The sequence below is a fragment of the Ictidomys tridecemlineatus genome, chromosome 3 (genome assembly GCF_052094955.1).
Source record: "Ictidomys tridecemlineatus isolate mIctTri1 chromosome 3, mIctTri1.hap1, whole genome shotgun sequence".
Classification (NCBI taxonomy): domain Eukaryota; kingdom Metazoa; phylum Chordata; class Mammalia; order Rodentia; family Sciuridae; genus Ictidomys; species Ictidomys tridecemlineatus.
The window spans coordinates 158607681-158679769 of record NC_135479.1 but is presented as its reverse complement, the minus strand read 5'-3'; the positions used below and the strand labels follow the sequence as shown (position 1 = coordinate 158679769).

Genomic DNA, 72089 nt, shown 5'->3' with positions numbered 1-72089 from the left:
TCTTCCCCTGGATGCCTGACACCACTTTCCTTTTTCACTATGTGTGTTCCTGGAGTGAGTTTCTATTCACTACAGGGACATAACATGATTGACTAACTAGAAGACGGGCAGAATCTCTAAGGACTAATACAGAACAAGAGTGTGTGGGCAGAGGGGAAAACCGATTGGTTAAGTGCCACAGCTTCCTCGTTGTGCTGCAGTAATGGATCTGCGTGGAAAGTGCTGCCCTGTGATGTCCTAACACAATCTCGAGCAAGAGCGAGATGCAACCACATGCTGCATTTTTAGGTGTCTGTTTCAGGGTTCCAGCTATACACAACTGAAATTGATGCTTTTGTTCTAGAAATTCCTGCAGTTCTCATTCCCCTCCTTTGTTCCCCCTTTGGTTAACTGAAACATAAGTATGTATAATGCTTTTTTGTTCAGGTAAGGCTGTGTGGGCACACGGCTCTCACAACACCAGAGAGTGCTGTGGCTTCTCCTATTACTTGGGTCAGCTCAAGGAAACTGCTCTTCCTTTAATCAAAGGCATCTAAGACTGAACAGATAGCAGAGTCATCATCTCAGGTTCATTATTTTACATGTGTATTTGTGGGGGAGTTTTAGTAAATGGGACTTTCATTTCAAAAATGCTGGTTATGACCTGAGAAGTCATCATCAATAGCTCATGACATCCAAGAAACAACCAGACATTGGTCATCTCTTGAGAGAAGCAGGAAAAATCCATACTACATCTTCATGAACGTCCAGTACTAAGTACCAATGAATGGGAAAGAGAGGAGAAAAGGACACAGGTTAAACCATGTCATGGGGATGTCATCAATGCCATGCCCAAGCACAGGAAACTGCCTGAAAAACAAGAAGACCTGCATCCTTTAACATCAATAGCAACAATAAGAACACAATAAACAGGGGAAAAGACTATTGGACTTATTTAGATGCCAAAGCAAATAATCTTTCAAAAAAGAAAGGAGGGCTGGGCGCAGTGGCGCATGACTATAATCCCAGTGGCTCAGGAGGCTGAGACAGAAGATTGCAAGTGTAAAGCCAGCCTCAGCAATGGTGAGGTGGTAAGCAGCTCAGTGAGACCCTGACTCTAAATAAAATATAAAATAGGGCTGGGGATGTGGTTCAGTGCTCTTGTGCCCTGGAGTTCAATCCTTGGTACCAAAAATAATAATAATAATAATAATTATTATTATTATTATAATGATTAAAAAATAATAAAGAAAGATAATAGTTTTTTCACAATAATTATTAAATGGATATTTGATGCTATTAAAAATTTATTAATACAATTTTGAGGAGCTGTGATGACTTTTAGGGAGATGTGATGATGTTATCATAGCTGTTTTCAAAAAGGGTGTCCTTGTCTTTTGCAGATACATACTGAAACATTTACTGATGAAATGCTCTTACATCTGAGATTTGCTTCAAAATGATTTTGAGCAGAGAGTGAATTGGGAGTGTTGGGAGTGGCAGAGGGAGTAAGAGAGGCCATGAATTGAAAATACTGAGGCTGTGTGAAGTATCTACTCTATATTTTAGGTCTGCTTGGAATTTTTCCTCATCAGAAAAGTGTGGTGTCTGTTTCCTTGAGATACTTGTTGTTTTAATAGCATGTTGAATTCACATTGCACACCAGGTATTGGGTAGATGGAGACAAATTAGCCCTCTGGTTCAACACTGTCATTGCTTCCCAGTTCTTCTTCCTAAGATGTCATTGATTTTAAGATACACAATTATTTTAATTGCAGTTTTTGAAGTCTCCTTGAAGGTCAATGCTCAATTGGATTGAGAGAAGGAAGAGAACAAACTTCCACACTAAAAATTATACACTGATTTTAAGACACATGCTGATTTTAGGCTATTTATAATACTATGTATCGTAGAATCGAGGAGGAAAGATAATTTCTATTTTCCTTTGGATCAAAGAAAATATTTGGCTGTAAATATTTGGCCGTGTTGAGCCTAACTGTAGTTTTTATATTCATGTATATTTTTTTTTCTCTAATGTGTCAGAATCTAGCTGTCAAGTTAAAAGAGGTCAATCTGGTCTTATCGTCAGCAGCTGTGCCTCAGTCATCAGGAAGATGCTGACACAGAAGTAACTTGGTTATGGTCTTTAGGAATATAGTTTGTAGAAATCACGTTTGCAGTAGGTTTAAACTGTTTCCCAGAAATCAAGGGGAATTCAAGTGTCTGAGAGCAGAAAAGCTTTCTCTAGCACAGCCTCCCTTGGCACAGCCATGGTGAACAGAGCTGGGGCTTCAAGCCAGAGGAACTGGTTGAAACCTGCCTGTTTCTGTTACCAACCCTGTGACCTTGGGTGTGCTTCTTTTTCTCTGAGCCTCCTGTGCTTCACAAATAAAATATGTCTGAAGAAACCTGCTGTCGCGTGAATAACAGCATACCTAACATGCTTGGTGTAGTTTTTAGGATATAGTAGAAGCTTAAGTTTTTATTCTACTTCTTACAACATCCTGGATTCCAAAGTGAGGCTCTATTGGCATCTAGTCTGTGTGGAAGATTTGGACCCAATCTTTTGACTGGTACTTACAGTTAACTGCTCATTTTTTCAAAGCAATCTTTGGTGAATTCATCGTCCAAGAATTCATGAGGGTGATATCTTAGCTCAGGCTGCTATAGCAATATCCTATAAACTGGGTGGTTCTGGAGGCTGGGAAGTCCAAGAAGGAGGTGTGTCAGTTCCCCTGTCTGCTGGTAGCCTCCTGCAAATGGCTATCTTCTTGCTGTATCCTTACCTGGTGGGAAGAGAGAGAGTTCATATCTCTTCCTCTTGTTGTTAGGGCATTAATCCCACCAAGAATGCCCCATCTTCCTGAACTAAATTAATTACCTCCCAAAGGCCAAAGGCCCTATTTCTAAAATACCATCACATTGGGAATTATGACCTTGACATGAATAGGCAGGTGGGAGGGGACATAGTTAGTCAGTCCAAGCAGGGAATTTCTTGGTTCAGACACAGAAATCATGGGACTTTCTCAGGATTTTCTCCAGATATGATTCATGCTCAGCAAACAAGCATCTCTGTGGCTCATGTGGCCTTAGCGTGGGAGGCAGGGGAAACTGTGTAGGTACCCAGTACATACAAGGTGCTCATCAAATAGGTTGAATGAGTGACTAAGAAGAAACATTCTAGAGTCCACATCCTGGGCTACACTTTAATTCCACTAATCTCAATGATGTGAATTTTTTATTTTTCTAGGATGTTTATACAACACTTTCTCCTTAACGTCAGGGGACATGTTCCAATAGCTCTAGTGGATGCCTGAAACTAGATAGCACTAAACCCTACACATACACATGTTTTTTTCTATACATACACACCTATGGTAAAGTTTATAAATTAGGCACAGCAAGAGATTAACACTAATACTAAACTAGAGCAATTATAAGAACACACTGTAACTAAAGTTTTGTGAATGTGTTCTCTCTTGCTCTCTGAATATCTTTAATAGTGCTCGCGCTGCTTCTTCTTGTGATGAAATGATACAACGCTTACGTGATGATAGAGGTGACGTGAATGATGTAGGTATTGTGATATAGCATTAGGCTACTGCATAAGGGTTACTTGAATACCAGCACTGTAGAATCACAGTCAACTTGTTAACTGAGATGCCTACTACACAACTAATTTGTAGGTAGTATAGGTAGTTGTATATGCTGAACAAAGGGATGATTCACATTCTGGGTAGGATAGTGCAAGATTTCATCACATTCCTCAGAAAGCAGTAGGATTTAAAACTTATTAATTTTTAAATTTCTGGAATTTTCCATCTATTGTTTTTAGAAGGGGTTGATCATGAGTAACTAAAACCACATAAAGTAAAACCGTGGATAATAGGGATACTAATATATACCCTGCATACATCATGATATTACTACCCCAGCAGAGTGGTCTAAGTTCCACTTTAGAGCTAGGAAAGTATTTACCTTCTCCTCCAGCTCTCCTTCTTGGGAACTGGACCAGACTTGAGGGCCAGAGGCAGAAAACGGGGGAATGTCTGGTCATCCTCATCCCCAAATAGCTGGTGCTCTCCTGAGGCATCCAGGACCCAGCTTTCACAATCAGCCTGCATTGGCAGAGGCCATTCTCTCAGGCTGGAGGCACCAGCTGGCTTCTCTTCCTGCTGTGCCCCATCTGCTAGATGAAGTGACACCTGAAGGAGCCCGTCAGCCAGCTGAAAACTGGAGACCTAGTGTACGAGTGCATATTGCTTCTCATGCTGGGAGGACAGGGAAGGGGACTTGTGGAGGGTAACTTTGCCCTCCCCAGGGAAAAGAGCAAGGAAAAGCACCTTTCCCCTTTCTAGACCCTTTGGGCAAATTGTTTACCTGCCTGAATCTGAATTTCCTCATCTCTATGAAAGATGGAGAAGACCATAACAGAAAATCATGTTATTTGTATTCCAAGCAAACTAAAGGTTAGTCTCTCAAACCCTAGCCTTTGAAGACTGATGGATGAGATTCGTTAAGTTTGCTGCAGGTGGTGAAACAAGCAAAAGCTAAAGACACAGAACTCTTGCCAAGGTAAGGCGCCAAGGCAATCCCATCGCAACCTGGGAAGGAAGAAGGGTTTGGAAGAATAGTTGCAAACTATCTGCCGATTTCCATCCTCCAAGTTTTCCAGGGAAAGACAGCAAAATAAAATGAATGCCTTTAAGAGCCAGGTAGGTAATGTATATGAGTGGTGCATGCTAGGGGGTTGTATAGTAAACCTTAGCAATAGTCCTCACTTTCAAAAAGATACTTTCTCCTTTTGTTGGTAAAATGCACAGTCCTCTGGGTATATGTTTTGTTTTCCAACTTTTTGTAGATTTAGGAGCACAGAAATAGTTTTCTACTACAAGCAAAACACCAAAATACAGGTTCAAGAAGCAATTGTGGAAGGAGCCACGGAGAATTGGGAAGCATGTCCTCTTCCCAAAGGGATGGCGTTGTGCAACTCCACCTAACCAACAGGGGAGGGGTAATGTGTGCCCAATGAAGCCAGATCTTCTACTTTTCCATTTAATAGAAGATGAAAATCCAGATTTTAAAAAAATGTAGAATTCCTGCTTTTCTTTTCTTTTTTTTTTTTTTCGTTTCTTTTAATGAACAGGTTTGTAAGAACAAAATAAAAACTTCCTGTACACGAAATAGAACCAAACTGCTGTGCCTCATTTATACACAAGGTCCCTGCTGGCTGAATTTTGCAAAGGCATTCTGGGCAACTCTCCTGGTGCTTTGGAATCCTTATGACTGGGAGACCCAGGTCTTTGAACTTGATTTGGGCTTGATGTCCTCAGGGGCCTTGTTCAGGCTGGACAGAGGTGTAATTTCCCTTTTTCACCAGAATTCCTTTCTGGGGTCTTTATATCACCTGGAGGTAGGAGCTAGGGTGCTGGCTTCTTCTGCAGGTCACCGCCTGACCTCTGCCTGGGTAGAGGTTAAAGAAGAAATGCAATCGTGGAGTTCTGACCACTTCATGTGGGAGGGGATGGATGATTGGCACTGGGATGAGCCGTTAAAGAATTTCTGCCAGCTCCTCATTTTATACAGAAATAAGGTGAGATGCACAAAGTTAAAGTGTCCAGTCTGGGCCTACAGTGGATCAATGACAGCTGAGGGCTGAGATGCTCTGTCTGCTGTATGGTGTGGCTCCTGCCTCCACTGTGCCTGCCCAGGCCCTCTCAACCTTCTCCAAAGTTTTATCAGCATTGAATTAACTCAGTAAACTCCAGATCTGAGGCTGGGGCAACTGGGTAAGACCAGAGGAAAAATGAAGAATGTGGGGGAATTTGGACCACTGTTCCCCCCCCCTCCCCCCCGCCCTCTGGATATGAGCAGAATCCACACACAATCTATCCAGTGAAGAGTCTGTTGCTTGTTGATAGGCACCACAGGCACGCCCATGGTGCCTATCAGGGACCTAGGATGGGCACCTGGGACCTAAAGGCAGATCTGGGGGAGGGTGCGTTTAGCACACATCTCCACAGGTTTACACAGTGCAGCTCTCTCTCTGGATGCTAGGGAAGCCTGTGCCACGGCTTTGGGCACTTTTAGCCCCACCTCCCAAGGCCTGTCCCTCCTCCTGGAGATCAGAGGGTTTCTAGGTGCCTGAGACTCAAATAAGTGCACTTCTCATGCCAGAGATGGATCTGTGGGCTTGATGGAATGTGTCCTGGCTTGTCCTGTGATTTCTGACCTATAAACAACTCATCTTTTTAAAAATCAACACCATTGGCTTCTACCCTTAAAAAAACAACCCCAAACCAAAAAACTTAAAAAAAAATGGGGGAATGTAAGGATTTAATTTTTTTTTTCTTTTTCAACTTATGAGTGGGGAAAAAAGGAGTAACAGTTTTTGAAAATCTTAATGATATTCCACTAGGCACTTATGTACTACAGAAGACAAATCTTAGGCACAATAAAATTGTAGAGTTTATTTAAGAAGCAATTCATGAATTGGGGAATACCAGACAGAAAGAGGTGTAGTGTTCTTACAACAAAGCAGCAGAGTATTTATAGAGAAAATCTGGAAGCAAAAAATAAATTATTTGATTAGTTGTAGTTTAAAAATTCCCTTTTTTATTTTACGCTGTTGGAAATTCCCTCATTACATAATCATAAGTTAGTTAGTTGCTCACGACTAAGTTTCAGTTTTATTTCTAACATTTTTAAGCATTTACTAAAGATGACCCAAATTAAGTCTTGCAGTTAAAGTAAGGATAGTTATTTTTAAGGTCTTACTGATTTTATTTGCTCAGGAAATGTTCAGGCCCAGTTTGTCTTTTATTTTATTGATTTTTAAATTATCTTTTATTTTTTAGGTCCTGGGGATTGAACCCAGGGGCACTTAACCACTGAACTACGTCCCCAGCTCCCCCCACCCCCCGCCTCCTCCTCCTCAATGTTTTTGGTTTTGAGACAGGGTCTCCCTTAATTGCTGAGGTTGGCCTTGAACTTGGGATCCTTTTGCCTCAGCCTCCAAGCTGCCTTCGATTACAAGCATGTGCCACTGCATCCAGCTGCCTTTAAATTTGGTTTAGCAATACCTCATATTGTCCTGAAAACATTTCCAGAAGGAAATACAATTTTTTTTTAAAATTCTTATTTTTACTTTTTCATAGGAACAAGGGAAGGGATTGAGGTTCATGGAAAGTACGAAATGTTCTAAATTTCTATACTGCGTCTTGGAGAGCCTGCTGTCTGGTGGATCCTGTTTGGAGTGGCAGGCTCTTACATGGTGTCTGGCCAGAACAAGGGCTCAAAAAGTAGTTGCTGCTAATGCTATTTCCAGGGCGAAAGAACCAGTAAATGATCTTTCAGAGAGGGGGGAGGGGAAAACTTTGTGAGATGAAGAAGAAAAGAAAGAAGGCTGCATAATTAACAGTGAAATAAGAAATGACAGTGATTTATATATCACACTATCTTTCTTTCAAGGATTTTGCAGTATTTGACATGTTATCTCACTTGTCTTTTCACCAATCCCAGCAATATTCTTGACAAGTGAGGGGGAAATGAAGCAAGAAATTATTCAGTAAGGGCCAAACACAACTCCAGGGCTGGGCTCCTGGAGCCTGCTCCTGGCCCGGGTCCTTCTTGTATCCCCTAGGGCTCTAGGGAGAGGGCCTTACACCTCATCCCCCATCCTGTCAGCTCCTCTGAGTTTCTGTCATTAAATTCAGCATGGAGGATTGACTAAATTTGGGGGTTTTGGTTAATGGGTAGTTAGAAAGAAAACAACTTTGAAAACTGAGTGTGGGAAGGTATTTAGACAAAGCAGATGGGAAAAGCCCCCTAATGCTGTCTTTTCTACCAAACTAACCTTGAATGTATGCTGCAATGCCTTAGAATATTGCAAGAAATTTAGCCAAAAAGCAGCAAAATCTCAAGTAAAGGCTTTGATGGGATTTGTGTATTGCTCTTATCAGAAAAAAATAACATACTAATAATTTTAGTTGTAGATATGATGTAGGCTTTGCTTATATTGGCCCAATATGGTATCTTTTCATTAAAACCATAGAATAGAAATCAGAATGGAAGTGGCATCAGTCACAGTTCTTCTTAGGAGATTTCTATAACCAAACTGGGGAGCCCTATATGTATAAACTGAAAGCCAGTGGGAGTTTATAGGAGACTCTTAAATATAGTTTTGCCACTACCCATCTTAAGAACTCGTCTGAGACGCAGAAGTCTTGATTAAATGCAGACGACAAGATGTCCTGAGTTGATTTTTCTCATTTAACATTAGACTTTCTTGATTTAAGCAGCTCAGTAAGAAGCAAGACATAATTGGGTCTTGCTTTTAATTAAACATACATATATTTATTTATTTACTAGTTCCACTGAGATATTGCTTAATTTTCATTAATGCTGTTGACTTTTTCTTTCCGTAGAACATTCCAGTTAATCTTGCTTGGATGCAATTAGTTGTCCTGTGTTTATCTTGCTGGCTGCGTAGTTAATTCCAGTATAGAACAAATTGACATATTTTTCACAGCTCAGAACATTTTTCCCTTTGAAAATTCGTTGATAATGTCACCCTTCACAGTGTACTTTTATTTCCGCGTGGAAGGAAGTAAGGAATTGATTTGGAGGAAGAAAGGAGAGGCAGTTATCTATAAAATAGATACATTTGTTAAATTAGAATGGCAATATTCTGAATGAAGGACACAAGTGTCCACTTTTTGATATAATTATAGTGTTGTGATTGACTTTCTGTATCACTTCCTCTTCCTCAGAGACAGATGATGGACTAAGAAAGAACTCTAGCATAGTTATTGCATTTCTAAACATTGAACAGACACAAACAGTGAAGCATCTTTTAATGCAATGTGACATATTGATTCACTACACATCTCTGGCCAAGATGGGAATCCAAGCTCAAAATGCTGACAGATTAGGATAGTTCAGCCTCCCTCTCTATGAAAATACATAATACTATAAGCATTCAGGGCTTAATAGAAAACCATGCCTTCAAATGAATTTGTGGCCCTTAACCAGGTACTCTCCAAATCAAGTTTCTGCACTCCTCTCAAAGAATGCAGGCCAGTTAGCTGCATGGTGTTTTATTCCTGTTTGAACTGAGCACCATCCCTGGCCATATGAGTAGGCGGAGAAAAAGTAAATAGAAGCCACTTCCAACTCACAGCATGCAACCAGCTGCCTTTCTCCTTTATTTATTTATTTATTTATTTATTTATTTTGGCATTCTACAGCCACTGAAAAGAACTAACAGAGCAAGGCCTGTAGTTATTTCAGAGAAGGGAAGAGGCTGATTATAGTATAACCTGGGCCTTATCAAGATACCCCCCAGCTCCATGAAAGGCTTCCATTTGCAAAATAATATTTATGGAGCCTCAATGTTTTCAATATTTTTTATCTCCACTAAATCTATATGCTTGGATTTCATTTCTGTTGGTTATTAGCCTAAAGACAGCTCTAAGTTCTTAATCACAGACTGTCTGGCATGATTGGAGGGCCTGCTCTTAACACATTTTTCAGAAGTCTTGAGAATCAGTCATTGGCATGAATGAATAAATGGATGAGCTGAGTAATGTTGGCAGGAGTGGGGTTCCAAAGACAGACAGGCTCCTTCCCTTTCACCTTCTTTGCATTCAGGGAAAGAGTAAATAGGCTTATCTGCTGCCTAATGTCATTTTGTGTCCTCCAGTTTCCCTAAGGCAAGTAGGGGGTATCCTAACAGGAATAATGTGGTTGGAACAAACATGTCTATATTTTAGCCATACTTGTTATTTTTACACTCTTGGTCATTTCACGTTCTATTTGCTTCTCTGATCATAACTCAACATAGGAAAACATATATTTCAGTATATGTTATGCTCATCTCTATACCCCTTCATGCTATGTTTTTTTCTACCTTGGCCCGTGTGTAAGAAGAAAAAGAAGTCACTTGTGAGCCAAGAACTGAGCTACTTTATTTGTCTTTTCCCATTTGTCTTCACATTCTGTCTCCATTTTTACAAATGAAGACACTGAGGCACAGAGAAGTTAGCTAAGTCGTGCAAAGTCACCTAGCTGGTGGGGCTAGGGTTCTGGCACCTGCTGGGTACAGTGTCCTTAAGTGCCTGGAGGTAGAGTGGGTTCCGAGGTCTCCTATCAGGATCTAGCAGGGATGAGATCTAGGTGCAGAGGAAGCTACCTTTACTATTAGAAGAAGAACCTATTATCAGGAAACATTGAAGCGCCTGCGGCCTCCTTTCAAGAATAAGAGCAAATATGTGGGACCGCCCTTTGAGGCTCTAGGAACTGGGCTGCTGAGCAACACCGTGGCTATTATGTGGCTATTATTGTTTTCTGGGCTGACACTGGGCCCTTCTTTCTCTACTTTCAGGCTAATAATTAGATTTAAATCCCTGACAGGATTCTAACCATCACCCCAGGGGTTCTAGATTTCTTTACTATTGCTTACAAAGATTTCATTTTTTTTTTTAAAAAAAAGCCCTTTGAAACTCTAAGTAAGTTACACTCAGCAATAGCTTTTTAAAAAATCTATTATCTTATTGAGTCTTTTGAAGAACACATGCTGCTCTCTCCCTCCTCACCTGGAGAGGCCATACCTCATTTTTAAACTCCAATTGGAAGAATAAAAACTACCCTGGAGGAGGGGGGCAGGTATAGACTCATAAAATGTTTCATCAGCTCCTGTGCCACTGGCAGGTGGATCTGGAAAGCATCCAGGGTCTCCAAAGTGTGGGTTCAGGAATTTAGGTTTCATTTTTAAATCTATATTGGTTTTCTATGTATGGTGAAAATTATTGTGATGGCTTTGTTTCTCAAGGGAAACATGAAAAAGAACCCTTTTTATATGAGTAAATGAATCTCTCAACCTCTGTGTCCTGATTGCTTTGAGCAAAGCAGCCAGAGACCAGGCTTTGCTGGAGCCGAGCCTTTTACCCACACTGCTCTGCTCTCCTCCCACGCCCATGCCCTGGAGCCCAGGAGCCTCAGAGTGCCTGTGATCCTGGGAAGCAGTTTCTCTCAGTGGCAAGCGTGACCCAAATGGAACTCTTTAAGTCCTTTGAGGAACAGGATGGAACCACATAAATAAGCAACTAACTGGCTCAGGTGGGGGTGGAGTGGTAACACCAGCCTCATTAGCACACGTTAAAGCAAATGAGTGGCCTCCCTGGAGGCCCCTTCTCTCAGGAAGAATCTGTTCTGAGGCCGATCACTTCAGGACTCCTTTGTGTTAGGTAGAAAGTCAGCCTTCAGCAGATTGGGGGTGGGGGGGGTGACTTTTTTTTTAAAATAAAGGGAGATAACTTACAGGAAAACATCAAACATACATATCAAAGCGAGTCCATAAGTCACAGGAATGAGAATCACAAGACAATTTTATCAGAGTGAACAAATATCTGAAAAAATGGGAATTGATATGTCAAACCTCCCCCAGCCATAATTATAACCCCCTCTTATGACCAGGTCATCAGGACCCACCCTCACAAAGAAAATTGCTAAGGGCTGTACAAAATAACAAAGGACAATCACAGGCGGGATTATGAGAGAATAAGGCAAGAACAAAGGGATCAAAACCCCTTAAAAACCCTTGCTCTTGTAAGAGCTGCTGCTGTTTCCCCCAGAGGTGGTCCCCTACTCTCACCCTCTCTAATATTCCTGCCTATTACTCTGCACAAGTCATCTGAAATCCTTCCTGCAGGATTGCAAAGACCAGACCCTGTGGATCCCTGAGGTCACCTGGGCTCTGCAAACTGGCTCTACCGTGCTTTGGAGATCCCAGCTGCTTTGGAGGAGTGGCAAAAATCTTGTTGGTTTCTCTAGTAAGTCTAGTCTATTCATAAAATAGAGAGAGACAATTCTACCCAGAACATCAAAAGATAAGATGTGGTGAACAAACTCCAGCCAAACCCTTTAACCAAATGTCTTTCTTAAAGAAGGTATTTCATACTTTTCCAGAGACATAAAAAATAATACAAGAATATTTAATCTTACTAAATGTGATGCTTTTGAAAAAAACTTAACTGGCATTGTTTTGGCTATGACTTCAAGTACAATTCTTTTGGACAAGTAATAAATGCCCCCACGATCTACCCATGGACTTAAAGAATAAAGGTTCCATCATTTTTTAACCACTTTCTTTAATCAAGAGTAAGAAAAATTAATACTTGATGCTTTCAAACATATTCCTGCACAGGATCCAGGGTATTCTTTTCCATTCCATTTAGTCACAGTCATTACTAGAATAATTCCCATTGATAAGCTAGGCATATAGCTAAAGGTGTGAGGAGACATGGGTTCTATTGAGCCCAGGATTATAAAATACGAAAATTCAAGATGTATGTCTAACCAATCCAACTATGAGGTACACTTGATTAACACTGCAATAAGGTAAGGTTTCTTCAGGTAACCAAATATATGCATCTGCTAACTTGCCAAAGTGAGGCTTACGAACATCACATTCTAAAAACGTCTGGTTGATCTGGGGGTGGAAATTCCTTGGAGAGTGAGAAACATTCCTAGAAAGAGCTGCCTAGGAGGTGGGGTTGGAGGTGAGCCACACAGGGCTCTCACCCAAGGCGGTGGGATAAGCTGTTCCTGGTAAGGGAGGAGGTGGCAGCTGTGGAGAGAGCAAGGGTTCTAGTACTTCCAGCTGCCCTGAACATGCCAAAATTATATTTCCCCACAAAAATCTATTGCATACATGACGATGTATGTACTCATAAGAGTTCACTCTAAATTTAGTGCAGCTTAACTGATACACCCCCCAAAATAGAGAGCTCCATGGAAAATATATACCGCATTTTAAGCAACACGCTTATTTTTTTTTAAAAACAATCCATTTGTTTAAAAGGCTAATAGCTTATAGGATGTTGCTTTAGCATGCTTTAACATGGAGAAATTTCTCTGGCAACCCAAATAAAATCTGGAAACAAAACTATAAGATTTTCTCTTTTTTTAAAGACAGATCTCTGATCAAATATTGTTATTATTTTTTTCCAGTAGAGGCTTCCAGAAAGCCTAGTACTACTATGGTACGGGTGATGTAATAGCTGCTCATTAAAAGAGCTGGCAGTGTTGTTGCCATTCTGTCATCAAGACTGACAGCAGACTACAGTTTTCAGACTTAGAAAACATTTATCTCCAAATTAGAAGAAATGCTTACCAGGAGTTTCTCATCATCCAAATTGGGGAACTATACCTGTTTTTTTCACTCTCAGAGGTGAGAAGTTGCTGCCTGCTAACTACATGACTAAATAAGTACTTGCTAAGTAAGTAGTAGAGTTCTGATCACTTCTATGCGATCCGCAGTGCTGTCTTCAACATTAACTAATCAGTCAAATTATCCATAATTTAGGGTTAAATACTTCATTTCCCACTGATTTGATGGATGGGTATGTGAGCTTAAAGTTTATGAAAAATAGAGACTGGGTGTGTGAGTTCTGAAATAGCCAAACACTGCCACTCAAATCCCCAAGCTACTGCCAAAATCATGTCCTACCTGGATGATGTTACCATAACCCATTGTTTACCAAAGTTGTCAAACCTGACGCCTTGGGGTGGAAAGGTGCCACACAAAAGTGAAATCCAGCTGCATTTGGAAGCCTACAGCTCCGTGGGAGTTCTAATCAGGCTGAGTACAGTTCTGTGCAAGAGAGAGCAGTTTTCAGTGCAGGAGGTAGGTCATTAAATGCTTTCTGAACCCCATTAGTTACTCCTGCTGAGAATGAAAAAGTCCTCGTAAATGCATAAAAAATTAAATTGCCTATGAGGTAAGGAAAGAGATGGATACTCTGCTGCCGAATGTTATTTTCCATTCACATGGTCTACAATCACACATAAAATGCAGAATCATAGAATAGAGATCTGAAGGGATGCAGCACTGATTAGGAATCCTGTGCCTCAAATCTAATGACATCTCAGCACCTAGGAACTATCCCCTATCTTTGCTTCAGGTGAACTTGTCCTCGCCTTCCTCCCCCACTCAGCACAGTGTGGGTGCTGCAGATACAGCCTCTACTGCAGGCTAAATCTGGAAATTAGGCTGGTCCAGTCACAGCAAGAGAGGTGCTTGGCTCAGTGATCGAGGGATGGCATTGATACAGTCAGAGGCCCTAGGTACAATCTTGGGTGGACAGGACCCCTTTGTTTTCTTTTCACCCTCTATTCTCCTTGACTGGGAAAAGGTGGGTCTGGGACTGCAATTAGTCATTTACCACCGCAGAAACCTGGGAAGGAAGGCCATGTGCAGGTGAGAAAAGTGGGAGGCTGATGAGATACTGGTTCCCTATGATTTGGTTTGGAGGTCCAGAATCCAGTTGTACATCTGAATTTTAAGGTTACATTAATATATATATATATATATATATTTTTTTTTCTTTTTTAGGTTACATTAATATATATATATATATTTTTTTTTCTTTCACTTGCAGTAAAAATAATCCTAACAACCAATTCAAATGGATAACATAATAGTTTAGTCCTGGCAGAGGTTTATCTTATTCCATAGGCAACCACAGTCACTGTGGCACAGGCAAGAGGCTTGCCCAGGTCCTCTGCTAGTTAGAGTACTGCCAGGACTAGAATCCAGGTCTCTTTCTTTCTCATGTGATGTTTTCACTATACCTTGGGGAAAATTAATTAAAAATTATCAAATACATTTGACTTCTTACAACTTCTAATTAGAACTTTGCTGCAGCTAAAAGTTTATGTATTAGGTACTACATTAAAAAAAATCTTTGCATTGTTACATAGAATATGGACAAACTGAAGGTATATTAATGAACTAAATTTCTCAGAAATGTTCATGTGGTCTGCTGTCGGAATACAAACAGCCCAACAAAATAGCTTAAAATGTTTTATTAAGTATATATAATATTACAGGGTAATATTTACAAAGTTATGTCTTTTTTTAAATAAAAAAAGAACCTTGGCAAAGGTTGCAGATATTCAAAGCTTCAAACAGTGATAAATTGATTTAATACATATATAAAAAAAAGAAAAAACCTTTAACAGTAACACAGCTGTAAAACAACTTTGGTCTTTAAATCACTGCAAAAAAAAAAATGGCTACTGACAAAGAGCACAACTTTAATTGCTATGCAAAAAAGCCCCCAAGAGAGCATCTAACACATAGCAACACTGGAGTTCTCTTTATTGAGAATGGTTAATGGATATTTATATGATGCAGGATCTACTTCTTAACAATGGCTTTTTGTAAATAATGCTTCATTTAATAAAAACAAAAATGTTTCCCTCTTTCACCAATCTTGATAACAACACTTTGAAGATTCCACTGCTGTTGTCTTACAGAGAAGCTTATTACAAAGCCTTGCTTTATTTTTTTCCTTAAAAGACTGGATTTATGGAAAAGCTGGTCTTACAGGATCATAATTAAGAGCTAGCAAAGTTAAAGGCAGGAAAAATTCCTGGTCACTGCTCATCTCTTCAAAGTTAACTTGGATTATCCCTATTAAACTAAAAGGACCCCCAGTGGGTGATGGCAGTTAGTGATTTTGAATATAAGACACACATGCAAAACTAATATTTCTAAATAAACCCTCAATCAAATAAAACACAAAGAAAATGTAAAGAGTTGCCAGACAATTATTTCTCCAGTTTCCAACAAGAGGTAAATAAAGGTATGGGTATGTATTTCCAGACATAAACCACCTATCATCGCCACTTTTGAACACCCTTTGTAAGATGAGAGACATCGAGAAGGTGATGTAGCCTTTTATAAATTAATGAGATGAAGGAGCAAACTTATCACTTTTTGAGCTTTATTAGATCACAATTCAGTCGGACACTTACTAAATTGGCAAGAGAAGTCTGAAAAGAACAATACTTCCAATTATGGGATAGCCAAATTAACTCTGATATTCTCAAGAATTTTTAACAGAATGGACCTGAAATTTCCAGGTTTTAAAAAAAATCATTTCCCTTTAAGGTTTTCCGAGCATGTGCAATTTGTCAAAAAAGAAAAGTCTCTAGCTCACCCTATTAAAAATAGTGAGAAATCGAAATACAGCCAATCATCAAACTTATGTACGGAGTATCTAATGTACGCAGAACACTGCACACAGCAGCAAGAGAGAAAGGAAGAGAGAGAAGCTCTTGCTATGGAAGCAATTTTAAAATCCAGTGAGAAAAGCAAGACAAAAAACCCCAACAGAACTAAAGCCAAGATAAATGAAGTACTAAGGAAGGGTAAGAAAGAGATGAAAGAGGCTGCTAGACAGATGAGGACAGACTGCAAAGGACAGCCGGTGGGGGGGAGGGGGAAGGGCTGGAGCATATGTACTGAAGGAAAAGAAAAATGTGATTTGGCCAAAAAGGCTGAAAAGGTTGTTGCAGAAAATGACAAATGGTGTCACTTTGAGAATGTACAATAAATAAAACCGAATGGAGGAGATGATGGCAAAAATTGGGATCAGGGAGTAAAAAAGCATCTTATGGGGCAAAACAATCTATGATGCTCAAAACACTGTTAGCAAGTTATATCTGATGTGACAGAATTGGGAGCCATTACAAGTCTGATTTAAAGAGAATAAACTGGCCCAATGATGCCCAGGCAGGAGGACTCTGCTGCTGTGGTCCCTTAGCTGGAGAAGAGGATGGGTAAGAGCAAGAGTTGATTGCATCTGGCATTTCCCCTGCTACCTCCAGAGGCATTGTCTAGGGCAGTGACATCTCAAAAGGCAGGTAGCATCAAAGAGAACACAACAGATGGTCAGACTCGAGACTGAACCCCAAATAAAGGAGAGTTTACAACATATTAAAAGGTACAACTTTAGTTCATTAAAAAATTTGACTATAAAGATCTTCATACCTGATTTTCTTAATGGAGAATAAGAATTTGGATCTTTTTCAAGTCCATCTGCTTTTTTTTTTTGCTCTTTTCATCAAAATTAATTTCTAAAGTAACAAACGATATTAGCAAAGTGCAAATATTTCCAGGAGAAGGGCAGCAGGAGCCATTAGATTTGTATAAAGAAATACAGCTCCCTCTCCATAGACTAATATTTTGGACAGCTACTCCATCAGGGAAGAACTGTCTTGATAGTGTGTTCAATTTTCTGAGGGGCCTCAGCAGGTTATAAGTTTAGGTCTGCCGTGGGCAAACCACTTGGTCCCAACATGAAATATGACAATAAATTGGGCATAAAAGAGGCACATGGAAACATCCAGGAGACTAAGAAATAACTATCAGTGATGGCACTATGAATATGAAAGTCTCATTACACAAACAGGAAGAATCACTAGTATTTTTAGAGGGCATTGGTGAGCAGTCAAAAAGCTTGGCGAATTACCTAGAAGTTTTTAAAGTTTTAAGTGATCAAATATTTGCATCAAATATAATTCCACCTGATAAGGACCTTTTGTTTTTAAATGTTTTTACTAAAAGCACAAAGTCAGCACGGGCTCTCCTGTAGGTACGGCACTTCTGTCCCTACAGAAGCAGCAGGAGCCTACCTTATACATGTGCACATACAAACACACATCCACAAACGAGGTAAAAAACGAGTGCTAAGAATCTAAAAGTACTCCAGGCGATCACACTGTCAGAACGTTATTTTTTTTCTTCTAACTGGGGTAGGAAATGTGGTTCTGTTTTACTTTTCAATCTCAGGGGAGGGGGAGCAGGAGGCAGGACTACAGGAGGAAGCGGATGAGTGGTTATCATGCAACAGAGACACAACAGGAGGAGCGCCCCCCTCGAGGGCTGGCCCACGGCCTGATGGAGACACACAGAAGGTTGCCATGCAGGAGACTCATAGTTCAGATTTCAGTCTTGCTTTTGTCATGCCTCCAATCAGAAAATAAGTGAAGAAACACCGTAGAGTTTTGCCTTCAAACCAGAGGAAGGGAATACACATGTTACAACCATAGCTATTTTTGCCGAAAAGTGTGAACACAGTGCTCTGAAAACAAGTCTGGCTCCTTTCTGCAACTGATGCTACTGCGTCACTGGACCACGTTCAGAGAGGAGAATCGGTGCTACATCCTGTCCAGCAGAAGCGAGTAACAGGAGGGCAAAGAAGGGTCCCAAGGGTTGTGTGAATTAAAGAAAAACACATCCGTCAATAAAAGCAACCCACATCTGGGAAGTATCTGTTACACTGTAGGCTGAAGGGACACTGTGCGAATGGCAACCCCCAAGAATGAAGGTCCCTATATCCAGTGACGTCATAGCACAGGTAAGTGGCATACAAGATGTTCCCAACCAAATTCCTGTCTCCACTTAATAAGTCACTATTCCCGACCCAGAAGTGGCAGACACCTTATTCAGCTAACAGCCTAACTGCCATGGATGCTGGGAACCTGAGTTTACTAAGCTTGGATAGAAGCCACTGATTTTCACAGATGTTACTGGGTGACCATCAGGTTAGTGTTAGGTCATTCTCACCCTGAACCAATTTAAACCCAGAGTCGAGAGGCCCGAGGATATGGAAAGTATCATCCTTGGAAGTTGCTCCCTCTACTTTTGTCCCCAATTAAATAGAAATAACAGAAAATTGGATCTCAACCGGGCACACGACACAGATCAGAATTCTTTTATTAACTAAATTACAGTTGTTTTGAATAAAAACTGTGATAATAATCATTTACGGGTCAATGACTTATTTTCTCTTACAGATGAGTACCAGTTACTTTTCTTATTTTTTTTTTTTCTTCTTCTTCCCAAGAGTGAATCATCAAGGCCGGGGTCTTTAAATACAAGTGTACTCCTTCAGGTTCCATGACTCTCCAAACCAGAGTCCTTCACTTCACTTCAGTTACTCTGGAAAATTGAAACACGAACATATCGTCACTGCTCATGTCTATTTCCTGTGCATTAAGAAGTTGATGCATTTTTTAAAATTCGGAACTGTTTTAGATACACATTATCTTCAAAATAAAGAAAATACTTCCACAAAGGCCTTAGACAGAAGCCAGGCAAATCATTGACCTTTTCAGTTTTGGTAAGTAAAATGCAGGCAATGCCAAATGAAAATACAAATCAATAGTCTGATAATCTCCGTTTGTTGGTTGAGTTAAAGAAGCCAAAATATTGATATTTCAAAGAAAAGAATACTAATCCTAGAATAATATTCCATTACATTCACTTTAAATCTACACAATTTGTCTAATGTAAGTGAAATAAACATGATAGGTGTAGGTAGGAGGAATACCCTAGGCAGGGACCTCTTCCCTGAAGGGTAGGTATGCTAGGTGCATCAATCAGGCCGGTGTCAGCAGACAGAACCTGCCAGACAGACATCCAGAAAACAAACTCTGACCAGCTAATATTAACAAAATTAAGCGCATTTCAAAGGCCATCGTAGATTTCATCTGCTATGAACGAACAAAAATTCAAGGCAAAAGTTATATCTTAAGGGAAAGTTCACAAAGAAAGATGCCACTCAAGGATCTTATACTGGTTTTCTGAAAATGAGAAAAGTTTAGTTTCTTCCTACAGAATGACACCACAGTAGGAGAGAACAAAGGAGCTGAGAAGCCAGAATTTAAGCATGAATAAAGATGCCATAATTCCAGATACGGATCTTTTCAAATGTCTTTTAATTTCTTCCTACTAACTATAATTGTTTTAGGAGCTAGGGACTTGCATAACAAAACCTGATTTAAAGGCTGTGGCACAAACCTACAGAAATGGGATCATTCAGTGGCTCCTGGGTGAACAGAAGCCTAAACATTGTTTTAAATTTGGTTCAACAATGACTGGAGTGTTTGAATCTTATGCAAAAGTTTATTGTAACCAGGGGAACAAACCCTCCTGTGTTAAATGCTGTGCTGTTTAGAGGTGAGCGGGCAGGTCATAGGCTTTTGAAACTGTAAAGCAAATCACTGACATAATCAGGGAATGATTGCAAATATCGAAGAAGTGAAGACGTTTTTGAAAATAAGGAAAAAATATAAACACAGTTACTAAATGCCAGTGAACCTGAAAATTACAGCATGTGCAGGGAAAACCCAAATGAACGCTAGCAGCACTTGATGTTTCAGATTTGGTTATCTTTAAAATTTAACAAATCCAGGTCTTTGAAGTATTCCATGAAGATTAGAGGTTATTAGTCTAGAGTTCCAAAAATAGAAGTGAAAGTGGGAGTGACTAAACATTGTTCTTTGCCTTTCTCTGTAACCCTCTACCAAAAGGTCAGAACCAGCTCCTGCTTGGAAAAATAGAGATATTAAGACCCCATGGTTGAGATGCCACAAAATCACCAACATAAGCATAAAAGAGACTCTGTCAAAAATGATAAAGATTTGTACCAGATTATGTCTGTGCCTTATAAAAAGCATTTTTAAAGTTAGATACCAGGTGCTGAATCTGAAACATGTCTTACAAAAAGGGGCGATTTCACTTTGCTCAGAGCCATGTGACTGTGGACTCTGATTCTTGAGGCCCTACAACTCTTATGTTTAAGTTTTTTAGCAAAACAGATTTAAGTTTTATCCATCAAGAAAGGTGGACTTTTATGATTTGACAGTGTCTCTTTTATTTAAGAAAGTCATATTTTCAAGAAGTATTTTTATTTCTTTTCAATATCCACATTTCAATCAATCTATAATTACAGGAATACTTTATACTTACCATCATTCATCATTCCTTTTGATTCTTTAAACGCTAAGGGTTAGTAACAAGCCAAAGAGGCAGTTAGTAAGGATCCACAATTAGAAATCATTTCAAAACAAACATGCAGCAACAGCATGCCAACTATTCTACAATTACACAGCCAAATGAACTTTAAGACTATCATTTTTATTGCAAAGCATTTCTGTGGTTCACACCTACAGTATCCACTAGGGAAACAGATTCAGTTGGGAATACAGTTTCAGATCTACATAGACAACAAAATATTCTGGTCTGGTCTCACTACATAGTGATGACCTGCATTTTTCTGAAGTTTACAAATTAGAAATTGGGAATAAGATTCTCCTCTAAGGGGATGCCATGACACTTTTCATTTTGGCCCCACATAAAAGGGGAATGGTGCTCTTGCCCAAATACCACTTGGCTAAGGTAAACCAACTCCCTGAGGGACAAAGTATGATCCTTTTTTTCCCAGAGGTGAGAATATTACAAAAGCAATACTCCTGATTCTTAATGAATAAGCAAAGAAAAAGAGGTCAATGCAAGGGAAAAACCAAACCAAACCAAACCCTAGACCCTTCTCAAGAAATAGATGGGCATTCTAACTTTTTCGAGGGCCATTTCAAATTATGATCTGATAATAGATCAAGAATATACAAGTTTGTAATAACTACATACCATTAAGTGGTTCCTCTACAGCTTTCTGGAAAATATTTAAAATATATTTACATAAAAATATAATTTGTTTCATGTCCTTATATACTAAAACTTATATATTTTAACATTAAATTATACATTAAACAGTGAATCCTTTCATCTAAAACCAAAATAAGGCAGTAAGGGCTGAAGCAAAGCTTGCCAAGTTGAGCTGGTAGTTTGGTAATAATTGTTTTATTCTCTTAATATGCTTTTCCTATGCAGAATTTCCTACCACACTCACCTTACTCAGTTCAGAAAATCCTAACTTCTCACAAAAATATTGAAGTGCAAGTATGTACACAGCAATAGCAGAACAAATAATATAGTTAAGCAAGAGAAGGGAGCAAATCAGAATCATTTTCAAGTTGGACAAAATGAACTCAGCAATGGGAGAAAGAAAACTGTTAGGATTTAAAGGTACAGCGGTTGGGTTTATTATTAAGAGGCACTTTAGAAACCGCTGGCTGCTTGTGACCGGGTAGCTATGGCAGTGATCTTTTTAGAATAAACAGGCGAGGTGAAACAAACACACCTTGAGCGAGCCTGCCCCTTTGGCTGCCTGTGGAGGCTCCTCAGACTCAGGAGCACTTCCTGCCACAGACAGGAGACTCTCTCTGGAATTCCAAGTAGATCCATCATCAGTCTTTATAGGAAGCTGAGTATAATATAGTCCTTTCTAGATCTTATTTCCATAAAAGAGCTCTTGGGTCTGTCATTGTGATGAGTCTATATTTATCAAGATAGTTTTCTCCTTATTCATCCCCTCCTAAATTTGTTCCCCTTTTTTTTTTTGGAATTTTCTCAGAGAGCTTATTAAAATATGCAAAGTACGGTGAACCTGCAGTACAGTTTTCAGGAAGAAAAATGTTTATAAAATGGTGTGGGGTAGATAGTAACTCAGATTTTTCAGCAATATTTACATTCATTTTATAAATTATAATTTTAATGATGTCAATTTAATATAAATTTCTCTTCCTCATTAAGCCTGAAACTATCATTTTGTGTATTTACATCAAATGGATCCAATAGGTGAGGTAATATATTGGAATCAGCTTCCTTCTGATGGAAGAGATAATAACCATTATTCCTACTCATAAACTTTCCAATTCTGGGTATGAGAAGTCAGTACAATTTTATGAAATAATTTATTCCACCCCATTAATACTTAAATGAGCAAACATAAGTTTTAAAATAGAATTGGACCCATTCACACAAAGGTCATGAAGCGACTTCAACATTTTCTTAATTTGATGTTACGTGAAACAGAGAGCAAAATAGTTCAATATTCCAATTATCACTCCTCAGTCTAACCCATCAAGAGATCATTCCCAATTCATTTAATAAACTTTAACTTACCCTAGGAGCTTGTATAGTCCTCTGATTAGAAGCTGATATAAATAAAAAAATAAAAATATTAATTTAATAAACGAAACAAATTAAGGCAATGCAATGTTTATTTTTTAAGATAAAATGTTCAGGGCTAAAACTAGAAGGTGCCAGAGACTCCAATGAAGGAGTTCCAGCTTTGATAGTCTATTCAAAAATACAGAATATTCTTGATTATAGGCATTGAGAGAAGAAAATGAAGCGTTGACCCACCTATATCGGATAATAGACACACATGGTTTCTCATTTGTGCATGCCATCTCGTCCCCCAAATCAGCCACTTGCTACACTTCTTGGTGGAAAAATGCTGTCATCCATCATCCCTACCATGGGCTCGCCATCTCTTCCTATTCCACCCAGCCAGGACATGTCAGAGTGAGGCAATGACTGGTGTCCCCTCTACTCCACGTTCCTTGGCTCCTTGCTCTCATTCCCCGTAGCCCAATCTTCCCACCTCCTTCAAAACCTTGTCAGCTTTCAAAGCTTCAAATGGCTAAGAAAATAAACATTCAGACCCCTCTATGCTTAAAAATTTATGCTAGGCAGCTAGATGCAGCCACACTCTAGCCCTCCCCTATATAACTCCTTCTTAGCTTTTGAGTTGCCCTCTTCACAGTTTCCTACTGGAGAATTAATAAAGATGAAGGAATACAAGGCAGGAAGAAAAGGACAAAAGGGAAAGGAGGTACTCTAGCTGGGTAGGGGAGAGAGAGGACTGCCTTTAAAAACCAAAGAGGATGCCCAAGAGCAGCTAAGTCCTTCATACCAAGTACGGTCCCACAGTTTCAAAATGTCAGCCAGCAACATGGCCGGGTCATCCAGGAGGAGGGTTTTCCTACTGTATTATATATTCTCTTACTGTTCTTTCTTTCTTTCTTGATAGAATTTCTCATTTCTCTCTCAGTTTAAGAAATTCTGATTTCTCACAAAAAAATATTAAACATAGAAGTAGCAACACAATGAATCATACCATTAAACAAGAGATGGGAGCAAAACAGAATCATTTTCAAGCCAGGTGAACTCAGCTCAGAAATGCAGAGAAAATGTGTTGGGACTGACAGGACTCCACTGTGACCTGGACTGGATGATGGCTCTGGACTTGCTCATCTGCAGACAGGCAGCCCCAGGACAGCTTTCCTGCTCCATGCTATTTATCTCCTACCACCCCTCAGCCCAAACCTATCAAGCTTCTACAGCTGATGGGAAATGGGGTGGGTTCTGACCCCAGGTCAGCCAATCTGGAGGCTAGCTGACAAGGCTCACTCAAATAGGAAAATAGTACCTGACTGGCCAGGTAAGATTCTCACTCCCCCTGGAATCCAAAGGGCAAAGAGAAGAAAAGACCAGAAAACTGGTGATGGGAAGGGAAAATGGAAAAGAAACAAAGTAAATGAGAACTCAAAGCTTAGAGTGATAGGTAAGAAAAGCTATCATTGGGAAGACGTGATTAGGATAAAAAAATGGGGACACAATGGAGAGGCTGAGCTACCTGGCTAACAGGTGAAGGGCCAAAGGCAGAGGAACTCAGGAACTATAACTGACAGAAAAGATACCAACTAACTCTTATGCTAAGGGGGGAGTGATGAACCAGTAAGAGGAAAGGTGCTGGAGCTGTCCAGCTGCCGAATTGCACACTCCCCCACCCTGTGAGGCCTATTATCTGTCTCCACTCTGGACATGCTCTGCTAGTGTGACATGTGGGTCGACACTGCCCTCCCTCACTGTGGCAACACTTGAGGAGTGGTTCGTTCCTTGTGTTGAATGAAATGGTTTTGATACATTCCATTTAGTAGCTTCCCAAATAAATAAGCAGAATTTCATAATTTTGTTGGGGATATCAGGAGAGTGACATGAATAGACAGCTTACTTCAACTAAACCTTGCCTTATTTCTAAGGTTTTTGTTTGTTTGTTTGTTTGTTTTTGGTGCTGGGGATTGAATCCAGGGTTTTTTCCCACTGAGACACATCCCCAGACCTTTATTTATTTATTTATTTATTTATTTTATATTAAGACAGGGTCTTACTAAGTTGCATAGAGCCTTGCTAAGTTGATGAGGCTGGCCTCAAACTTGCAATCCTCCTGCCTCAGCTTCCTGAGCTGCTGGGATTACAGGCATATGCCAATATACCCGGCTTACATCTAAGTTTTATAAAGGACAATAGAACTGAACAGCTATCTAAATTTTTGATTGGTAACAAACATGAGGGGGTGGTCAGAGACAATATTTTAGAGTTCTATTTTTGAGCTCATTAGAATTAGTATTAAGAATAGCTAAGTACTCCCCCCACCATTACGTTTAAAGAATAGTCTAAAATTCTAATTCCCATGAGCAAGAAATGTCACATTTGTCTAGACCATTCTGAAAATAAAAATCTATGAATAACAGTGATTCAAAAGGACAGCAATCAGTGGTGATACCTCTAAGAGTATAAAACTAAACAATGCAGGTCTTAACTTCACCTGAGTTAATACTGTCCAGTGGGGCTACAACACATGAGCCAAAAGAATGATCATGTCTAATCTGCATGAGCCCAGGCCAATTTTTTTTTTTTAATTAAAAGCCTTAAACATTCTATCTGGGCTGACTTGATTAATTCTTCTGCATTAATTGTTATCTAAAACACCTGATCATTTGACATAAACATACTTCCATGTTTCAAATTTTTCAGAAACACTTTTTATAGTGATACCACAAACAGTTCTCCTCAACAATGGCAAGAAAATACATCTGAATATATAAACAAACAAAAATATCTATTGACTGACAGATATTTTGCTTCTGTCTCATTCTAAAATATCTGAGATGTGTGGTAAATATATTTCTGACTTTAATGAGGCTAATTGTTCAAACATATTAAACTAAGTGGTAATGGCTTTAAAAACAAACAAATGCTTTTACCTTTACACATAATAGACATAAGCATCCATTACACTAACAAGCTCAACTTTAGTGAGTTTAGCTGGTTCCTTTTAATCTTTTCATATTATTGTTCACAGTGTCTTATCTCACTTTATAAAACTAAAATATCTTCAATAATAAGAAAAAATGCAATAAAAAAGAAGGACTTAGTGAAAGTCAAAGTCCTATTCTTCAAAATAACAAAGCTATAAAATTTACATTTGTGAATAATGAAAAATGAAAAAAATTAAAATTCTCACTTTTAACTCACTCTTAGAGGGTTTTTTTTTTTTTTAATGATCTGGGGCTTTTATTACATTTAAATCAAGATGCATTCATTTCTAAAACAGTGCATCTGCAATGAGTAAAAGTTATTTTTGAAATATTTACAATTTTTACTTCCTGATACCAATTTGCAACATTGGTATCTTTTTAATCTTTTCATATTATTGTTCACAGTGTCTTATCTCACTTTATAAAACTAAAATATATAATGTTACATATATTCAGATTTAAACAGATTTATATAAGCAAAACACATTAATCTTCCTAGTCTACCACATTATCCAAAAAGCAACTTTCCTGTACCTTTTCTCTTCTTGCCTTTCAACTGACCGAAGGTCTCTCTCTGCACTCTGGCGTCAAACAAGTTGATTTGAAAAGTTAATTTAGGATATTCTCAAAATATCAACAAAATTGAACTAAATTCTTAAAATCAATATAGTATATTTATACAATAAAGTATGATAAAGAAAAGTAACCTGGGGTCCTTCTAGGGACTTTCATTTTAATTTAGAATAGTGACATTTTTAATGATTGTGGTTTCACAGGCTTCTTAGGGATGTAAGCAATGGAAAGGGCGGGAGAGCAAGGCCAAAAGGTGGCAGCTAAGCAGTGTCCACTAAGCTTGAGGCAGCATCTCCAGACCTGATGGCAACTCTGCCAAACGCCTGCCAGAGACGGAAGGCAAGGGGAAGCAAGGCAACAAAAGGGGGCAATACAGATAGTGAGGGAAAAGCAAGAACACGGAGCCGAGAGTCAGTCAGTGATACCTGGGAGTACTGCAGGTTGCATGCTGCATGAGGCAACGAAATCAACAGGGCCACTCCTTAAGAATCAGACACATGGTGACTGGAAGACTTAACCAGGGTAGACTGGCATCACCAATAAGACATTCACCATAGCAACCACGCAAATGCCAGTCTGCTTTAGGTGTCTTTCTTATTTATTTATTTAGAGGTTGGGGGTCTTTTTAAGTTGCCCAGGCTGGCCTCAAACTTACAATCCTATCTTAGCCTCCTAAATAGCTGGGATTACAGGTGTGCACCACCATACCTGGCCTTTTAAATGTTTTGTGTTTTATAAACTTATGTGGCATGAAATTGGGAAATTTCATTGAGGTACAACTAAGACTCAAGAACAAATAAACTAAAATAGGTAGATTTTGATAATGCATTTTAGTTGTTTATCTAATAAGCATTAATTAAAGGGATCAGACAATATATAACAGAACCAAATTAATTATAGGTCATCAGAAGCTGAAATTCAGAAAGAAAGGTAAATTTTTTTAAAAAGTATTATGCAAGCTATATGGGAAGCTTCTCGACTCTATCAATTCAAGTTCTGTATTAATTTTAAAACAAACAGTAAATTTCACCTATTGAAAAGCAGAAATACTGACTTTTCTACACTATTAATTTGCAACTATTGATTCTTTTGATAGGTGGTGAAGAGTTTGCTTTACTTTATAAATAAAAATCAGATTTTTCTAAAAACTGGAAGCTGCTACAAACCAGCAGCTTGAAGGCAACATCACTAGCTTAGATAAAAAAAATCCTAGTTTTAGACACCATTAAAAGCGAATGAGCACTTCTCTCTCTCTCTCTTTCTTTCTCTGTGAGTGTGTGTGTGTGTGTGTGTGTGTGTGTGTGTGTATGTTTAAAATAAGAATGTATGCAGAAACCTGTTGTTTGAAAACTGGCAGATTAAATACCAAGGTTAGAAAAAAATTGAAGCTGATTCCATATACATATTATGAATTTATTTTAAGAGTGGTAAAATCCTAAGTTTAAAAACTTACTGCTTTTATCATATTGGTTTTTACCAAAAATATTTTAAATGTGTGCATTGGAGGTCATCACATTATTAAATATGAAAGTAAAAGACTTTGATTTTCAGTTCCTGACACATTAGGGGAGTCCCTGTGTACACACAGTGCACAAAAATGGCAAGTGACATACAGGTTTCTGCAAAAGAGCTAAATCACAGGAATAATGAACCATTAAAAATCCTGTTCTATTAATTAAAATGGATCCTTCAGAGATCTCTCCCTTTACTTAGGACACACACACACACACACAAAAATCTATACATTCTAATACAGAGAGAAAGCCATTTTCTTTTAAAGTAGTTCACAATCCAAACTTTTCATTAATTCATATGACTTCCACCCTCTTGAATGAGCCTCATTTTAACTGTATTTTCTCATTTTGGAGTTATCAATACATTTCTGGAAGAACCAACTAAAAGCATTTTTCAAGGTATATATCTGAAATTATTGACATAAGCTAATAAAAATAGGACTAACTTACCCACAAATTTCATATAAACTAGTCCAAGTAATTCTGCTAGAGCTATGATACCCAAACCTGAAATCAGAAGAGGGCCATGCACTGGTATACACGCTGTAAAAACAAATGAAAATTTCTATTAGAAATGCCTATAGAATAACTGAATTTTAAAAAGAAATCAACAAGAACTACTAATGTCAAATTTTAGGAGAGTAATTCTTGTTCTAATAATCAATAGAAATTATCTACATATATACAGAATAAAATTATTTTCATTATTATCAACTCGGTCACTGAAATAACTCCAAATTATAATAAGAAAAGCCCTCTTTTACACAACACACATCTTATCATATGAAGACTAATGTAAAATAGCATGTAAAGTCTAAGACTTCAGTCAACTAGAGCCTGGTTATTTTAAAAGTTCTTCCATAATTATAGGCATAAAAGTTTGTCTGCTGAAACAATCAGCCCATAAGCCACATATAGCCAACATTCATAGCAATGAAAAAATATTTTTTCCTCCAGTATTTCCTTGGAGGAAAAAATAGGAGTTAAAAAAGAAATATTCACAATACCAAATATTGGCAAATATGTGGAGAAACAGTAAGTCTTTTTCATTGGTTATGAGAGTGTAAAATGGTGAGTTGAGCAGTTTATTAAAAAATTAACCATATCTTAACATATAATCCAGAAATTGCACTCCTTGGTATTTACCCCAATGGAGTTGAATTATGCCCACACAAAAACATGCATATGGATATTTGTAGTAGCTTTATTCATAGTCCCCCAAAATGGAATGCAACCCAGATGTTCTTTCACACATAAACAATGGTATATCCACACAACGGACTAGTAGTTAGTGTTAAAAAGAAATAAGCTCTCAAGCTATGAAAAGACATGAAGGGAATGTAAATTCATGTTTCTAAGTTAAAGCAGCCCATATGAAAAGGCTATATACTATATGATTCCAACTCTAAGACATTCTAGAAAATGCAAAACTATAGAGATAGTAACAAAGTCAGTGTCGCCAGGGATTTGCAGGGAGAGAGAGATGAACAAATGGAGCACAAGGGATTTTTAGAGCACTGAAAATATTCTGTATGACACTACATTGGGGGATGCATGTCATTACACATTTGTAATAGCCATAGAATGTGCAACACCAAGAGTGATCCGCAATGTGAGCTATGAACTTTGGGTGATAATGATGTGTCAACATTGGTTCATCAGCTGTAACCAACATGCCACTCTAGTATGGGACGTGGAGGGAAACTGTGACTGTGTGGAGCATGTGAAAGGGGCAGGAAGTACCCAGAAACCCTATGGCACTTTCCACTCAATTTTTCTGTGGATCTAAAAACTGCTCTAAAAAAAAAAAAAAGAAGAAAGAAAGAAAGAAGAGCTCTGTTCAAGAAAAATTCAAACTGGGAATACAGGAGAATGAGACGTACTTACCCATGATACAGAGACATAGTCCAACCACAGCGAGCACATAGCCCAACACCTGAGTGATCAATATGGCAATGGTGAAGGAGGTCATCCCAAAAGCTAGAGGAAGGAAAGGGATAGAGAGAAGTGCATTGAGGATACCAATGAAGCAATCACTCCTGCCTGCCTCTGGTGAAACCAAGAGCAACATCCTATGCCCAACGACTGACTGCACTTGTTAGATGGTGGACTCTTTTCCAGAGCCTAACTTCCACACAAGTCAGCTCCAGACCCACATGTTCAGCAGACATTTACTGTCACAGGAGTCTGAGCAGGACTGGTGGTTTTTACCCTAAATCCTAGATCAATCTTGCTTTGACCACACTTGTACGCTTTTATCCATAAATGGCTATCTGGCATGGCTTCTTCACACGCACAGAAATTGCTCTAGTGGAGCGAACCACTATGCAAACATGACTGCAAGCATCGTGACCTCTATCTTGTGCATCTTGACCTGTGGTTTTATAGTGAATGGATGCATTTACTATGTACAGTGAGCCAGAGAGAGGCTCTAAGGTCCAGTGTTAAATGTGACTCCTTAATTATAACCAAAATAGGTTAGCAATTTGCTTTTAAAATGCAGAGAGAACAATGCTGATTATAGTTGTGCCATGGTTTGCCTGTAAGTAAAATGAACATGTTTCTACCATTTGCAATTTATAACTTCATCTTGTAGAATTAGTCTTTTTAATGTATAGGATTAGCAAATAAAGAGTGTGTTGAACACCTACTTATAACTATAAAAATCTGAAATCAGAATATGCAGATAATCATTAAAAACTATGCAGCATAATTTAAATTATAAAACCAGCATCAAATAATACAAAAATCAGTATTCACAAAATAATTAACTGCCTTAATGATCTAATATAGTCTTATAACAATCTGTGCAGGGAAATCACTAAGAATGTAATGGAAGTTCTTTTAATAAACCACTTCAATTGAACTGTTAAAAAATATAAGAAAAATTTCACCAAAAGTACTGTTTTTTAATGAAAAAAGGAGACAAAAATCATACTGTAAGAACAAATACCTACCTGTCATAAACACATTGTACTGAAGTAATATTAATATCCCTGTAGAAATTACGATGAAACCAAGTCCTGAAGCATTCTTTACTGAATATTCTCCTGTTAATAAATAAAAAACATTTAAAATATTCTCATATATACTTCCTAGTCTTCACATGTTAAAGTACTTAATTTTATTAAATATTTTAACCTCAATAATACTCTTACAAACTGAAATGTTTTCCCCAAAATTCATTTAAATGAGTAATTTTTTGAGATAAAGAATATAAATCTCACCCTGCAAAATCCTTGAATTGGCTCTATCTCCTCCTCAGCTATCTAACAGACTTCCAATGATAAATTCTGTAGTCATCTCTTGTCATTCCCTTCCTTTGCTATTTTCCATCTGTCCCAAAGTCAAATCCACTGCTCTTTCAGGCTGTTTTCTGAACTTATCTCCTTCTCCCCATGCCCTCAGTACCTCTGTAAGTAAATACAGGTGCTGATTTATGTTTTTAAACATCACACCTACACTACCATCTCCTGTAGAAACCACAATAGTGTGCTGAAGCCACCACGTGGAGTCCCAGCCTGGTCTCTGCTTTTCTTCATGTGCTCCCTGCCCTTCTTTCCCACTCCCACTCCCATCCCCCCACACACAACTGCCACTTTAGACAGACATGGTTCCCACGTTCTTTCCCACTTCTACATCTTGGTCAATACAAGATGGTGGCCCTGAAGCTATTTCCACTTTCCAATCCCTAGAACCTGTGAATATCCCCTTACATGGCAAAATTAAAAGCCAGTTCCATTATATGGCCAAACATACAATTAAGTTAAGGAACTTGAAGGAGCTTATCTTGAATTATACCAGTGGGCCCGGATTCCAATGACAAGTGTCCTTGATAGAGTGAGACAGAGGGCAGTTTGCCACAGACACAGAGCAGAAGACAGAAGAGAAAGAGGAACTGCAAACATGAGGGAAGAAACAAGGAATGCCAAGCACTGCCAGCAAATGCAGAAGCTAGAAGAGGCAGGAAATGGACTCTCCCCTAGAGCCTGGGGAGGGAATGCGGCCCCCGTGACACCCTGACTTACAGCCAGACTTACGGCCTCCAGAGTGGTGAGAGAACTTCTACTGTTTGAAGCCACTCTGTTTGCCATAATCTGCTACCACAGCACTAGGAAACCTATATACCCTGACCCCCATGTTCCCCTTCTATCGACCCTGCATTTCCTCATAGCAACTGTACATCTTACCTGGGACAAAGAGAATGGCTCCAACAATGACAATTGTAGTGAGCAGTAGTCCAGCAATAAGTAAAAGGATGATTTTCTTATTTGTACAGTTGGATTTATATTTAAGTGCTGAAAAAACGAAACAGAATTTAATCAACAAACTCAATCACATGCGAAGCCATTTCTGTAACCTATAAGGCGCAGATTAAAACTGATAACTCACTGTAACTGAAGAACCTCTGAGCAACAACTCCTTTAAGTCACCTCGCATCTTTTCAAAAGCCAATGGATAATTAGGGTAATGGCAGTATACATGTGGATGCTTAATACACAGGTGACACTTTATTCCCTACACTTTAAAAGAATGAAGTTACATACGCCAACTTCCTCAACTGAGGCATCATTAACTTTGGGGGCTAGTAAGTTTTTGTGTGGGGGATGCTTTGTGCATTATAGAATGTTATACAGAATCCCTGGACTCTATATTATGAGATGCTAGTAACAGTCCCCTAGTTATGTCAATCAAAATGTGTTTAGACATTGTCAATGTCCCTTGATGAGCAAAATCACCCCAGATGGACAACACAACACTGATACACATATGCTGACGGGACATAAATGGCTAATTAGCAATATTGAGAAAAAGAGAACTAAGTTCCACCTTACATAAAATTAGTAAAACATCTGGAAATATGGACCCATCATTCTGAAAAACAGGATAGAATAAACACTGAACAAATAACACCCTTGCAAAATCCTGATGGAAAAAAAATGTTTAAAATCTTTAATTATTTTAATAAAAATAAACTACAAAGACTCAATGGAATTTATCATATATATTATTGTTTCTAATGCTAGGTTTATTGTCAAGTATCCAGTACCTTCCCTGAAACAACAATGTAATGAATAACCCTAATAGTATTTCCTTTTAATCTCTATTGACCTTTTTATGTATGTGTTAACATTGAAATTAACTTTTCACCAAGCAATTGTTAAAGGTAACCTAAAATCAGACTGAGTAGCAGAGAGCAACAGGATATGTGACTGAAATTTTGCTGTGTGTCATACACATAGATTGGTGTGTCAATAATCAATGGGTAACTGTTGCAAAGGGGAAAATACTTTAAATGTTGTATTTTGCATGTAATTTTCCTCCACCAAAATGATGAATAGATGAAACATGGTAAAATTAACAATAATAATAATCATGAAAAAATCTATGTTTAAGGTATACTGCAGGTACCTGAAGAGTTTTTTGAATCTCTACCTACCCACACTTTAGATTAGAACCCCAAGTCTATTCTGTTTAGGGGGAGACAGAACCTAAGCAGACACCATTTGTCAAGCTGAGTAACAAATCCACATGAATCAGAAAAGAGAAATCACAGTAATATTTAGAAAGCATCATGTGGCAAGTTCCCCAAATCTTTATTTGACTTGTTATTCCCACCCAGCCCTAGAAGGCACATGACTACTACTCAATCACAACCTTGCCTCCTTATCAAGCTCAGTTCTCACAGCTTCTCTGTCTTCTAGGCTCAAATACCAGGTAGAATAAAATTGAGTGCACAGGTCACAAAAGGCACAGACACAGAAAAAGAGATTTTCTCTAGATATGTGTCATGCTTTCCATTTGAATCCCATGCATATTGTTATCTAAACAGAGCTTCAAAGTTCTGCAAAGGGTTATAAAATAGAAGCTGCTTCAAATGTCCTCTATAATCAAACAGTCATAAGAAGCTCTTGCAGATTAATTTGTTAAAAGAGCCACTAAGCAACAAGCATTTAAGACTTGACTTTGTAGGATAATTTCATGCAAAAAGGCTGACTTCTGTCATTCTTAAAATAAGATTTTGAACGTCACATAGAATTCAATACCTTCAGGCTTAGGAGAAAAATAATACCAACAAAACTCAAACCACAAAATACTCTTGTTAGTGTTTTATCATAAGATGGCCTTTTCCTTTTGAGCAGAAGTACACTGCACATTGGTGGTAGCTTTAATTCCTGTTGATTGGTTCAATTACTAATCATTTTCAAGGCTACCTTAAACTTTTCTCCAATAAAAGCAGCCGTTTCCAAAAAATATATTACTGCAGTCTACTTAAGTAACCACAGGCCATGAAAGAATGTCCCCATATTTCTTCAATGGCCCTTTATAAAGAGTGCCTTCTGGCTCCTTTTCTTTGCTCACAATGACCACATTTTAGCAGGTCCCACAGTAACTGTGCGGAAGATATCTTGCCGTTAGCACAGTGGTCAGTTTCTCAGCTACACTGAGATGCTATAAAACCCAACAATCTTCAGGCCCTCTTATTAGTGATCTTTTCCAGTCCTTTAATAAGTAGATATACCCTTATTTATAAAATGTATCAAAACATTAGATGTGACAAAGAAAATAAATTCAAGTGATTCCCCAAACACTTAGCATTAAGAGAAAAATAATTTAATGTATTCTTAACAGCAGGCTTTTATCAAACTTTCTGGTATGATTTTCTGGCTGCTTAGCAAGACAATCTATGTCATTTAAAAAATCTGCATGCTTTTAAAGATTTCCCTCAGCTAAAACTACTGAGCTCAATACATAAAATGAAATACATGAGAAGTGATAATCCTGTGTACATTTTTAACAAAAACTTACAACCTAGGCTCTGCCTGATACAGGGTTACCAAATACTAGAGGAAATAATATAATATTTTAACCAACAAATGAGAAATTCTAAAATTTTCCTTTTTCTACTTCAAAATAGATGTTGCTTAATTTCAATATAATTCCAGAGCATATGTGAAATAAAATAGTTAAATCCAGCAGGCTATTTCTCGAAAAAATGTTAGGTTGGCACATTCACTTTTTCTTTTTCTTTTTTTTTTAAATATTTTTTTAGTTATAGGTGGATGCAATACTTTCATTTTATTTTTTTGTTTTTATGTGGTTCTGGGGATCAAACCCAGTGCCTCACTCATGCTAGGCAAGCGCTCTGCCACTGAACCACAACCCCAGCCCCTCATTCACTTTTTCTACAAATGTTGACTATGTACCTACAATGTACCAGGCCCTTTTATTAGTCCAAATCAGGGAACAAGTGGATTACATTATTAAACAAGAACTTATTGAGCACTATCAACCCATGGGACAATCACTATTCTACTCACTGACAGTGTACATAAAAACAACCACAAGGCAGGCCTCAAGGCCCTCAGATTCTAATGGGTGAGAGTGTGTTTGGGGATGTAAATGACCGGGGCTTTGTTCTCATGTCTTCTTCCCAGTTAAATAAAAGGTGAAGGTCTCCTCTAGTCTAAGAAAGTTCCTTTAGGCATTAAATCCTTCACTTTCACTCGGATGAAGCAAGTCCCTCTAGACATTTAAAGACAGTGCTAATGTAAGGAATTGAAGAGATTTTCATGTCTCTTTGTGAGTGATAGGGAGCACATCTAAGATATAATGCAGGCTGAGGCTGGCAAAATCTAGTATAATTACCAAGTCAATTGGAGATAAAATTAAATCTATCATGTTACGTTTTCATGATACTCTAAAGACTGAATTGATGCACTCATATTGGTCCAAAAAAAGTACAGTCTACCTAACAAGATATAAAAATCCAAGAAGCCATGCATGCTCAAAGATGTGACATTTAGTGTCCAGCCAAGTGATCGGTGAGTAAGCAGAGACACAAAAGCTTACCAGTGTGATAAAATCCATATCAGATGAAGAATAAATCATAAAGGGAGACAAGTGTTTGATTTAATTATTATACAGTTTCTGATACTCCAGGAAAGTACCTTAGAATCCTTTCGGTATCTGTTGAGTTATAAACCAATACTGTCTTCAGTGTAGGATAAAGTACATCTAATAACTTTTAAAATCAGATTACAATTTCAATTTTTTTTAATTATTTAAATTTGAATTATTATTTTAAAAATATTTAACACATTCATGTAGAAGGCTTTGTGAAACTGGTGCTAGAGAAAAATGGATTGCCATTTATAAATTGGTGACTTGCCAGAAGGCAAACAAAATAATTTTATTATAAACTCCATATACTGTCCAGCTTGCTCTGGTGAAGCAATTCTGTCAAACTGAATACTGACTGAACACCACATTCCCCTTCTATGGGACCCAGAGATAAAAGAGCTCAGGCTTTGTGCAGAAAGTACTTTGAGTGTAAACGAAGGGGATGTGCTATAGACAAATCTCCTTCTCCTGGTTCTAAATGTGCCCTGGTTTTGTGGAAAGATTCACAGTTTCAGAGTATATGCAGGAAGCTGGGATGAAATGGTTAGGAAAAGGTCAAGAAAACTGCAACTATACGTCTAAAACAATGAAATGTTAAACTATAGTTGTGTTCAGTTGCTCCTACAATAAAATCAGTGCATAAGCAAGACTTAATTACAGAGATGATTGTAATTTGGACAGGACCAAGGAAAAACACTGTGAGTTCAAGATTTTTGAATAGAACTCACATCAAACTTCATTATTAAGTCCTGTTATTAGAGGACAGCAATCAGGTTACAGAATAATTCTTTATAACCTATTGGAAATTTTTACCTTCTTGCATAGATATTTTCAGTACACTTCAATACATGTCCTCACCTCCCTAGAATGATCTTTTCTAACCAATGGAGAAATTTCCTGCTCTATTATTTCTCTTAAATGTGCCCTCATGGCCTAAATGCTTTCATTAGTAAACTAGTCCTCAAGTCTGGACTTGAAGACTTAGTAGGATCTCAAGGCTGCTGTGTGGGAGTATTTTTTCCTTGAATATCCCTACGATTATTTCCATAGGTACATCTACCTAAATACCTCTGAGGCAGTAGCCAAAATCCTTGTGGAATAATCTTGAGGAAGGGTGAGAAAATTAGAAAAGAAAATGGACGATGTCTAGGAAATAAGATTTGAACTACAGCAGTCCTCACCATGAATGGTTCTGATGTGAATGAATTCCAGTTACCATCATTTAGTTAAAAAACACAAGTCCCCCAAAATATAGTTCTAATTTTAATTACCACAATATGTTAACCAAGTAACTAGATAAAGTACAGACTTCACTGCTATCTCTTCAGTCCACAAGTCCCTCCATAAATAGCAGATGTCCATTGTGATCAGTCACGTCACTTTTTTTGAAGACTGGTTGCTGACTGGTCACTGGTCACTGCCCATCTGTTCTTCATTCAGTTCAAGTGTATACTTGTACTATTTTCTGGTCTCCCAATGATAAACCCACATGCTACTTTATAATGGATTATCAAAAGAGAAAACTGAGCACGAAGGAAGGAAGAAAGAGCAAAGAAATGAAAAATCAGGATGCTAGATTTGAATTTCAATTGGGCCATCAGTGGAAAAGTAGAAGAAGAAAACAGTGGATTATGGGAATGGGGACACTCAAGATGTGGCCAGAGCAACTCAGTGAAGGAAAATCACTGGCAAGAATGAGGAAGGTGAGGAGGACGGACAAAAGAGCAAGAAGATGTCCTGGAGGAAGAGACTCTGGCAAAAGCAAAAACAAGAACCATGTCACACTGAAGGGACTGCCAGATATATTTCATGACTTTGAAACTACACAGAACTCAATTTTGAAACCCAGATCCAAATGGGAGGCTGACAATTCACCAAGGCACAGAAAAGATGTGTGTTCTGTATTCAGTTACACAAAAAGAATACAAGAGTTGTTCAAACGGTGCTTAACAAAACATTTCAATCCTCGAAGTTCTTAATATATCATGTGCTAAATATTAATTTGACTTTTGTTCCATTTTCCAATGCAGTTGTTACTGATAATACAAACACTTTTAATGCTTTGAAAAAAGATTTTTAAGGCCATTATATAGTAGTGATTTTCCCATTCTTTATTAAGATTTCTATGCAGAATTTCAGCTTACATGGTTGTGTTTATAGTTTCACAGATCTGTGTAAAGCAAAGACACACTATACATGACAAAAGTTCAAGGAATAGGAAAAAAAAAAAGAAGCAGACAGGCCTACTTCAAAGACTTTCAAAATGCCAGCCAGTTCTTTGAATACAGTGGCACCTCAATCCTGGAGGAACTAGAGGACTAGGTGGGCAGTCCTAGCAATCATACATCAACCAGCTAAATGATGGAAAGAAGCTGTTCTGAGATCAAAGACTAAGGAAGAAGAACCGCGAAAAGTCAGCCAGGAACTTAATCGTCAGCAGAGTAACAAACTGTGAGTTGGTATAGTTTTCTGAACAAAAACCAAGTGTCTGAAAGCAATATTATTGGTTAGGGTTCAGTGCTTAATTCTAGGGAATTGAGAATATATGTTAATACAGTGTCAAGAATTATGCAGTGGAACACAGAAACTCCTTATCCTCAAAGTGACAGCATAACCCACTGTCTTTCCAGGAAGTTCAGCCTCACAAAGGTCTGGGTTTCATCTTGGACCACAAAAGACTCACAGGCAGAGCTGGATAAACCATTTAGAGGAATCTCCTGTAGTCAAGTACAGACCATAAATGGTCATCAGGAAAGTTAAGGAGAACTAAAAACGTAGAAAATAAAAGCCATGGAGCTGAGTGACTGTTAACACCCCAGGGGCTGTGACATCCTGGATTCCAGGAAATGCACAAGCATTCAGGCGGAAAACACAGGGGCTCCCCTCTTTGGTGGGATGCCCAGGCCATAACCTGGAGGCTCCAAAAGAAAAGTTGGTTCAGATCTAGGGGCAGCACAGGCAGACACACCCACCCCTCTACTGGAATGACTGACATGCAGGTCTACAAGCCAGGGGCGATGTGCACTCACTTCCACATCTCAGGCATGTAGCCCAGTGCCCAGCAGTCAGCAAGCACCCTGTCATGGGTATTCATAGAACAAACAAAATAGGTCAACAGTCTGCTTATCGATAACAGTTACATCCACTCAGAGTGTGTACCTATACATGGCGTTAGCCTTCACAGAAAGAAAATTCTCAAATTCAAGATGGGGAAGCAGTAGAGAATACCAGTAAACCAACAGCACAGTTCAAATCCCAAAGCTACCAGGAAACAGCTGGGTGGCTGTGGGCAAACTGCCCAACTGATCAGTGCCTCAGTTTCTCATCTACAAGATGGGAATAACCACAGTACATACACCCAAAGTCCCTGGAGAAATCAACATGATTTCAGATGCAGCACACTTGGCACAGTGCCTGCCCTACAGGGCAAGGGCTCCACACTTAATCACTATTATGATCAACGCCTCTAAATGGAGGGCAGGCTGGATGAACCCAGTGTGGAGGTGCCTCTTCCACACGTGCACAGTCACCACATTTACTTGTTTAAGATGTGCCAAAATAATAAACCTCCACAAATAGTTCTTTAGGCTCATAAACATGTTCCTTAAAATACAGCAGTAGAAAAAATATAAAAATGAACAGTCAACCTCATAAACACAAACATGAAAATGAAAACAAGATGCTTTTTACTTTATAATCCATCAAATTAGCAGAGATTTTACAATTACAATAATGTCAGGACTCTGAGGTGAAAGACAGGTATTCTCAGCTCCAATGGTAGGAACTGATGAGATGGTTCTGGAAAACATTTTGTCAGTGTGAATCAGGAGGCTTAAAATATCTTTGCCATCTCCTGGCTTACATATTGTTAGCAGAGTTATTTTCATAGTATCAAAAAAAAAACTTGGAAACATCCCTAATATCCATCAAGATAAGAGTTAAGTAAATGATTGTATATGCATAGAAGGGGAGAAGAATTCTAACAAGAGTTATAAAGACACATCCTGAATATTAGCGTGTATAAGAACATAAACAGCACAAGTCCTTTCCTGGTTTCTGTTTTTAAAACAATGATAACAAAAATAAATAGACAGGGAAGGAAATAGGCAATTCTCTAGAAAGCACCAATAGCATATTATTAGGTTGTGACACTGCAGATGACTTTTATTTTTCCCTAAAAATTCCCATATTGTACCAAGTGTTCTAAAGTAATGTAACAGCCAGCCTTCCATAGCTGTGAGTTCCACATTCACACACTCAGTCCACTGTGAACCAAAAATATTGATAATAAAATTATATCTGTACTGATTTTGTATAGACTTTTTCCTTGTCATCATTCTCTTAAAAAACTATACAACAATTATTTACATAGCATCTACTTTGCATGTGGTACTATAAATAATCTGGTGATCTAGGGATGATTGAAAGTATACAGGAGCATGTGTGGAGGTTAAATGCAAATGCTTGGCCATTTAATAAGATAGGCCGGTGTCAGTGCATCAGTGGATTTGGGTATATAGGGTTCCCAGAACCAGTCCCCCATGGATACTAAGACAACTGTATTACTTTTTAAAGTCAGAACAACAATAACAAAGTTTATTTTGTAAAAATTTGGCTGACAGTGAACAGATTTACCTTGGCATAATACCACTAAATGTAATTTCACTAAGGATAATGCCATGATCAGCGAATTTCTAACAATCCAAACTCAACAAATGCCACTAATGTGAAATAATTTTATAATCATAAAAATAGTTTGTTCCCAGCCCAAATTATATGACTTGGCCCTTAAAGCTACGTCTGCCAATATGGTGGAATGCTTTCCCTAACATCACTGATGACACAATAGGCCCTGATGCTGTACCAATTATTTTCCTGAGATAAAAGATTTATTGAAATTTTAAGATGATTTCCAAAAGAGGTCTAGACACCTCTTGAAGGTAAGAGCTGTGAGATGTTTTGACAGTTGCCACTGTCAGTCCTTTGTTCCCCTCTTTTTTTTTCTTTTAGACAAAAAGTTGAGAACATCTCTGAAATCATTAGCATTTCCAGAGGGCTATACATTGGGAAAAGCTCTTAAAATATATCATCAGTCCCCTCTCTTACATTTTTTTACATATCACTGAGGATACACACAGCTTAAACTTCTGAGGAAAAATAAAATCCATAACAGACGTAGAGGCCAATCTACTGCAACATTTACCACATTTTATTTTTCTAAAGATTGCAGAATAAATTACATCAGCATTGTTGACTCCTTCTGTATAGATGCTTATTGGTCTTCAGTGACTATTTGGGTGCTACAGGGAGAGTAGGAATCTTATGTCTTCAAAGTTTAAAGTAAGTTTAGAATGTCACCTCAGAAATTCACTAATTTAGTAAATTTCCTTCACCAAACTGGTGCGGCCATATGGTTGAATGTGAATGTTATCCATACTGCATATAACCTACTTACCTTGTAGTGAAAGTTCTAGACTGTTGATGCTGAATCTGACACAGCATTAAGATTTGCCCTGAGGTTTGGTTACATGTCTATCACAGTAAAGTGAGATCACAGAACACGGCTTTCCCGTGGCTGCTTCCTTAAGGGCTATGAGGCTGCAAGTTGAAGGCGACAATACATGGTTCAGTGGGACTTCTCCATGAGTAAACGTGTCTACAGAGAAGTTCAAACGGGGAAAATGAAGAGAGGGGAATTTAAGGCTCCAGAGGATCACATCACGCCATCTCAACATTAATGAGGCCTGTGACCATCTGTTTATCAAATAAAATGTAGGTAAATGTTCTGTAAATATGAAAATGCTACATGAGTGTAAGGTGTTGCTATTACTAGTAGTCCCTCTATTCATTCTTTAAATATTTAGAAAATAACAACAAATAAATTAAAAAAAAGAGACACCTTCTTAGGAATTCAAGGTGAACTGTAGCACAATATGGGGGACAATATGCACTTCAGGGAGACTGTGAGTATTGAAACTGCATTACTTCTTTACTCAAATAACACTCTTCCTAATACAACTTAAAGAAAATGTTTTACCAGTATAACCTCCTAGAAATAACAATTTCATCACTAAACCATAAAAGAAAAGTAGAAATAAATACTTACTTAAAATGCCAAATTGTCCCCAGAAGAGAAGTATAGCCAAAATTGGGAAAATAACGACGAGGATATTTTCATTTGGAGAAAACCATGACACTGAGAAGAAAGAAAACAAAACAAAACAAAACAAAACAATAAATCTTTCTTATAATTACTTTAAATCCCACTAGTAATCTCAAATATATCTTATGTAGGGAGAACCATAAAAATAATCAACTTTGGCCTTAATCCATACACACATAAGAGACAAATTTGTAAAACAGATTTTGTTTAGGAAACAAAAGCCACAGCGGTTTGAGGGTCTCTGGCCACACTTTCCCCAGTCTGAGCTCTATGGAAGGAGTCAGCCCAGCAGAGCAGCTGAGCACAGAGCTCTGGGCCACATTGCTGGGGTTTGAAACCCAAACGGACAATCTGTAACCTTAGACAACGTTTCAACCAATGCCTCTGGTTCAGCATCCTTAACTGTTACACAGGTATGACAGGATCTACCCCTTGAAGGACTGCTGTGACTATTAACAAAGCTAATATAGATGAAGGAATTAAAGCAGGGGTTGGCACTTACCAAGTGCTCAGCAAACATTAACTACCACTCTCATGCATTGGATCCCTGTATGCATAAAGAGCACATAGAATTTACCTTCAAGCAACAGTGAAGTCCTCCTGTACAGACTGGCTCAGGGGACCCAGGTGAGGGAGCTGGCTCTACCACTATGTCCTTCCTCCCCTTAGTGTGACTAAGACAAGACAGATGAGCCCTGCCTTTCCTCAAACTGACTGTGGAATAGAAGCCTTATTCATGAATAATTAGATTTCAAAAGGATCATTTACACATGAACACAAGAAGCTTTGGGCTATTAAGGAAGCTGTTATTAAGTGGGTCACATGTTACTTATATGGTGGAAATGTATCCACACATCCTATATAAAGGGAATTGAGATATTAAGACTTCGAATAAGATTTGTTGAGAACTTTTTAAAAATTAAGTTTAATTGCATCTCATAAACCCTTAAGACTGTAATTTAGCTATGAGATTTCTTCTGTAACAATAAAGCCAAGTAAATGCACTGAAAGCATTTCAAAGTTTACCAGTACAAAGGGGACGTGCTGTCTGAAGGACTTCTTTCAATACAGTCCCCAGCAAGTGCTGGCATTCCCGTGAAATCAACACTGTGCATTCAAATCCTCCCCTGCTCTGCCCTCAGTATCAGCATGTGAGGAACTTCATGGGCTTTCACTCCACAATGACAGCCATGTACTTCTATCAAGCTTATAATGTTAAACCTTGATAAAATGCTTACATTAATCCCCAGAATATAACAACATTATAAATTCTATCTTGGCCCTATTAGCTTTTCAGTATCTAGCATATTTTCCTGTCCATATTAGATACTCAATACATATGCTGTTGAAGATCACAAGGCAGTTTAGTGAGTGAATAGAATATAATTTTTTGATGCTCCTTGGTTGCAGTATACTACCAGGAGAGATGTTTTTAGATACTGAGTCAATACCTTGATTTTCAACTGTATAACTGAACATTGTCCTACACCGAAGAAAACACTTCAATACAGCATAAAATCCTACCGGGAAAAAAATTTGTGCAGTATACTTAGGTTTTCCTATCTCATGCCCAAAGGATTTTGTAAAAGCTCTATGATCTAATAACTATGCTTAAACAATTTACTTTTCTTAATGCACTTTCTCTATTATTTTCCCTTGAGTTATGTACATTAACTATTTAAAAACTCACAACTATCATGAGAAATTATTAACTCTCACTTAAACCTGAGGAGACTAAAACAGAGCAAAATTAAGGATTATAAGCATTTTTACCTTTCCATGTCTCAACTTCACTTCTGATGGGCCCCTTGCACACCTAAACTCCCCTCTCAGTTTTCCTCATTTCAATAATGATGACTACATTTATTCAGATCCACAGGGTGAAAAATCTTAGAGTTCTACCTGACTCCTTGGTTTCTTACATGTGGGTACATCTAGTTGGGCAGCAAATCCTGCTGGCTCTACCTTCAAATAGTCAGTATCTGTGTAGGATGTGTTGATAATGAAATGTTCATTTTCCTGGTGTCCCTTGCCCCCACCCACAATCTTAGGATACATTAACAGATATCTATTACTAAAACTAAGAGGTGCATTCAGCCCTGCTCAACTACTAACTATTCATTTATTCCACATCAGTATTTATTGGAAGCCCACCACAGCACTCCTTCCTCTAGGCTCTTGAAGGTCCGACGGTAAAAGATGCAGGGGTTCTGAGCATGAGGAGGGGGACTAGTGGAAGATGGACTCTTGGGGACAGTAAGAAAAGGCCACTTTGGAGAGGAACTGAAAGTGAGCCTTGGGTGGGCAGAAGCCTACCATATGAGGACAGGGAAGAGGAGATGCCAAAGGAACTGCAAGTTCAAGGAGCCAAATATGGAATTTAGTGATAGAAGATCAGATTCAAAGGGTTTGTGGGGCGAGATCATGCTCGGTCTTATCGGCTTGTTAAAGGAGGTTGTGTGCTATTCTGAGAGCAAAGACAAGTGGCTGGAAGGTACAAATACAGAAGAAAAAGGATCTCATTTAAAATCTCCTTTGTCAATCATGTGCAGAATGTATCCCAGAGAAGCTGGACCAATCTGAAAGATATGGCAGCAGTCATTCTTAGGGGATAGGAGACATGACCAACAAACCCTGTCCTGAGTTCAGTTTTACTCATCACATTAAAGATGTAACAGAACTGCTCCAAAGGAAGGTGACTAGAATGGAGATCCTGAAACCATCAGTAATATTAGCCTAAAAGAATCAGGGATCTTAATTCCAGGCAAGAATAAAATTGGGAGAAATGCCACAGCCTTCCCAGTCAGTGAGAATTTACAAGAGACCAAGTTCTTGCCTGACTCAAGGAAAAACAGGAACTGCCTGATAATAGCCCAAGATCTATGGAAAACAACAGTGCCTCGTCATGCCACAGCTCTAGGTAACAAGTCAGAATGGCCGACTGCCTGCATGGAACAGAAGTAACTTACGAATTAGATGCTGAGATAGACTAGAGGATTCTTTGATGACACCAAGATTGTATGCAGAAATAATAAGAAAAATAAAAGGACATTTCAATGATAGAGATAATAGAACAAAAGCTACTACTATCTAAGTGACTCAAGTGGAGCTCTTCAGAATCACCTAGGAGGTTACTCCAGCCTCATATACTCTCCCTTCTCACTGCCACCCCAAGATTTTCAATGTTCCCTGATAGTAAGTATGAGAGGTCTGGGGGATGTTCACGATTCTCAGCTTAAAATCACTTCTGCAGATTTCTGCTGGAGTTTAGCTTCAGTCACTGACATAAATGTGCTACCTTTCTAATTCGTTATGGTGGGGAAAAAATTGAGAATCACTGAATTGGATGTTTAAGAAGCAATTAAGAAACTGGTGGGGAAAAAAAACAATGTTTTCTATAAAACCATTTATATGTCCATTAAGTTATTGATTTGTTATGGTACTACTGTCAGATGATCTTTTTCCCCAAAGGGAGAATGAGAAAAGATACTTCTCTAAGATCCCTTACAGCTCTGAATTTCCATGGCACTAAGAAAATAAATTAAGCATAAAATGAACTAAGAACAGTATCAGATATCTTTCCATCTCGTGATTACAAAAGATACTCCAAGGGCATTCGTACTGTTATTCTGCCCAAACTCTGGCTGACATCTCTGTCCATTACCCTCCCCCAAGCTCCCATTCCTGCTCAGGAAAAGTGGCTCTCAGGAAAAAGAACTTTCTACCAGTGGAATGGCAAAGAAATGATATTAAGAGGGTGTGGTCTGCGATGAGCATTTAACTTTTGCTTCTCTGCCTAGTGTTATTAAAACCCAGGGCCTCACTTTTCTTATCTCTATGTACAAAAGTGGGATAACTTGAAAAGGTAAAAGGACCATACTCTGATCAACTAAGTGTGTGTCTCCTTCAAATACAGACATGGAAACCTCCACAACAGAGAACACCAGTTCTACAAAAGAAGATCATAATAAAATTTACAACACAAAATTCAAACCAAATTTTTATTTGACATTTCAGAACTATATCACTTTTTTTTGGTGTGTCAACTTGGCTGAGCTATAGTTCTCAGTTATTTGATCCAACTCAGAATTCTAAGGTGGCCTCCCAAATCTCTGCCCCTAACACTCACACCTGTTTACTTCCTTCCTCTTGTGCATAAGACTGTAAATATGTTCATTTCCATGAGTATGTTGTGTCACCTGGAAGAGGGAGTTTGCTGATGTAATTAAGGTCTCTAATCAGTTGACATTAAAAAAGGGAGATTATCGTTGAGGAACTGAAGAATGGCTTAATCAAGTGATTCCTCAAAGATTCTCAGCTTTTCTTGGAACAGTAATTCACATCTGAGAGGGATTTGACAAGAGGAAGAGTCTCTTTCCCTGACTTTAACTATGCAAGAACACATGTGGCAGACAATGGGACCAACCTCCAGGAGCTGGGAGAAGTCCCTGGTGGATATCCAGCAAAGAGGCAGGGACCTCAGCCCTGCAATGATGAGAAACTGAATTCTGCCAGTTATGTGAGTTTGGAACAGGCCTCAAACTCCAGATAAAAATACAACTTGAATCAAAGACATTATTCACAGAACTATTAAAAAAAACTGTCTAAAATTCATTTGGAAGAATAAAAGACCCAGAATAGCTAAAGTAATTTGAAACCAAAGGAAGAATATTGAATGCACTAGAACATGTGCTTTCTAATTACACTACAGAGCTATGGTAACAAAAACTGCATGGTACTTGCATAAAAACAGACAGACCAATGGCAGAGAATAGAAAGACAAGCTCACACAGACATAGTCATCTGACCCTTGACAACAGTGCCAAAAACACATATTGGAGAAAGATTGCTTTTTAAACAAATTGTGTTGGGAAAACTGGTTATCCATATGTAAAAGGATGAAATTAGACTCTAATCCTCCACCCTGCATAAGAATCAACTTAAAATGAATCAAAGAAATAGGAATTAGACCAGAAACCATGCAACTCCTTCAAGAAAATGTAGGATTAGTATTCCAGCTTCTAGGCACAGGCAATGACTTTCTCAATAGCATTCCTAAAGCTCAGGAAATAATGCCAAGGATTAATAAATGAGATAGTATCAAATTAAAAAGCTTCTGCACAACAAAGGAAACAATAAGAAATATGAAGAGAACATGCTGAATGGAGGAAAATCTTTGTTAGCTACTCTTCTAACATGGGATTCATATCTTGAATATCTAAAGAGCACCAAAAAAATCAAATAACTCAATTAATAAATGGGCAAAACAGACACTTCTCAAAAGAAGAAATACAAATGGCCAACAAATACATGAAAAATGTTCAACATCATTAGCAATTAGGGAAATGCAAATCAAAACTACACTGAGATTTCATATCATCCCAGTCAGAATGGTAGTCATCAAGAATACATACAATAAATTCTGTACAGGATGTGGAGAAAAAGGACCCTTTTACATTGCTGGTGGGACTGTAAATTAGTACACCACTATGGAAATCAGTATGGAGGTTCCTCAAAACACTAGGCATGGAACCATCATATGACCCAACTGTACCATTCTTCAGTATTTATCCTGAAGAATTAAAGTTATCTTAGTACAGTGTTACATGCATACCCATGTTTGTAGCAGCACCGTTCACAATAGTCAAACTAGGTGTTCATCAACAGATGAACGGATAAAGAAAACATAGTATATTTACATAATGGAGTTTTATTCAACCATAAATAAAATGAAATTATGTCATTTGCAGGAAAACGAATGGAATTAGAGACCATATTAAGCAAAACAGGTCAAACTCAGAAAGTCAAAGATAATATGTTTTTCTCATATGGAGAAGATAGAGAGGGAAAAGGAAGAGAAAAGTGGGGGTGGTTCTCATGAAAATCAAAGGGAGAGGGACCAGAGGTTGAGAGGCAGGGAGGGAAGGGGGAAGTGCTGGGGAGTGACGTTGGCCAAATTATATTGTTAACTTGTGCTCATATACGAATAGGTAACAAATCCCATCAAGATGTACAACTATAAAAAATGTGCACTAATAAAAAAAGTGGGAAAAAAAAGAATATTAACTTGGCCAACATCTGAATTTTAGCTTTGTAGAACTTTGAGCAGATGACCCAGTCACACCATGAATAGAGCTGTGAGTTAAAAAATTGAATGAATAAATGTGTATTGTTTTAAACTGCTATGTCTGCGGTTACTTATTGCACAGCACTAGAAAACTAATATGAGGACTTTAGAGTGACTTCATCATTATGAATAAAGTGTATATCATATTTACAATGATGGAATTGAAAACTCTGTTGAACTTGAATGACCTTAATAGCTTACATAGAGTAAAATAAAATTTAAGCTCTCAATGTTTTTTGTCTTATTAATCGAAATAGAAATATTATTAGCAATTATTTTTTGGGGGGGGGCCGTTCTGGGATGGAACTCTGGGACACTCAACTACTGAGCCACATCCCCAACCCTTTTTTGTATTTTATTTAGAGACAGGGTCTTTCAGTTGCTTAGGGCCTTGCTAAGTTGCTGAGGCTGGCTTTGAACTTGGGATCCTCCTGCCTCGGCCTCCCCAGATGTTGAGATTACAGGCATAGTTTCACTCTGCCTGGCTTATTATTAACAATTAATCATATAAGTACTAATATTTACAGTTAGTATTTGGTTATTTACAAGTATTTTCACACAGGAAACACACAATTTGGTGATTTAGAAGTCAAAGAGATCCAGGCTACAATTCTGGCAGTAACTCTGGCCTTGAATAAGTATCTTGAGTCTCTTTTACCCCTGATGTATTAAATGGTGAGACCTGCATCCATGTCCTAGAGTTCTTGAGAAGCTCAGAAAACATGACATACATAAAGTATCTAGGATGCACCCAAATAAGTAAATAAATAAATGTCAGGTCATTTTGCGCTTTTTCCATGATCTTAGTGGTAACATGTTAGTCATCACTAAATCAACAGTGTCTAGCACAGTGCCTGTAACATAGTAGGCACTCAAGTCTTTATTAAGCAAGAGAGATATTATCTTATTTTTTACAGATATTCCTGTAATTGAGATAGTATCCTCACTGTACTAATAGAAAACTGAGGGACAGATAGGTTGAACTTCTTCTCTTGAGTTCTGTAAGCTAGAAAAATGAACTATAGAAAAGAGCTTTCTAAATTCAAGAACTGTGCTCCTTCCATAGTGTTGTACTATCCACTGGCACTGGAGGTCTACAAAACCATGTCTTATAGACCATGCTTGCACATATTCTATTCTCATGATCCAGAAAAGGGAACACTGAACAGTCTCCATTACCTGCATTCTATTAAGTGGGATTCAATTCTCATTGAGTGATTTCTATTCCTCATTTATACCTATTTTTTGCATATACAAAAGCACATTATAGTAAAAATAGTGTCTAATGCCTAAGTTCCTGAAGTCTACATGATGGGTATCATTATTACAACAAATGTATATTCCCAATTAAGAGTACTGCCCTACTTAACCTTTTGGTGCAGAGGAATATTTTACTTTTCCAAAGAAAAACTGTTGCAAAATAGTGGCACCATATCATGGCTAAGATATGGGAAAATTAGGTCACTCACATTGCTGATAATGTAAAATGAATGTAAAATGGAACAGCCATTCTTGGAAGCTATGCATACACTTATCATATGACCCAGTAATCATACTTCTATGAATGGATCAGCAAAACCAAATGTATATCTAAATAAGCACCTGTACACAATTGTTCACAGCAGCTTCATTTGTAATAACTCATACCTAGAAATAACCAAATGTCCAGAAATAGGTGAATGGCTAGACAAGTTCTGATAAATCCATACCAATGAATACCACTCAGTTAAAAAAAAAAAGGCAGGGGGTGGAGAGCAAACAAAAAATAAGACAAAGCAACAAAGGAACCTAAGCAATGATGCATGTAGCAACATGGATGGATTTCAAGGGCACTGTGCTCCATGATAAAGCCAAAATATTGGAAAGTCATCTATCAAATGATTGCATTTATATAACACTGACCAATTAGTGCTTGTCAGATTAGGGGTAATGGAAGTAGGGGTGTGATAAAAGGTTCCATGAGAGAGATGTCTGTTAATGAAATAGCTCTCTCCATTCCAATGACTGTGATAGTTACACAAGAACAATGTGTAGAAATGACAGAGAAACACTCAAACACACTGAACTTCCTGCTTTTGATATTATGCCATAGTTACACAAGATATAACCATTAGGGAAGACTGGAAGAGGGGGACACAGCACCTCTCTCTGACCCTTTCTGTGACTCAATAATTATTTAAAAAAATAAAAATGGGTGTCAAATGTTTCAGTCCATTGGTAAATTGTTCTATATTCTCTATAATAAAATAATACTTTCTCATCTAAATATAAATAAGTTTTTTACATGGTATTTTAAAAACAAAGAAAAATAAAACAATGACATGCAAAATGTAAACTTGTCTTCATCTCAGATACTGGTATTCCCTTACATTCATTTTCATTCTACCTTCTGACCTTTTAGGTCTTGGTTCTTACCAGTTTTCAGTTTTCTTCTCAGTGAACTACCTTGCCTCCAAAGTTACTGTCCCTCAGAATTCGTTCTTTCACTCCCATGAAATGCTTCATTAATCCAGACAAATTTCAATCAGGTATTAGATCACCTTCCTCCAGGCACTCACAATGTATGTGCCTGACTGAATAGCTCCCTTCTGAAATGTGTACATTTAAAATAAAAATCTTCTTTGCCTATATTAATATCAGTAGTAAAAATTACAAAGTAGGCAAGATTTCTGAGCAGGAAAGCCTTCCAAAATCTTGTCTACTCTGAGCCATTCCCTGACTGTTTCCTCCTGCGCAAAATCCTTCTCACAATACTCTGTGCCGGCTTCAGCAACCTGATACCTTTATAATATGAACATCCCAGGAAAACAAGCAACACTTGTAATACACATTAGTTTACAGAGAAATTCTAACACATAGGCTTCATTAGATCCTGGAGAACATATAAAAGTAAGTATCTACCTATTTTCATTCCCATTTTAGAGATGAAGCAACTTGGACTCAATGAAGCAACTTCTCAAGATCATACAGTAAATAGTAAGATGCTGATTCCCAATCCTGAGAGATGATGTCAAAATACTTCATCAAGCTAAACACCCCATTCCCAGTGGGGTAAAGAGACATAACAGTAAAGGCTAGAAGAATAGAAAGAAACTAGTTGATCCAATGAACTGTTCTGATCCCATCCCAAAGTATGGTCAACCCCAAGATCAGCAATATGTTGGATGATGCAAAATAAAGCTTTAAAAATGTAAAGCCAAAAAAAAAAAAAAACCCTCTCTTGTGGATGAAGAAATAAGCTAGCATAGCAAGTAATAGCAAAAAGACTGTATACTCCAGCTAACTTCATGGCCTCACACAACCCAGTTTGGCAAAGAGGGCAGAATCGTGCTATGAACAAAACACAAATTCAATTAAGTTAGATCCCTATTCCCCCACATCTTGGCCAAATATTATTCTAAGTAAGGCTCAACACTGAGAATCTTAAGAAAATGAATTACCCATGATAACCTCACTTTTAATATCTAGATTCTCATCCTCTGTAGAGGAAGCACAGCTTCCTGTGTTGTTTTTGTCAACCCTTGGTTAAAGTGAAAAGTTATAAAACAAAATTAATAACTGAAACTAATAATTGTAAAGAAACTAAAAAACTAATCAAATGAAACAAAGTACTTCTGATGACAGTAAACAGAAATGCAGAGTAGATGTCTCAGGACTGATCAACCAAATAGAACAGTCCCCAGACCAAAAGTTTGAGAGCCACACAACAAATAAATGAATGATCAGTTGATGAGTTTTAAAACTGTGGAAAATTTTAAAGCAGAGCAAATAAGATAGAAACTATGGTCTTAAGCTGGTAAACATTATACTAACATTCATTATTAATGGCTTGCTTTCTGGTTCAAAAGGTTCCTAGTCTCAGGGTGCTCCATATCTAATAGGATCACAGTTGTAGCAGGACAAAGAGGAAGCTATTATAGAGGTCTTACTATCTTAGTCTGTTTAGGTTGCTATAAGAGAGTGCCTGAGACTGGGTGATTTATAAGGAACAGAGCTTTATTTTGGTTCATATTTCTGAGACTGAGAAGTCCAAGAGCATGGTATAGGCATCTACTCTGCTTTTGGTATTGCACTATGACATGGTGGAAGGGTGGAATGTGTATTAGAGAGCAAAAGAACAAGGGAGGGACTTCTTTTGTCATATCTCATTTTCTCAAGAAAGGCCTTAATCCCTCTCGATGACCTAATCAATCACGTCTTAGAGGCCCTACCACCCCAACAGTCACAACGGCAATCCAGTTTTGACATGATTCAAACTATATTCAAACTATATTACTTACCAACACGATATTTGAGTTCTATAACTGTTTCACCTTCTCTGGTTAATTCTGTTACTTCACATGTGTAGTTTCCTACTTTTGCATCACGCTTATCCATCTTCAAAGAAGCATCTCCTTTAAGTAATTCTGAGACTGCGATTTTTGCACTTGAAAAGTTACTGTCCATAGTAGCGTTGTCTTGGCCTCCATCATAGATGAAAATGTATTTTCCTTTAAATTTCCACTTCACATACATTTCGTTAGTGTTTTGTGCCCCCACATTAATAACAAAACATGGGATGACAACAGTTTCATTGCAAAAGGTGAATTCTACTGATTTGGTTTTATTAAATAGTAGCTGGGCTGAACCTGGAAAAGAAAAAGAAAAAGATTTCACTAATTATACAATTCTATACTATAAATCTTAGGTATGTTACAAATCCTTAAAATAAGCTGCAAAGCTTCCAGGGTTCATTTAAGCAAGTAGTGCAGCAATAGGGAAGAACAGTAAAGTGAAAAACAGATTATTTCGGTATTAACTTGCACAGCTGGTAGATGACACTGTAACTTTTCTTTATCCAGACTCAATAATACAAAGTATACATTACCATGCATCTTGGGAATAAATTCAGCAACTGTGTTGGAACATGCAGGTATAGTCATCTGGCTTTAAAAGCTTTGAAGTAATCATTTCTGCCTATTGATAATATGTAGAAAAGTATTGTCCTTACCATGGGAAAACTTTGAAGAGAAAAAATCAACCCAAATACTATATTCACTCTCAACTGCTATATACTTCTTCTACATATAACTTGCTAAACTGATATAAAATTTATCTCTACCTTTATGCTACATTCCTAAAAGAAAAAGGAGAGGGGCAGTTCTCCTCTACTTTAATATACAAAGTAAATTGGATACATCAAATCACATCTTTCCACAAAGATGGAAAGTCTTAGAATACTAACGAGAAAAAAATTCTCTGTGGCAATTTTCCCATTGCAAATCTAGACAGCAATAGACATTTTGTATGCAAGCCTTACAAAGGATTAGATACAATTGAATGGCATTTTCCCACTTCTATATTTCACTGAATCTACAGAACAACAATTTCCAAATGTATATTATAGGTATTTCTTCCTTTTAGAAACCATGAACCACTCTAAAAGCCAAGAAACAAGTTGAAACCAAGAGCGAATATTGTTAATGATCAGGGTGTATTCCATCAACTCTTCCTAATGGCACAAATTGCCAGTAGCTGCAGTATACAACTAAAATGCATAACAATGTGGAGAAACTAGTTATCTTCCATGTTCTTCAGCCTCTTATCAACTCTTTTATCTAAGTGGTAAATTTTTTTTCCTCAGCAAAACACTAACGAATATAAATGAAGTGTAAATAGTTTGTCCAAGATGTCTTTCATCTCTATAAACTAGAATCAAAATTCATTGGCTTAGGTTGTTATTATTCTAAGAACGTAGTTATTATCCAATGAAAAAATTGAACATAAGGATGCAGAATTGAATATGACCTGGATGGTGTTCATAAACCGAGCACAAACCCTATGTCTGTCATTTTTTTTTTTTTTGGTAAGTAATCTTAAGTAACTCATTTTTCTATGCCTTGGTTTACTCTATAAGTAAGAGGATAAAAAGATCTGGCATGGTGGTAGATGCCTATAATCCCAGAGACTAGGGAGGCTGAGGCAGAAGGACTGCAAGGTGGAGGTCAACCTCAGCAACTTAGTGAATCCCTAAGCAACTTAGCAAGACCCTGTCTCAAAAAAGGGCTGGGGATGTAGTTCAGTGTTAGAGTACCCCTAGGTTCAATCCTAATCACAGAAAAAAAAAAAAAAAAAGAACATTGGGTACTGGGGATGTAGAGGATGTAACTCAGTGACAGAGCACTTGTGAAACATACTATAGGCCCTGGGTTCAATCTCTAGCACTGTAAAACAAAACAAAACAAAACAAAAACTTCACAGCAACTTCATAAAACTGTGGTGAACATCAAAGGAAAAATATATAGGCTAATCCTTTCTAAACAATACTGTGCTGTAAAAATAAAGGGCAACACTATAAAAACTAGACAGTGTGGCATTTTAATGTAACGATCTGGACCCTCTCTGACTGGCCCAAACTCTTGTACTTTGGGGAACTTGCCCTCTGAAGCACAGTTGTGGGTGTCCACAGCTCACTTCTTTCTAGTTCTGTTTCTAGCCATCCAGATATTAGGAAGCTCCAGGCAAAATCTGGACTTCAAATTGCATTCTTCAAAAACCTCAGAGTTGTGAATTATTTCCCCTGAGAGAGAAGGAAGGAGGGGAAGAATCCACAGTGTATAAAGGGGTGATGGTGTTGGAATTACAAAATATGGCAAGTGTCAAAAAATATGTGAAAGAATCTGAAATGGACAGAAAGATTACTGGGTGTCCTTTCGGTGGAGTGCTGAGCACTGTCTATCAAACCCTTTGGAATTATCTGACTCAATAAGGACCAGTGTCTTTCACTGACTTTGGGCTCTTCTGCAATTCCAGAAGTTGCTAAAAATGGATTGTAATGCATATTACTGGTGTCCTAAGAGATACAAATAAATTTTGTTTTGCAACTGATTTCCACCTGGTGGAAAAGAACATTCCAAAAATTATGTTTTACTGATAAGGATACTGACGAAGTTTGCCTCTTTTAGCAACTTTATTTCAGCATTCCTTCCTGCTTATAAATCTTTTCACTCTTCCAACTCTCTTTCAAATGTGTTTTACATTCTTGCTAGTTTGCTTTTTAATTAATGAGTGAAATAAAAAAATCTGACATGTCCACTGTACACTTTTGAATCACTTAAAAGATTTAAAAATAATATTTTAAATAATTTTAAAATATTAAAATTTAATAATTTTAAAAATCATTCTTTAGTAGAAGAAATGAAAGTGAAGAGTTCTGTTATCCTATCAAACTTCTTGAGAAAACTCTAGGTGAGAAGTGGTTGTTAAACACAACATAATTGCACAACTATGTTTAGAAAATAACTTTGGTAAAGAATACAGAAAGCACTGATTGCACTGCATTACTTCTTTCACAGCTAAAGTAACTTAATAGAAAAAATGCTGTCAGTAAAATTTAAAATAAAATTGACCAGAATAAACAAAACCATGTTTTGAGTAACCTTTTACATTAATAAGTGATAAATGAGAGCAGTGTAAAAATGTCACTCCAGACCTTAATTATAACTTCATCCTTTAGAAACACATATCAAGAACTACTAAGTAGGAAAAATGATCTAATCTGGGGTTTTTCTCCTTTGCTTGTTGCCTTCTGATGAAACAGCAAAGTGAAGAAAAGATAGAAAATACAGGGGGCAAATAAAGGAAAATAATTATCATGAGTAAGGAAATTCTGAATAAACTAGATGTGCTTACAGAAATCTGAAAGCAGACAAATTGCACCAAAAGTGATGTAGAGTACAAGAAAATTAGCAAATCAAGAGGAAAAATTGCTTTATATCAAATGCCAAAAGCACTGGACCTTAGGACTTCCACCAACACACTCCACCAACACAAACCATCTCAGATCACAGTCCTGAAAGCAGGTTAAAAGCTGCAGTGAAGCTCTGATCCATGGTAGTCAGAGCAGAGTTCAGCTCAAAAAATTTTAAAATGCAAGAAGCTTCTATTGAGAATTACCTGATATGATCACTGTGACAGGAGAGGGGATGATACAGTGATGACAATAATATGGGAATTATATAAGTTAGGAGCTTACAGCTCTCATATGGAGCATGGTAAGTACTTCTTACCATGAAAGGTCATACTGTTGTCCTTTCTACATGGATAGAGTGCTGTGGATGGACAGAGGGGACTCTGTATCATAGACTGTTCAGAAAATTTGTGTTGCAAAAATATTTTTAAAAAGAAAAGGAAGAAAGGGAGGGAGGAAAGAAAAGGGAAAGGAAATTAGTGTTGCCATTAGGGAATAGCAAAAGATTATTTTAGTCCCCACCTGTCTAGGCCCTTAATCTTTTACCTATTCTTGTGTTCCATGTAAATTTTTTCTCCTTCTTAACAACTTTTAAACCTTTTTCCTTTTCTCTCTCATCCCACACACTCTAAAGAAACCTTCTTTCTCTGCTTAATTCAAATTAAGTCCTTCAGAGAAGCCAGAATCTACCACCAGTACTCCTCTATAAACTTACCTGCAATCCCAACTATCCATGCCTCTTTTCCAACTTCCTACTTTTCAGACAATATGAATTAACTTCATGTGAGAGCTGGCTTCCACTTCTGCCTCCAACCCATCTATCTCAAGGACTTTCACAAAGTAATTATCAGCCTCCCTATCCCCCTCCTCCATTTACAAGATATACATGTTTTTAAAAATGCTTGAATAACCACCAGTTTTTAAAAATCCCACATGCTTGTCTTTCCTAGTATCCTAAAATTATAATCTGTGCATATTTCTTCACCTCCAGCAACTCCTTAAGTCTGTCACCTGCCTCCACACCTACTGCACCCTACTGCTTCACGACTCAAGCTCTTGCCAAAATCACCAAGGATCCCACGTAAAAGTCAAATGTGCACAGTTCCCTTTCTGTCTTGACTTCATGGTTCTTGAGCCAGAGGGCAGCTCCTTGTCTTGTCCTCTATGGTATCTCTTCATTGGGCCTTTTCCTCCTGCTTGTCCACCCCATGCTACCTTTCTCTCTAGAAATATATTCCTTGGCTCCCACAAATGTCAGTGTTCCTAAGGGACAGTGCCCTCTCACCAAGTATTACCCCTCACTCTCAGGCTTTATCTACCTGAACACTTTTACTTCTGAGTAAAGTCCCGTCTTTCATCTAAACTGCAGAGCTTGGACAATCAACTGTCTGTTGTACATTTCCACTTGGATATACTACAGTAACTTCAAAGTCAACATGTCTACTAACCTACTGAGCCCCTCTCTCCTCTCCTCTCAAATCCTCACCTCTCTAAATTATTTTTTTCCCAGTCAACCAGACTTGGATCTAGGAATCATGCTAGATTCCTCTCTTTCCTTAATCATGGAGAATTCTAGATAGGGTCAACCTATTTAATACTTCCTAAATCCAATGTCTGTTGAATGAATGAATTAGACACTTGTCTCTTCTTCCTTGAAATGATTCCATACCCTCCTAACTACTTCCTTACTCCATCTTCAAACATTTCTCTATCTGAGTCCCAATGTGTTTCCCACAGCTCCCAAAATAACTCTTCTAAAGGCAAATGCACACTCCTTTGCCTAATATACTTTAACAACACCCTTCCCCCTCTCAGGATAAGTCCTAACTGCATTATCATGGAATACAGACAAGATCCTTTCCAGCCTAACCTGTATTCCTTCAATTCCCAACTATGCTCTATTGTCAGGATCTTCTTGCAAACCCATGAATATGCAGATGCACTCTCATCTCCAGGCCTGAGTATGAGCTGCTTTCCAGACTACAGAGGTGCATGTCCTCCCCTGGGTGCAGAGTATGTAGTAGAGACCACATACTTGGGAGCAGGAGCCTGGTTCAAGATGCAGCAAATATTTTATGACTGTAGAATCTTAGGCAAATTTCTTAACCTGTGTACCTCTGTGTCCTCCTCATCTGTAAAATCCGAATAGTGATGCCATCTACTTAAATCAGAGAGATTTTTCAGATTTAATGAGACAATGAACATGAAGTTCTCACTATAGTGCCTTTCACATACACAGCAAATGCTCGAGAGTGGCAGCTGTAGTTTGCTTTTGTCCTTCCTGCCAAAGCACCATTGAGATGTTCACTCCTGTCCCCTTTCCCTACCACTACTCAACTGTTTCTGTCCCCTTCTGACTGCTCCCACTGTCCCTGTTCAAGTGCTTCACTGTACTTACCATCAAATATCACCGCTGTGCTATTTAACTAATTTCTTCACTAGTCTCAGAAGGTAGGACAATATGTTCATGTGGCATCCTAAGAATCTTACCCAGGATACAGACAGTAGGATTCAGTGCATTCTTTATGAATGCACAAAGTATGAAGTGTAAATTTCAAGAAAAGACATACAAAAGTCTTCTGGGAAAGGGTTTACTCATTCACATTTCAAGAGAAACCCCCATGCTTCTCACTCCTATTGAATCGTGAAGATATATATTTTAAGGAAGAAATCTCAAGTCAGTTGCAGGCTTAGATATAAAAGTTCCTAAAAAAAAAAAATACAAGAATGTGCCTAAGAATGATCTTAGAGGATGATGTTAAAATTGCGTCTTGAAGGATGAGTAGGAACGTGGGAAAGAAACGGCTTTCTTGGGAGCAGAAATTACATGTACTCAGAGGAATGAAGATCTCACCATTCAGGTGAGATCTTGGAAAGTTAGACAATAAAATTTATAAAGGCATCCTTGAATGTCATGTAAGAAGCTTGGACTTGATAATATTAGCAATAGGGAACCACACAGATTTATTTTCATTAAAACAACAACAACAAAGTGCTGCCAGCAGTATGAAAGATGTGTAAGGGCAGGAAGGGAGAGGAAAGAGGAAGATCCATTAGGAGCCTTCTGCAACAGTCCAGGTAAGTGAAACTGGAGAGAAGGCTTAAAATGACAAGAAAAATAAAAAAGCAAACAGAAGTCAGCTGTGAGAGGTAAAGAAGATGAAAAGGGAAAAATTAAAAATGATTAACTAAAACAGTATGTGAAACTAACTATTCGCTTATGGATTAGCTATAGAGAAAAAAAGTTTGAAGATGGGGAGATTATTCTTTTAATATTTGAAAGTCTGGGCTTTAAAGTGCCTGTGGTAGAATGAAGTAGAGATACCTGGTATGTCCCCAGGCATATGAATTTGAATTTAAGAAGAAAGGTCAGAGCCATAAAGACTTGGGAATAACCAAGGACAGAGCTGGTAATTGAAGTCATCAGCATAAAGAAGACTGACAAGAGAGTCCTTCTGATGCAAAAGAGAAGGTGACAGAGAATAAAATCTTGGGTCACACCAATATTTATGTAGCAAATTGTGAAAGGGAAACAAAACAAGGAAGTGAGAAAAATGAGAGAAAATAGAAGTAAAAAGAATAGCTTTGCAAATACCAAAGAAGGGTCTCTATTACTCCTTGACTGATAGCAATGTCAATGGACTGGTGGATTCAGATGCAGATTGATTTGGGAAGAGAATGTGAGCAGAAAAAGCGAAAGTGATTCACTTTCAATAATTTGGTACAATGATAAGGCACAGAGAATAAGGCAACAATTGACAGTGTGGAAAGAGGGCAAGAATTTTTTTGTGTCTTCTTGGATTTTCTGTTTTCTTTTTAAAATATGGGATAAAACTTGATCATGGTTGCAAGCTCAGGGTAAGCTGTCACTGGTGAGAGGACAAGATCTGGGATACAAGACTGAAGAATTAAGCTCATTGAGCAGGTTTCCAACATGGTAGAAATCAAAGAGTGGTAGACAGGCTGTCCTTCTCTTGGAAAGGTGAATAGGTATTCTTCTGAAACTAGGTAAAGGAGGAGAATGAGATGAAGGTTGTCTAAGATATTATGGATCAGTTTAGTAAATGGTGGGTGGGTAGATGCGGGAGTCCGAACCACTCACCACTATTTTCTGCAGTTGAGTAGGAAGTTAATTATCTGCTGGGAATGAATGTTCAGGAATGGGGTGAGAAGTCCCAGCTGCTGCTAAGTTAAATGAAGCAAAGCCCTTGAGTAAAGATATCTGCCATAAATGAATCCTATAAATTTTGCCCTCAGAACTAGGCCCTGGCATGAAGAACTGGAATCTCAGACTGAATCAGGATAAGTACAGGAGGGATCTAGTCAGATTTCTCCTCAGTGGAAATTTAAAATAAGTCTGGGGTATAGTGAGGTGTCCACAGTTTTTTAGTTCTGACTCAAAGCAATCCCCCTCCCCCACACTGAATTTAAAAGTGTCCTTTAAAGAGTAGAGTGGTCAATCCAGAAATACAGGAACCAGAGCAATTTATAGTCAGTAGTGTCCAGAATTATGTCCTTATGAAGAACTTCAAGTACATTAAGTTACCAATGAGGGATTAAAAAAAAAAAAAATATATATATATATATATATATATATCTGTTCTCTATAAATTACATTGTAAGTTATTAAGAAGAGTACAGTCTGAAATTCATGCATATGCCCAAGAGGGCCTTGCAAAGGGCTTAGAGTATAATATGTGTTTATACTTGCTTAAAATGAAACAGTTTTGCCAGACCATGCACTTGCCAAACCCCTTGCTTTGCCTTTTAACCTGTGTGACATGTATTTTAAAATGCATATTAATTATCCTGTTCTGCATCTGAAACCTTGGGTTGACCAGATTCCGAATCTTATGCAACAGTTCCATGGATTAGGAGTAAACTATTCAGAGGAGGGAGAAGCTTCTAATTCCTGTTTGGACTCCACATAATCACAAAGAAGGAAAATCCAGGTTCTATAGTCTTATTCTAAGATATTAGAATCAGATTTCCTGGGTGCTCTGTATTTTTTTCTCTCATATTACCATGAGTTTAGCAAAACTGAACCTATGCTATTCTTTTTCTTTTACCATAGAATAAATATCTATGCTAGTATATAAAGCTAAAGTAATTTTATGATAACCCAACTGTGCATTATATTAGGCTAAAACATAAAATATATAGAAATTTTTTATCACGTATAAAAAGCTATGACAGCCAAAACCTAAAAGAAAAAGACAGATAAAATGGTTGCCTGAAAATTATGTCACAAAAAGAATATTACTATATTAAAAACAATATCTGCACTAGCTATAGCTGAATGCACATTAAGATATCCAAACTTAGTTTTGATAAAATAAAGCATTATTTTGGATTTAGAATAGTTATCAGTGGGGGAGCAGGTAGGATACCTACTTTTCATCTTTCAAACCTGGCCTTTCAAATCTCCATTAACACCTCAGTGGCAAGGACAAGACATCTGCCAAAACACATGTGACAGCATGAACAAGTGCTCTAACGCTAGGCATCTAGTGAAATGCTTTAACATACTGCCTCTAGACTGCTGGGATGGCCCCATAAATAAGGATGTTTGCTTCCTTAAAACAGCAACCATGTTTAAAAATCATATGTTCTTCAGGAAAAAAAGAAAGTATTTTAACTTAAACAAGCCAAATGACTACTAGACTTGGACAAAAAAAAATGGATTTAAAAAATGTAATCATGTGTACCCTTTATATATATATATATATATATATATATATATATATATATATATATATATATATATACACTTTGAACAAAGAAAAATCATTCAGCCATTAAAAAGACAGTTCATATACATCACTGCCATTATTTAGTTAAGGTTGTATTCACTAGTAAGTGAATATCACTGAAGCTGTTGATGTACTTTTAAACAAAGTATAATTGGACATATGGGGAAAACATACCAATTCATTCTCTATCTTGTAAACCATTACAGTGAGTTGCATTCTGCCTTTAATTGGCTGAAATAGGTTTTCTGAGAAAACTTCCTTTACCACAAAGGTCACTGAAACGGTAGAGGTTACCAAGAAGTAGCTTCTGATTACAAGTGCTTTACAAATGAAACTGAAAGCAAAAATCAAGCTTCAGTACAAATGAATGTATAAAGCTATGTTTTTTCTTTACTCTAGATTCTAAATTCAGTCTTCCAAATCCCTTGAATTATAACTACTTGTGTTTTGAGAGTGTTAACACAATACACATTCTCTTGAAGCTACTTAAGAAACACACAAAAATTCATTCTATCTTATGAAAAACACTATCACTTCCTGTTTTATATTCAGCCCTTAAATTCAAATGCATAATGCCTGTACTTGTTTTTCTTTTCCAGGTTAATATTAACAAGTACAATAAAATACTACAAATTCTGAATTCTTCAGGGATTTGATTGCATTAAAATTGTATGAAAACGAATGTTAATTAAATGGGATCTTAACTATAACTAAGGAAGGCCTAGTCCCCAAAGTACAATTTCAACAGTCCTTTTTCATTTACATGAAAATAGGACCCCTGCTTTAAAAATAATACATGGTTTACACTTTTTACTCTCAAATAAGCTTTGATAACAATGGTATGAATTAGTGATATTTTATTATGAATTTATATCTGGTTCAATATGAAGGCTCTCTGATTACACAACAGGTATTTGAAAGCAGCATCATTTTAGCTCTAATGATAGTAATGACAACAAGCATACTAAAGATGATGACAGGAAACACCTAACACCAACCGTTTAGATAATAGAGATCTTGATTATTAATAGCTGCAACATCCAGGATGCTTGGGAGGGAATTAAGGGCATCTTTCAAATAACTACAAGACACAAGCCTTTTTGAATGACACACTGAGACTAGTAAACAGTTTTAAATCGAACTAATTTAACATTTTAGGATAAATGTAACAATTGCTGTTAGTCCTACTCAAACTCAATTCTGAATCTTACAAAAGTTCACAAAGGGTACAAATATGAAGTATGAAAGGCATTGTAGATCATCGAAATTCCTATTCCTTCCTCGGTTTTCACAGAGGAAGCACATATTTCTAAAAAGAGAATTAAGTGCAAAAACTGTGTGTGTGTGTGTGAGTGTGTGTGCGCGCGCGCGCGTGTGCGTGGGGGGGGGGAGCACTCCTTTGACGTCAAAAGATACCAAATCCCACTCTGCTGCACATGTGTTTTGACTCGAGGTTACTGTATTCATATTTCAGACGAAATCTGGTTAACTTTTTAAAGGGTTCCCCCAGGAAAGTGGGAAAACTTCAACCCACAATTCGGAATGTATTAAAGTGTGGGGGTTACGAGAAAAGAGTTTCAAGGAAGCTTATTTTTGGATTAAAAACAACAACAAAAAAGCGGTCACAAGATTCTTCTGATAAATGCTGGGTCGGGAATGAAACTTAACTGCGTCCTTTTCATCTCCATTCGCTCTGATGCTCATGCAGTAGGGCAAAACCCCTTCTGGTCGACTTCACCAAAATGCGCACTTCCATCACAAGAGGCCTGGGCCCTCCCACTCTCCCTCCTTAAACCCCAAACGCAAGTAGAAGGGAGAGGGTGCGAAAGAAGAGGGTCCTTGGCAGCTGCCACCCCTCGCCTCTGATCTCGCCCTTTCTTTATAGTTCGCGATTGCACGAGTTGTGCGTTTTCCAGTCTTCCTCGGTTTGTGCATTTGGAGGTGCAAACGGGGTGAAGGAGATGAGCCCGCTGTCACCCGGGGGAAGAGAAAGAAAGGAGGAAAGGAAGGGGGCGCCCGATTACCCGCAGGGCCCTCCCACGTCCGCACTCCGGGCGCACAGGGCCCGAGCATCCCGCGCCCAGGCCACCCTCTCCCCGGAGCCTCCTGCGCAGCGGGGGCGCAGCCCACACGCCTGCGGGGGACGCCGTAGGGGCGCAGAGACAAGCTCAGGGCTGAGAGCCAGGAACCACTTACCGCTGCAAAACGAACTCAGCAACAGCGCTGCCACCAAGGGCCACATCTCCGCGCCGCCCGGGGGTCGCCGCCGCCGCAGGTGTCTGGAACAGCCGCCGCCTCCGCGGCCGTTTAAGGCAGGACCAGCAGCCTCCACAGCAGTCACAGGCAAGACCCGCCGCCCAAGCTTCCTGGCCGCGCGCACGCTCGCTCCCGCCGCCCCACGCCCGCTCCCCGCCCGCACGAGCCGCGCACGCGCACTCGACCCCACCCCGCCACCGCGGCTGTAAACGCGGCGCCCTCCCTACTCTCTGGCTCCTGTCGGGTTCCAGCGCGCTCTGCTGAGGGCCCGCGCTCGTTCCCGGGTGGTGACGCGCGCCTAGCTTCCCGGTCACGTCTCTCCGCCCGCGTTCTTTCCCGGGTCCATGTCCTGGTCCGCCACAGAAGGTTGTGCGTTTGTTTCTAGGCTCACCGGGGACTTCACATCACCTTCGGTCTCCGCTGCTCTCTTCCCACCTCTAGCACAGTCCAGGGCCCCACTGTCACCACTGTCAGTTTTTGCTCCACGTTTCTTTGCCTGGCTTTCACTCCAACCCGCGCGCTTCAGGGGCCTCGTCAGGCACTGCTCATCCTGACCTGGAGCCCATCCCTGCACCGGCCCCTGGCTCTTTCCTCCCGGGCTCTGGACCCGGACATTTCGTGTCTCTCACCTGCGCCCCTTTCTTTGCCACTCAACGCCACCACCGCGACCCAGGTCGCACCTAGCATAGGGGGTCTCCACATTTCCCGCGCGGTTTCTGAGCCCGAGGGCGCCACGCGGAGGCCAGGGCGGTGGCCCGATCCGCGCAGGATCGGAGCTTCAACTTACAGGGTCCTCCTGGGCCCTACTCCCTTCACTGGCCAGGTTGGTTTCAGATGCGGCTCTCATCCCTCTTTCTGACTTTGTCTTTAGTGTTTTCATTCTCTGGACAGGGTTAGTGGAACAAGTTCCATTTATGATAGTGAACATTTAAAAATGTGAACACAGAGACCACAGGGACCATCAGGGCATAGCCCGAAACAAGCTTCAATAGTCAGTAGACAGATAGTAGACAGTCCTACCAGAGGTATTATGGAGACTGATTTGTGACCTCTCCACGTGCACTACTCTGAGAAGTGTTTGAGTTTAACATGCTTGAAAAATGGGTTCAAAATGTGGCTCCAAGCCACAGTATGGACAAGGCCTTAGAAAGTGTCGCTAACTTACCCAGGCCACATCATTCTTCCTGAAGCAAAAGCCCTTTTAAAGCTACCTCTAACATTTATCCTGAATGATGAACTCTCTTGTCAAAGAGTCAGGCACTGGTGGCTGCTCTAATGGGTGCATGTCCTGTCCACTCCCTGGGTTGTTTTTCTCTTACCTGCTGGAAAAGAAGGCAATTTTCCACCACAACATCCCATTTCTCCAACTCTACTCTGGGTGTATCCTCCCAAACACCCCATTGTCACTGTAATAAAATTCAGGAAACAAAATTGCCACTGTCCCTGACTCTATAGCAATGTGTAGTATACTATATAACTTTTTCGTGTGTGTGTGTGTGTGTGTGTGTGTGTGTGTGTGTGTGTGTGAACCTCTTCCCCACAGCACTATTAATTCTTTAACACCAGAGACAGAATTTTAAGAATTCCCTCTTCCAAGGCTTTACAGTGAACTGGGCAAACAGAAGGGTGTTAATAAATGTGCTATGTGACTCGAGGCAAGCATTTCTCTAGTGAAATTTGATTGTTTTTTTAATGATTGAAAAAGAAAGAAAAACAATTGTCTCACAGACATCTCACTAAAACAATGGTTAATAATTATGTTGGTAATGATTTGAATGGCAGCGTTGACACCCTGAGGCTATCAAAGGAACTGATCGATTCTCCTCCAACTGCTGCTTATACAAAAGAATCAACCACCAGACTTTGAGTATTAGGGACATTGTGTATCCCAGAGCAGCTGGTTGGCTAAATAAGGCTGTCAGCTGTCCCTGGAACCGAACAACCCCCCTAAAGCTGAAGAGTGACTGGAAAGGACTGTCCCCAACCTTCAGAGGTAGCGATTCAATGATGCTCTATTTTATACTGGAAGCTATTAAGGCTATGTGTCTAAAGTCTTTTTTTGTGCAGAAAATGGAATAGGCTTAAATCAGGTGAATGAGAGGCCATCTGGGTGATTGCCTCTGCTCTTGGGACATATTGGTGGGGGGGGACAAAGGCGGCCTATTCCAGGAGTGACATTTCACAGGAACCTGCCTAGGTTTGATTTCTTCTCTGAGATAACGTTAAGCTCATTTCTTCAGTACCTAACCTCTTTTGAAGTTTCCCTTTTAATTTTTCCAGGCATTTGTATTTGAACTTTGAGCTTAACTTACATAATGTAAGGGGTTTATTGGGTAGAAGGAGAGGGGATAATGCATATTAGGACATTTTGAACATAGGTAGTACACATTAATTGGATTACCTAAATTAATCTCCATAATATTCTTATTATGAACTAGAATAGTATTATGATCACCAAGTTAGAGATGAAGAAACAAAGGGAGAGAGCCATCATGTGCTCTTTGCCCAGGGTTATATGTAATACTGCTCTTGCACATGTGCACTCTCTTTCTTGCTGCCATCAAAGTTGTTATAGCTTTCCCTTTAAGGTTGAAAAGATGTACAGCTCCTACACAATCGCTATTAAAAACTTAACAGATGTCAAAAATGAGGCTTGGTCATAAGCTAAGGGAGAGGGCTATAGTTGTATTGAATCTACCTGACTCCAGGGTTACTGAAACAATCACAATCTCCTTTGTCAGTTTATGACCAATTCTCCTCCCCCCACATTCTGTCTCAATCATATAACTACCTTTATCTACCCTCTAAAAGTACATCTACTTCCTGCAACACAGCAGGTATTGGCATGATATTGTCTAAAAAATTATGGACATGATTGTATCCTTTTTGTGCATTTTCATTCAACAATACTTCTCACCCCATGTTGGAGAGCTGTCCAGTGGCTTGTGCTTTGTGCCGGGCCTGATGAATCTTTCTGCGTAAGTGGACCTGCATCAAAAGATCGTGCAGTAGACCAAAGCTCAAGATAATGCCAGTGTAAGTTAGGTGCCCCTTCTCTGTGTTTTAGTCTTGTTTGGCCCCTATCAGTTACCATGTTAAAGTGATTGGTTTATGTGGCTGTTTCCCTTTTTAATCCTTCCTGAATGAAAGGAGAGAGCCCATGAGTCTTTTTCACTGCTCGCCCTATTACCTGGCATATAGGTGCTCCAAAACAAAACAAAACAAAACAACAACAACAACAACAACAAAAATCAGTCATTAAAATGATGAACGAGTGAGTAAATAAACCTCTCAAAGCTAGGCACAGTATTTCCCATAAGTTTTTGGCAAAGTACCCTTCTGACCATTGTGATTCAAGCTGACTTCTTTCTATGGTCAGGTGCTACACTAGCAAAGTGGATTATTCTGCACCTGGTCTACTCCACTTTCAGGCCTTGAGCTGCAGTCATGCTGTTCCCTTGATTTCAAATGTTCTTTTCTCCTCAACCCAAAGAATTCAAACACCGCTTTCTCTTAAAAGCCTTTTTGAATCCTGCTTTGGGGGATCTAATGACCTGTGCATGACACTTTGTTCTGGCTGCTAATAAAAGGTGTCAATAGATATTTGTTTCTACATATCTGCCTCTTATATCACATTAGCTAAGAAAAAATGAAATTTGTCCTGGATGTATTTGTATTTCTGTCTTGGTTAGAATACTCTACAAGAGACAGAACTGATAGAGTATATCTACAGATCTATATAGATATCGGTAAATATCTGTAGATATATTTGTACAAGGTTGGCTCCAGGACTCCTGTGGATACCAAAATCTGTGAATGCTCAAGTTCCTTATGCAAAATAGTGTAGTGTTTGCCTGTAACTTATATACATCTTCACATGTACTTTAGATCATCTTTAGATTGATTATAATGCCTAATACAATGTAAATAGCAAGGTAAAAAGTTGTTATACTTTTTTGTTTAGTGACAGGAAATAAGTCTGTACATGTTCAGTATAGACACAATTTCTTCTGAATATTTTCCATCCAAGGTTAGTTGAATCTGGGAATATGAAACCCTTGAATATATAAAGCCAATGATAGATAGATGGATAGATAGGGAAAAAAAAGAATGGTATAGATAGATGAGATGGGATTTATTAGGGGGATTGATCCAAGTGATCATGGAGGCTGAGAAATATCATATTAAGCCATATGCCAGCAGGAGGAACCGGCAAGCTGTTAGCATGGCTGTCTGAAGGTCTGAGAAGCCATTCATGTAACTCTCAGTTGGAGACCAAAGACCTGAGAACCTAGGCGGCCCCATGAGCCAAAGGCCAAACAATCTGGAGTTCTGATGTCTGGATGCAGGAGAAGTATGTCCCAGCTCCCAAGAGAGGGGAGGAGGAGGAGAGAGATTGATTGATTTTAGCTTTCTTCTACATTTTCCTGTATCTGGGCTCCCAGTTGGTAGGATGATGCCCACTTAGTCCCTGGACTCACATGTCAAACTCCTCTGGAAGCATCCTCACAGACACACCCAGAAATAATAACCAGCTTTCTAGGCATCCTTTAATCCAATCACATCAACAGCTAAAATTAACCTTCAGAACTTCCAAGGAGTAACCCAGTGCTGATGTAGGACTAAGTGTCTAAACAATCAAGAGAAATCACAGCCTGGGTTGTAGTGCAGAGTCACTCCAGCCTCAGTTTGAATTACAGCTCAAGTCACTTACTACCTGTTAATTTTGGACAAGTTGTTGAATGTTCTGAGTTCTCAATTCCTCTTTTGTAAAGCAGAAATGATAATCATAGTAAAATTAACCCTTCACATTGCCTTAAAACTTTAATTGAGTTCACACATTTATAGGTTAGAGCAGTACCTGACATCCAGTAAACACACGATAAATCTTAGCCCTTAATATTATAATCATCTTAGAATGAGTTTTTTTTGAATGGCAGTGAAAATTGTGACCAAAAGAACCCCCAGTTGCTGGTCAGTAGCATTGAAGGTGTACGTCGAGTTGGGAAGTATGAATGATTCTGGTTCAAGTAGGCACACATATATCTGTGCCTGGAAGTCGGGGAGCCCTTTACTCAATTGCTTTTCTGCGTATTTTATGGGTGAGTGAACACTAAGGAACCCCGTCTGTGACATCTGGCTCAGAGCCCAGTGTTCTGGGGTTATTTCAAGTTGACCCAATTGTAGAAGGATAGGAGCCCCCAGTCACCAAATAAAGCAGTGGAGCAATGAGGGCCTGTGCTTGGGGCAGGAACTGGGTTTGGATGGTCAGGAGGCTGGAAGATTCTGAAGTGGGGTTGCAGAGTTGGATTTGGCCTAGGGAAATGAAAGGGAGGCTCCCAGCTGTGGGAAATGATCTTCCCAGCCTGTGCTTCAATTAGGGGCAAATATTAGAAGCAGAAACTAGCTCTGGGTAAGGAGGGTGATAGGACTGAGGACCTAGGTAAAGGAGATCCTGCTATGAAGGTGGCAAGCTGATCTGCCATGAGTTTCTCTCCATGTGTCTGATGAGTAACAGGATGCTTTTGCCCTGGCCTGGGAGATGAATGTGTTTCCTGCTCTCCCCCCTGCTGATACTGCTGGGGCTGCTCATGTAGGGAGCCCATATTCAGGGCAGCTTGAAAGCACTGGAGAAAGCTAGCCTAGAATCTAGTTGTAAAATCACAGTGGGCACATTTCTTTGAGAGCACGTAATATTTGGGATCCTGGGAAGGCCCCTGGGTATCTTGCGTAACTCTGCTCTTTAAGGGTAAATACCATACATGTGGTGGGTATACACTGTGCACCAGAACCTCACTGTGCATCTTGGATTATCTTCCAAGATGTGCACTGATGCTGTACATATTACTACAAATGCAGAGGCTTAAAACAATATGCACTTATTATCTCACAGTTCCCATAGGTCAGAATCCAGTGGGCTCAGCTGGTTTCTCTGTTGTCTTAGAGGCTGAAGTCAAGGTGTTGGCTGGGCTTCTCTCCCTTCTGGAGACCCCAAGGGAGACTCCATTTCCAGTTCATCCAGGTGGTTGGCAGAACTCAGTGTGTCGGGGGCTGAGATCTCCATTTCCTTCCTGGCTACTGTCTTGGGATGGGGGTGGAAGTTTCTCCCTTAGCATCTAGAGGCCTTTTGGTCATTGTGTGTAGTCTCAGAATATCTCAAATTTGCATTGGCACAATAAATCTTGAGGATGTCAGGTGTTCTCTGCCTCCCCTCTTCTGCCATATCTCTAACCTCTAGGACCAACTCCTCTGCCTTCCTCTTCTCCTCTTAAGTGCTCAAGTGATTGGATGGGGCCCACTTGGTCATCCAGGATCATCTCCCTCTTGTAAGGTCTGTGATCATAATTACATACACACAGCCTCTTTTGCCATGTACAAACATCCTCTCATGTTCCTGGGGATTAGGTCTTGGAACTCTTAGGGGGACAATATTGTGCCTACCACAGTTAGTTGCTTTTCATATTTATCCCCTGTAATCCTCACAACAGCCTGATGAGGAAAGCACTTATATATCCATATTATATGAGAACAAACTGAGATTCAGGGAGGTTTATATCACAGGAAAAAAAATGGTGGAGCTGGGGTTTGAACTTTGCTCCAGAGCACATGCTTCTCCTCTTCAAGAGACAAGGAAGAGGGCAAGCAAGCAACCCTGTGATCTGCTACTCTGGCTGCATTCCCACTGTTGTGCTATGCTGCTTCTCAGTTGAGACAGATCACCACTGTCCCCCACAGATCTGATCTTCTCCTACGTGCATGATTTGTGTGTTGGCTGGGTCCAGCAGACATCAGATCGCACGCTTCAGTGAAGTGACTGAGGAGAGATTGAAAAAGGGACTGCTGACAGGGTTGTGGGTGGGGTCATGGGAAACCAACAAGGAATAACGAAGCACCTTAGCTGCAACAGCTGTTGCACCTTCAATGTGGAGTGGCACAGGAAAGACACTTGCCAAAAGCCTGAGGAACAGAAGAAACTGCAGGAGGAGCTGTCTAGCAGGAGCCACGGCCTCCAGAGCAGTACAGTCACTACTGGCCTGTCAGAAGGAAGGTGGCCAGGTAGGAATATGGACTTCACTCTCCACCCCTCCCTCAACTCCTATCACTGGCTAATTTCAACCAGAAGCCACAGGGAAAAGGGATATGTTTATGCAGTTCTTGAAGATTAGCTTTGTAGGTCCAGAGCAGAGATGGGAGAATGGAGAGCAGATCTGAAGGAGACCATCCAGCCCTGCAGGACTGTCCCTACACCATTAGAGACTGCATGTGACTGTGTCTTGCTTTGATCCATGTGTAAAGCTGCCCAAACAAATTGCCATAAGTGAGAGGCTTAAACCAAGAGAAGATTATTCTCTCACAGTTGCAGAGGCTGGAGGTGTCAACAGGGCCATGTTCCCTCTGAGGACTTGGAAAGAATCCTTCCTGCCTTCTGTCTCACCTCTGCTGGATGCTGACAAGCTTGGTGTTCCCAACTTGATCTGCCTCACTCCAGTCTTCCTCTGTCTGCACAGGGTCAGCCTGTCTGTCTCTATGTCCTCTCTTCTTCATAAAGGCACACCATTCACTGGCTTTAGGTATGACATCATCTCGAGATCCAAAACTCCCTGTTAAGAGAGGTAAAATCACAGGGTGACATTCTGGGTGGATAGGAGTTTTGGGGATACTATTCAACTCATGATAGTTAGTGATGTGTTACTTCTAGACAAAAGCTCTGGGTCTTTCCATGCAGTTTGTCACTCTTCGTTTCCCTCTGCCACCACGTGAGCAAAGCCCAGACAGTAGCTGTTCCCTCAGTCTGGGTCCTGGAGTGAGGATGAAGAGAGACCCAGATGACCTGCAGAGGAAACGTATCGAGAAAAAAAAAAATGAGCGTGTAATCTTTCCTGACGACACCAGGCACAGTATGTAACCATAGTCCAGCTCTTCAGAGACATTCCCAGCAGCCATGGCAGCCGCCTCAAGTTGACCAAAACCACTCCACAGTCTCCGGTGTTCTCAGTCCCAGCATTTTACTGGACTATTGCTCCTCTTTGGGCCTAGGTGTCAAAAGAAATAGAACTTTAAAGGCTGCTTTTCGTGTCCTTAGAGAGGCAAGTTTTCTAGGGTAAAGAGGCATGAGTGTTCTTTGAAGTTAGCTGCAGCACAACTGTCTGCATTTGGGACTGGCAGCCTCACCTCCCGTTTCAGATGAGGCCGTACCAGCAGCAGCCAAGAAGGTGCACTGAGAAGACTTTGTTCTCTGTCTCCACCAGGGCTCTCTAGCGTCCCCTTCCCTGGCCTGCTATGGTCACTTGTGCAAAGCAGCTGGAGAGACTGTGCCTTGTGAAGCTCATTCACTGATGTTCTGCAGGTTCTCTGTGTACATCTGCAGTTGACTTTACCTCTTGTCTGATGGCTGTGTTGTGGGCTCTGCAGGCAAACTCTCAGCAACTGGACTTTGAAAGTGAAG

At 39.0% G+C, this 72089-nt stretch overlaps 1 protein-coding gene across 7 annotated transcripts; it reads right to left on the bottom strand.

Annotated features, from left to right (window-relative positions):
* Positions 1–18530: 18530 nt before the first annotated feature.
* Cd47 (CD47 molecule) lies at positions 18531–63795 on the bottom strand. Of its 7 annotated transcripts, XR_005726928.2 has the most exons (12): positions 63584–63795; positions 52186–52533; positions 41722–41811; positions 31901–32008; positions 30668–30760; positions 29598–29690; positions 28161–28253; positions 26158–26204; positions 22640–22671; positions 21263–21287; positions 20585–20617; positions 18531–18772 (listed from the first exon to the last, which is right to left on the bottom strand). XR_005726928.2 is itself a non-coding variant. In XM_013363033.4 (11 exons), the coding sequence occupies exons 1-11, from the start codon at positions 63627–63629 to the stop codon at positions 18768–18770; spliced, it is 966 nt and encodes a 321-aa protein (XP_013218487.1). In that variant the 5' UTR covers positions 63630–63795; the 3' UTR covers positions 18531–18767. The 7 variants fall into 7 exon arrangements, 4 of the variants coding, with proteins under 4 accessions (XP_013218487.1, XP_077900403.1, XP_005335633.1 ...); XR_002485105.3 differs by lacking the exon at positions 20585–20617; XM_013363033.4 differs by lacking the exon at positions 26158–26204.
* Positions 63796–72089: the final 8294 nt, after the last annotated feature.

Excerpts from the sequence above, each read along its gene's own strand:
- Cd47 (XM_013363033.4), bottom strand. The coding sequence starts at position 63,629 with ATGTGGCCCTTGGTGGCAGCGCTGTTGCTGAGTTCGTTTTGCAGCG. Across the intron at positions 28,254-29,597 it reads ACTATGTCTCTGTATCATGG|CGTGTATACCAGTGCATGGC; the intron begins GTAAGTACGTCT and ends TTGTTTTTACAG. Across the intron at positions 22,672-28,160 it reads AGTTTATATGAAATTTGTGG|CTTCTAATCAGAGGACTATA; the intron begins GTAAGTTAGTCC and ends TATTTATATCAG.